Raw genomic sequence first — 72,089 nt, 5'->3', positions numbered from 1 at the left:
TTAATCAGCCATTTACTTCACAACACCGAGCTGAGGTACCCCTTATTGAAAAATTTGGCTTAGCATTTTACATGGCATCAAAAAAGTTGCGGTCGTACTTCTTGGCATATTCAATTGTAGTCTACACAGACCAACCTCTAAAGAAGCCATTTACAACCTTAGAGGCCAATGGTCGTATGCTCAAGTGGGCCTTGATAATGAGTGGCTTTGACATTACGTTTGAGCCAAGAAAAGCAATCAAGGGACAATCCTTTACTGATTTCTTAGCTGAGATGACTCGGCCTAATCTTCAGCCGGCCAGAGATCAGACCTGGAAGGTATTTTTTGATGGCAGTGCAACAGCAACCGGATGTGGTGCTGGAGTCATTTTTCAATCGCCCGAGGGGAATAAGTTTGAATATGCTTTGAGATTTCAGTACCAAGCTTCTAATAACGAGGTTGAGTATGAAGCTCTCCTGGCTGGCCTTATAATGTGTAAGGTGGCAGAGGCGAAAAAAGTGGATGTAAGCTCGGAGTCCCTGCTTGTAGTCGGCCAGGTAAATGGAGATTTTGAGGCAAGGGAGCCGGCTATGATGAAATATTTGAAGATTGTCAAAGAGGAGGCCAAGGGCCTAGATCATTTTACTCTACAGCAAGCTCCTCGTTCGTCCAACCATCAGGCGGACTCCCTCTCTAAGTTAGCATCCTCAGCATCATGTGATACTCCCAGATTAGTACTTTGGGAGGTAAAAGAAAGAAGGAGTATTGATGCCGAGCCAATACAAATCATTGATAAAAGCTCCACTTGGATGGACGAGATCATTTCGTATTTAAGGGATGGATTACTTTCGGCCGATCCTAAAGAGAGATGGCTGATGAAGAAGAGAGCGGCCTGGTTTGAAATGAAGCAGGGGGAGTTGCTTAAAAAGGCATTTGTGAAGCTGTACATGAACTTTGTTACCCCCGAGAAGGGGCATGATGTCCTTAACGACCTCCACCAGGGGCAGTGTGGCTCTCATATTGGAGGGCGAGCCTTGGCTGAAAAGGTTGCCCATCTGGGATACTACTGGCCGATCTTAAAGTCGGACGCCATGAAAATGGTGAAAAAATGTGACAAGTGCCAGATATTTGCAACCTTGATCCATCGCCCTGCTTCAGTTTGTCGACCATAAAAAGTCCGCTCCCCTTTGCCAAATGGGGGATGGATATCTTAGGACCGTACACGCCAGCATCTGGTCAAAGGCGTTATGTGTTTGTATCAGTAGACTACTTCACAAAATGGGTGGAGGCCAAGGCTGTTCGGGGCATCAAGTGGACGGATGTTTAAGCCTTCATATGGAAGAGTATCATTACACATTTTGGCGTTCCTCAGTCTATGGTGTTCGACAATGGACCCCAGTTGGAACGCCTTAACTCAAGGAATGGTTGGAAGACCAGGGCATAGCTCATTGCTTTGCTTCGGTTGGCCGGCCACAAGACAATGGCCAGGTAGAAGCACACAATAAGTTGATCTCCAATGGTATCAAGCGTAAGCTTGAAAAGGTAGGCGGCCTATGGGCTGATGAGTTGGTCAATGTATTGTGGTCCATACGAACAACGGTCAAGAGCTCCATAGGGAAAACTCCATTCTTTTTGGTATACAGCGTTGAGGTTGTTCTCCCAATTGAGATGTATGAGCCCACTCTTAGAGTGATGTTATATGATGAAGCGGCCAATTGGGAGGCCATGAGGACTGCCCTAGACTTCCTTCCAGAAGCTAGGAGCAATGCGACGCTTAGGCACAAAATTTATCGCCTAAGGATGACAAGGGCATACAATCGCCGAGTGTTAAAGCGTCCGCTAAAAATGGGAGATCTGGTCCTAAGGAAAATGGAGGTTGTGGGTCGGGCAAATGAAGATGGAAAGCTGACCCCAAACTGGGAAGGGTCGTATCGAATCAGTGAAGAAGTCCGAGATGGTACTTACCGTCTCAAGGCCATGAACGGCCGTCTGATTCCGCGTACATGGAACTCTGACAACCTGAAGAAATATTATGTTTAAGTCTTTTCTTAGTACTTAGCCAAAAGCTGTATATACAGCTAGGTCTGTTGACCGAGCAATGTAATTAAAGTCGTACGACCACAACAATGTAATTTTGACAAATTAATGAAAAGTCAAACATTGTTATATTATTTTCCATTCTACTTATGCTTATTTTCACTTTCATAGTCTAAGAAGAAACGCCGCGTGAAACTTGTTACTAGGTTGCTTGCAACACAGCAACCCGGTCGTAAAAAAAATGATGAATGACTTGACCTTAAATCACTGTTATACGTCCGTTCCTCATTTAGACGGACGGCAAAGGTAAAGTATCCTATGTAACCCCTCTAATTGGGCAAAGGGCATACCTAGGCATTCTAGCCTCGCCAAACTTAGAAATTTTAGGTTAAGATAATACTTGAAATTTTTTGAGCATTTTCGAGCGATAGTTTCAACGGACAACTCGCGCAAAGCCAATCAAACGGCCGAATAATATGTTGATTCGGCGTATCACCTAGTACAAGGGCAATCATTACTATGATTTGATTAACTTGCTAGTAGTAATACCCCTCAAGGTATATACTCTACCAAGTCAATCAAACCATTCAAAATATGGAGTAGGCGAACGCCGAAAAAGGGGCATACCCCCCCCCCCATTGTACGAAAACGTAAAAACGTGCAAAAAAGCATGCGTACGAAAATGTAAAAACATGCTAAAAGTATGTAAAACTTTCTAAGTATGAAATAAATGAAAACTAGAGATTGAATTAATAAAAGACCTCTCGAATGGCGGAAAAATGTCTTACAAAAACCGCTCTAATAGGCGGCAAATAAGGAAAATAAAAATTGGTAAAAAAAAAAGGTAGAACAAAGAGCTGATATCATGGGGCGGCTGGGGCTCTAAGAAGCTGGACCTTGGCCTTGGACGGGCTCTTAAGAGGCGGGAAGGGACGCGTCCTCAGCAGGCGTCTCCTTGCTCTCCTCCTCGCCATCATTGCCGGCCGCCACTTCTGCATTTTCCTCATCCTCTGAGGTAGTTGGTGTGACGTCCAGCTTAGGAGAAGGCTGCCCGGCCTTCTTAGCCTCTTCCTTGAGGCAGACAAAGTTGAGGCGCTTAGTGAAGTACTCTTGATAAAAGATCGCCTCGCCCTCGTCCACCATGAGCTCGAACGCCTTAAAGAAGTGGCTCTTCAGCCTATCCTCAGCATTCGATTCAATGCGGATGACCTCGTCTGCACTAGGGCCCGAGGTTTTTTCATCTGTAGAGTTAAGTCCTCAACGGACTTCTTTAAAGTTTCCACCTCGGCCTTAAGAACGTCCGCCTTGTCCATGGCCTCCTTCAAGTGTTTTTGGGCTAAGGCCACCTCACTCTTAAGCTTTTCGAAGGCCTCAAACCCTTCTTTCCAGCGCTGGCCGTCCAGGAGGGCTTGATCCCTCTCCTATCTCATGGCGTCCCTAGCCACGGACTCTTGCACCAGGGCTTGGCCCAGCTTCACCAAATCTTCAGCTTGCCGCGCTACGTTGTTGGACAGCGCGTTGATTTGGGTTTCAAAGTATCGGCGCTGGACGGCCGTTTCCCCAGTTATGGCATCTTGGGTTTTCTGAATCTGATCCCAGGCATGCTTCAGCTTTGCGTTCTCCTTGTCCTTCCATTCAAGGAAGGCATTCAATCGCAGGAAGAGCTGCGTACAGGAAAAACATGTTATCAAAATGAGAGTGAAAAATTAACTAAGTGTGAAAGTTGAAAGAAAAATTACCTCAGCACTTCAATTGATCATTTGGCCAAGGAAGCCATCATGAATCCCCCGCATCTTGTCTCGCTGCTCAGCAGGGACAGCCCTGGCCATGGCCTCCCTCATGGCCTTCCTGTCCGCGCCAATAAGGGATTGGCCGGGCAGCTTCATGTGTAGCTCCTCAGCAATATCTGCATGCGGGCGCAAAAGTTTAGTTTAAGCTCAATTGGGCATATAAAAAAACAAAACAAAATATGCAAAGTTACTCAAACTGACCGTCAGAGAAGCTCGAAGCGTTAAGGGGATTGAAGGTGAATGACGGAGGCGGCGCAGGCTCGTCACTCTCCTCACCCGTGCGGCCAAGCTGGTCGCCGACCGACTGAAAGGCTTCAAGCCAAACAGATTCTTAGACTCTTTGTACGGGCGGAGTCACTTCTGTCCCGATCGGTTTTGCCGGGGTCGACTTACCCCTACTGTCCGATCTCTTGGACCTATCATGGACCGGGGTGACGGTCGGATCCATGGACTTTGAGGACCCGCTATCACCCAGCCGGGGTTGTTCTCCTTTAGACCGCTTGGAGACAGTCCGCGACGTAGTCTTTGCCGCAGTAGTGGAAGTGGTCTTAGAGGCGATCGTCTTCCTTTGCTTGGACGCCTTCCCATCCTTGTCCATATTGGAAGCAGGGGACGACTGCTTTCTCTTGGACCTTGGGGTCGGAGTCGACAGCTGAAGAGAGGCGAAAGTTAGCGAAAAAAAAAGCAAGATAATACATTAGTGTCTGTATCTAGCTATGAAGGAGATCCCTTCCATCATGCCAACACGGACGCAATGATACGTCCGTGAGAACCTAGAAAGGAGGACCTTCCTAGCATCCTAACACGGACGAAAAGAAGAACTGGAGGTAGTTAGGATGTTCTTACCCCTGTAGGCACCCATTTTTGTCTCCCCAAAACCAAACCCAGTGATGAGTACCTTTCACGTCGAATCATAATCGAATGAAGTGAAAGTGTGGAAAGTTTAGTGTTGCGGATAGTTTTAATTTCTTTTCTCTTCTCTCTGTTTTTAAAAAACTATTTTAATAAAACAGTCAATCCAGTTTTGTTGGTCCATGATATGGGTCCAATAATAGTGTAGTTGGATAGGGCTTGAAAAGAGCTTTCCAATGATATATTATAAGCCCAATTCTGATGAATATTGAGGAAGTTATGGCCAAATTACTAAACTGGACCCGGTTTGAGCCTTATATGCGGCCTAATGATCTAGAGGAGGGCCTAATATGGATTTATCATTCCTAATACAATTATGAATGGTTTTAGTCTTCTAGATTCTTCTAAAAGGTTCTTTCCATTCCTAATTCAATTAGCATTGATAAATTGACTTTTGTTGACTTTTTAGAGTTTTAATCAGAATAAAAGAATGTTTTTGAGGAAAATACGATTTTATCCTCCTGTACGGCAATTTCTATCTGATTCTAAGAAAACGCGCCAATAATTAAGTTAGCGCCAAACGCAGCCATTAGCGCCTGACGCTAAGCTAGGCGCCTGGCGCTAGCGTTAGCGCCTGGCGCTAGCGTTAGCGCCTGGCGCTAGCGTTAGCGCCTGGCGCTAGCGTTAGCGCCTGGCGCTAGCGTTAGTGTCTGGCGCTGACCTCGTTTTACGCGTCAGAACTCTGTTTCAATTTTTTATCTTTTTGGCTGACTTTCTTTATAAATAGCCTCCTAAAAACTCCGTTTTCATTCACCAATTCTCATCAAGAATCTCTTGATTACTCTCTCTCTCTCTCTCTCTCTCTCTTTTCTAAACTAGCCCTTCTAAAAACACAATTCTGCACTCACAAGACTTAGAAACACCTAGCCAAATTTGAAGTTGCCTTCGCCCTTGACGTGAAAGGTTTTAATTTCTGAGGGTTTGATCCCAAATCTTTATTTCAATTATTTAATTTAATTGTTGGTTTTATTATTTTCCTTGAAGTTACTAACGTGTATTTTGTTATTAGAAAGAGATACGAGGCATCCAAGTAAGTTCTTTAATTGTTTGCATTGTTATTATGATATAGAAATCATGTCTAGGTTGTTATTATAATTCCTAGTGTCATGTTAGGGTGTTTTGATCATCCTAGTATCATATTTAGGGTAACAACTATAATTTCTAATATCAAATATGACAATTGTGTTTCCTACGATGCTTCCTATTTTCTTCCCTAATAGCATGTTAGTATCATGTTAGGGTTAAAGCTTTGATCTTTATTGTTTAGTGAATGCTAGGGTTTGTTATTAATCTTGTTAGTATCATGCCTAGGATCTTGCTATTATTATGCTTTAACATGAATATTATGATTATGTTTATTATGATAATTTATTATGTTGCTTGATTTTTATTGTTAGTGCTTGATCACACCTTTTATGCATGTTTAAAGGGAATTGGTGCTTGTAATCACGCTTAATAAGATAATTAATAATCTTGAATAGGGTTAATATGATTATAATTCAAGTGATCGCCAATAATAGGTTTATTTGTGCATTAAAATTCAACCAACATAGATAAACAGGTTTAGGGTAAATCTATTGATTGTATGTTAGTCAGAAAGCGCACATGAATACGATCAGAATAAAGTAGAGGCCTATTATTAAGGCAGGTTTAATCTCTTTAAGGTTGGATTTGTACCTTCATCCCCGAACTACCAGTCATGGTTCAAGACCTTTTAGAATTAACGATCTCTTGGATTATTAAGGGGTGTAACCTTCACCCTGTGAACGGTTTACAAGTTTTAAAACTTGTTGGCGACTCTTTTGCTCTATTTTCTTTCACTTTGGACGCCACCGTACTTTAGTGTATGATCACAGTGGGGTTCGAGCTAGGGATAATGCTTGAAATATTCCTTACAGTTTTTGGCGACTCCACTGGGGAGGGTTTCTATTTTAATTCCCGAAATTTATTTCGGCAATGATTTAGAATGAGTGGATGAGACTCGAAAAGTTCTAAGTATTTCATGTGCGTAATTTTGATTAACATTATTGTCAAATGCATAAAAAAGATCTCATTGGAAAGACCATCCGTAATGAGTTAAAACATAGGATTTTTACACGTAGGAAATTTGAGAAATATCCTTCACAACTAGGATCGAAATAATGCTGCGCGAAACTAGAAAATTTTATCGAGAACAGAAAGCTGCTGAGGCATGTAGGAACTAGCGTCAGCGAAAAATGATTAGCGCCAACGTTTTGACGATAGCGCCAGGCGACAGCTTCTGTTGCCAGGCACTAAAGCCAAAATCTTGCGCGTGCCTCTGTTTGCTGGCGCCAAGTTCTTCAAATACCGAGCCATAAATATGCGTTCTAATTTCGACCAGTTTTTAGCATTGCTTGCTCGATCCTACTTCCTGATTGAGTTTTTCTCGCTTTTCCAAAACCCATATGTGTTCTACATATGGACATAACCCTCAAAGAATTCATGCTCCATCTACCTGATTGGATGCTCTGAGCAACAAAGGGAACATCCGAGAATGTTGAATTCACCAAACCATGGAAGCGAGTGTTTCTAAACTCGCGGTGTCCCATCCACTCGCGCCAACCCTTCACGATTAGGCTTTCGCGTGGTGCACCCAGAAAATTAACCATGGACCCTCTTTGACTAACCCATATCCCGAACTTTAGAGAACTAGAGCCATGGTTAGGTTGTAAACTCATTGCATCATATTGTGCCTACTTGACTAATTGTGCATTATTTGTTGTGCATACTCTATGGGATTTTTCCTAACCGTTTTTTTGACTTGTGTTAAGACTAAACAAACTAATTAATAACTAAAGGACTTTGCGTAATTAATTGATTATTAATTAATTTGAGCAAATAAATATACCTTAAGTCGAGTCATAGTTCCTTTAAGTCAACCCGGATTTTGATTCCCGTATACTGCACAAATGTCAACTTGTTTTGGTCATAGCTGGAGTTATTGGAAGAACTACGAGTCGTTAAGCCTATGAATCTGTAGCCCCGAGTTTTATCTTTAATTTGGTGCTGGGTTTATCCCAATCAGACTGACAGATAGAAAGTTATGACTAAAATACTACAGCCTGTCCAGTTTAATGCATATACATAAAGTCTTAACTTAGTCTTTTCTTGAGTCTAGTCACATGGTCATGACACGAGTCTTAACATGTTACCTACACTCACTAGTTTAACACACACTTTGTATATGTCCCCATGACCATGTCTTAGGTTCATGCATGAGTCGGTTTTTTTTTCGTCATTTGAGTTGGGGGTACATTATACTCCTAATTCTTCATATCCCTCCATCTACATCATCTTTCTTCACTTCCTCCATCCATTGCATGTTGAATAGAGTTTGAGTAAAATAATTAACAATGAATGTCCCCAAATTCCTTTACCACAGTACTTGGTCAAGGAGAGAAGGGCGATTAATCAAGGACAACACCTTTGTTCAAATCTTACTTTTTGATAAACCGATCCGTCAAAAGAGGAAAGCTAAGAAGATAATGGCAACTCAAGAAGAAGTCAATGAACTTAAGAATCAATTGACTACCGTGATTGAGGCATTGAAGGTTTTAACCCTCAAAATCAATGACCCTATAAAGCAACAACAGATGGACCTCATGCAAGAAAGTTTGAGCAAGTTGTCTAGTGACTACAAGTTTCAAGGCATTAGCTCACAAGGGGTCTCGGTGGACAAAGATCTTCTTCCGCAGAAGTTCAATGCCAACAACATCCCGAAATTTAAGGCAACTGACAACCCTTATTTTCATCTAAGAGCTTTTGAAACAATAATGAGTATTAAGGGTATTGATAAGAAAGTGTTTCCCTCTATATTTTCTCTATCTCTTGAAACATTTTGCCAACAATGGTTCTTCTCCCTTGACAAAGAGAAAGCCTCTACCTGGGAATCAATAGTGAACACTTTCATTGATAAGTACAAGTGCAATATTCAAGTTGAAACCGATTATAGACAACTTGAGATGCTAAGACAAAAAGAGAATGAAGGCTTTACTTCTTTCTTTAATAAGTGGAGGGAAACTTCCTCTAAGATGATTGAGGTGCCCACTGAAAAAGAATCTGTGAGGATGTTTATCAAGAATATCCAAGGGAAGTATTCAAAGCACTTAAAATACCAACACAATTTGAATACTTTCAAGGCTGTGTATATATAGGCATTGACATTGAAGATGACCTTCTGAAAGATAATAGTGCGAGAGGAAAGAAGAACGACCATCCTTCTTCTTCCTCTCCCATTAATGAAGTACATGCTACGAACGCCTCTAAATCACGAATCGAAAGGTCAAAAAGAGTGTTCACTCCACTTGGTATGAGTTATGAAACAGCTTTCGAGAAGCTACACCATAAAGGACTGGTCATGCCCATAGGGCCTATCAAAGACCCAGTTCCAGAAGCCAGGCCACCTAAATGGGATCCCAATAACACTGCAAATATCACCAAGGAAAGGGTCACGATACTGAGGAGTGTTGGAAGCTCAAAGAAGCTATTCAAGATCTGATCGATAACAATGAAACTTCCGAGATTCTAGCCATCGAAGAAGATCAAACATCCTTCGATCCATCACTTATTATCACACCTGTAGGTGAGCCCATGATCGAGACAGCTTATATAACCTCTCTTGATGAAGTGGCCATGATTGAGGAGGATGAAAGTCTTTTCTTAGATAATACCAGGGAAGACTCGTCAAGTCTAAAAGAGGATGTTCGAAAACTGCATGATGTTGTTTTCATGCTCTTGAATGTGGTAGAAGGACTAGCAAATCGGGTGATGGTTATCGAAAAAAATTCTCACCAAGGATTTAATGAAGAATTCAATGCTCCTAAGCCATGGGCGAAACGGACCATCGAAGAATACACACCAATAGGAATGACTTACAATGAAGTTTTTGACTGTCTTCACGACCAAGGTATCATTCACCCCATTGGTCCCAGTGAAAAACGGTATCCTAATTGGGACCCAAATTCTTATTGCCAATACCATAGAGGTCGTGGTCACACCACCGAAGCATGTCTTTCCCTCAAGGATTGTGTTCAAGACCTCATTGTTTTAAATCTCCTTCATGTTCCCCCGCGCGACAAGAAGGCAAAGATTAGTAACAATAACAACAGTGGTTGTAAAGGAAAGAAGAACGACTATCCTTCTTCTTCCGAAAACACCTACTCTAGTAACAGTGTTTGTACTTTCGACCTTAATGAAATCTTAGCCATGGATAATCGAGGATTTAGAAAGCAACTAAGAAAGGATTTCACCTCTATTGGAATTAGCTACGATGATGATTTTTATCGACTACATGCAAAGGGACTCATTACTCCTATTGGACCCATTCAAGATCCCCCACTTGAGAAGAGATTGCCTAGTTGGAACCCAAATGTACGCTGCAAGTACCATCAAGGTAGGGGTCATACTACTGAGAGCTGTTGGAAGCTAAAGGAAGCAATCCAATATTTGATCGACAATAACGGGCTTCCAATACCTCCAGTCGGCAAGAACACCAAGTGATGATAAACACAAGGCAAAAGGCGAGCTGCAACGACAAGATTTCATGATTTTTTTTTTCTATTTATTTTTCATTTTTTCTCTCCCCAATAAGTCTAGCATCGGCACCTTTCTTTTCCCTTAGATTAATTTTGTAGATTATTTCTTTTTCCCTTTTAATAAAATGAGCATTTATTTTCTTGCATATGATCATTGCATTACACACAAAAAACGAATTGTCAAACCAAGCACAAGGTATACCAATGATTTGAGGCACCCCTTTTAGCCACATCATATCACCTTTCACCCTTCAAATATGCAGTCCTTTCTTCATAAACCACTTTGAGCCTCGTCTAATGATAGACCTTTCATTTTTTTCAACCTACATCTACCTAACTTTGGGATGGGATGGTGTGCGACTTATGCAATTTTCAATTTCATAAAAAGCTTGAGTGACTTCAAAAGATTAAAAATAAGCAAAAATAAATAAATAAAAGTGTACAAAGGGCAAGTGTTCCAATGTCTTTGACAAGAACATGTCTTTGATATGAACACGTCTCAGATTGCGTCTCTTATCGAGTGCTCGGTATCGTGCCTGAGAAACATGAATTCCAAGTGAGTGATAGACCGCATGATCGGGATTGCCCACACTTATTAAAATAAAATAAATAAAGCAAAAAAAAAGAGCTAAAAAAGAGTCAAAAGCCTCAAGCATAAAAATACAAAGATTCAAAAGTAAGGTTCCACACCTTGGGGGCTTATCTAGGGCCTTGAGCCTTTATCCCTTTCTTCTTCAACCTTTAGCCTAACCACGTTACAACCATTAAAAAGACCTTTTTGAGGTATATATACACTTGTGCGAGGTTCGGCTAGAGCTACGTTCGGCCTGATTCCTAACGGATACGTAGGCAACCTCACATCGAGGTGCGGCCGTAATAAAAAATTGCATTCATATTTACATTCACACATCATGATCATATCAAGAGATCTCCAATGCTCATCCCTATCTACTTAGAGCTAGACTTGGGGGCTTGATCCCTACATCATTAGCTTACCTAGCCTAAGAGTCACCATCATTTGACTCTTCTAAAAATAATGTCTTTCTACACACTTAGCCTTTGCGGCCTGACTTTAGAATCACTTTCACACACATCACAAATACATGACCAAATATAGTTCCCCTTAGGAAACCTTTGTCATCTAATCTTAATACAATGTTGAAGCATGCCTTATCATATCAACATCACTCATCAATCATAATTGTCATTACATCACGAAGTATGAAGTGCTTAGCCTCCGTGCCTAAGTTACCCAAATACTTTCGTCATTGAGTCAACCATCAAGATATCCTAGGATGGATTAATCTTTTCACCTTGAGAGATAGTATCAAATGACATTTGACTAAGCTCATTCAACATGCACCATTAAAAACTTCAATTCTTTTTTCGCGTCTTTCTTTTTCGGGAGAAAGTCGGTACCCTCCTCCACAAAAAATGACGGAATTTTTTTTTGCTTTTTTGCATTTTTGAGTCGCACAATCATAATACAATGCACACATGGGTCATGATTCACACGTGTCATTTCACTTCGAGTCGAGTCAACCTCGAGTCAATCACAGCGAGTCAAGTTCATACCTTGAGTCACGACAAGACAATGAGTCAAGCAACGCTAAGCCTTAGGTCAACCCTAAGATAATTAAATAAATTAGCAAAGTCCTATAGTCAAAAATAAATACAGGTACAGCAGAATAGGGAAGACCCTACTCCACCACCAGACGAAAACATCTAGCGTCTGGCAACAGTTTTTAGCGCCTGGCGCTAGATCCCAGCGTCTGGCGACGGAGCCAATTCTTGGCGCCAGAGACATTTCAGCAGTGACAGAACACTCAACCACTTAGAGCAGTTATTTCAACCTCTTTCAGCAATTTTGGGTTCCTTGGTACTCCAGTTAGCCCCTATAAGCAATTTAACATGATTAAGTAGTCGGCTTGATTACAATCGTAATAAGTGATCGACCTGACGAAAGATCGTCTCACTTAGCTTAATGCGCCTAAAACATTGTCTCATTGCAAGACACCGACGTACTGGTTCGTAAACAGCAAAGACACCGACATACTGGATCATAAACAGCAGAGGCACCGACATAATGGTTCACATACATCAAAAGCGCCGACGTACTGGCATAGTGGAAGCAAAGTTCAAGCGAGCTTTAAAGATCGACAAGCGTTGGTCTTCAGAAGTTTTCTTTGGAATATTATCACAACAAACATTCATATTATCAAAGCTCTTTTTTTTTAGAGACGCGTGGACATATTATCAAAGCTCTTTTGTTCAGAGACGCGTGGACATATTATCAAAGCTCTTTTGTTCAGAGACGCGTGGACATATTATCAAAGCTCTTTTGTTCAGAGACGCATGGACATTTCTTTCAAGCTCTTTTGTTCAGAGATGCGTGTACATTTCTTTCAAGCTCTTTTGTTCAGAGACGCGTGGACATCTCTTTCAAGATCTTTTGTTCAGAGACGCGTGGACATATTAAAAAAAAGCTCTTTGTTCAGAGACGCGTGGACATGTATTTCAAGCTCTCCTGCTCAGAGACGCGTGGGCATCCTATTATCAAGCTCTTTGTTCAAAGACGCGTGAACCTATCCAAATAAGCTCTATGTTCAGAGACGCGTGAACATATCCAAAAAAATCTCTATTCTTCAGATACGGGTGAACATTAAAACAGCAAGATGACGTTCCCTAGCGTGTGGAAGGTTGTCACAACAACAGCCAACAGCAACAAATCGGTTACTTTCAGAGACGTGTGCTTGACGGTGCAAGATACGCGTTTCTTAACTCTTTTATCTGTTTAACTAACACTAGTTTGAAGGTATCGGCGTTGCAAGAATGATTTAGGATCGCAGAACGTTCTGAGTCATTCTCCGTCCCTATCGATACTTTGACTTTTGTTTTCGAAACGTGCGTTTCTCCAAACTCAGTCAAAGTGGGGGTTTCTGTAGACACCCATTTGTGACTCCCCAAAACCAAATCCAGTGATGAGTACCTTTCACGTCGAATCATAATCGAATGAAGTGAAAGTGTGGAAAGTTTAGTGTTACGGATAGTTTTAATTTCTTTTCTCTTCTCTCTGTTTTTGAAAACCTAGTTTAATAAAATAGTCAATCCAGTTTGGTTGGTCCATGATATTGGTCCAATAATAGTGTAGTTGGATAGGGCTTGAAAAGATCTTTTCAACGATATATTATAAGCCTAATTCTGATGAATATTAAGGAAGTTATGGCTAAATTACTAAACTGGACCCGGTTTGAGCCTTATATGCGGCCCAATGATCTAGAGGAGGGCCTAATATGGATTTATCATTCCTAATGCAATTAGGAATAGTTTTAGTCTTCTAGATTCTTCTAAAAGGTTCTTTCCATTCCTAATTCAATTAGCATTGATAAATTGACTTTTGTTGACTTTTTAGAGTTTTAATCAGAATAAAAGAATGTTTTTGAGGAAAATACGATTTTATCCTCCTGTACGGCAACTTCTATCTGATTTTAAGAAAACGCGCCAATAATTAAGTTAGCTCCAAACGCCAGCATTAGCGCCTGACTCTAAGCTTGGCGCCTGGCGCTAACGTTAGCGCCTGACACTAATGTCAGCGTCTGGCGCTGACCTCGTTTTACGCGTCACAACTCTATTTCGATTTTTTATCTTTTTGGCTGATTTTCTCTATAAATAGCTTCCTAAAAACTCCGTTTTCATTCACCAATTCTCATCAAGAATCTCTTAATTACACACACACACACACTCTCTCTCTCTCTCTCTCTCTCTCTCTCTCTCTCTCTCTCTCTCTCTCTCTCTCTCTCTCTTTTCTAAACTAGCCCTTTTAAAAACACAATTCCGCACTCACAAGACTTAGAAACACCTAGTCAAATTTGAAGTTGCCTTCGCCCTAGACGTGAAAGGTTTTAATTTCTGAGGGTTTGGTCCCAAATCTTTATTTCAATTATTTAATTTAATTATTTGTTTTATTATTTTCCTTGAAGTTACTAACGTGTGTATTTTGTTATTAGAAAGAGATACGAGGCATCCAAGTAAGTTCTTTAATTGTTTTCATTGTTATTATGATAAAGAAATCATGTCTAGGTTGTTATTATAATTCCTAGTGTCATGTTACGGTGTTTTAATCTTCCTAGTATCATGTTAAGGGTAACAACTATATTTTCTAATATCAAATATGACAATTGTGTTTCCTGCGATGCTTCCTATTTTCTTTCCTAATAGCATGTTAGTATCATGTTAGGGTTAAAGCTTTGATCTTTATTGTTTAGTGACAAGCTAGGGTTTGTTATTAATCTTGTTAGTATCATGCCTAGGATCTTCCTATTATTATGCTTTAACATGAATATTATGATTATGTTTATTATGATAATTTATTATGTTGCTTGATTTTTATTGTTATTGCTTGATCAAACCTTTATGCATGTTTAAAGGGAATTGGTACTTGTAATCACGCTTAAAATATTTAATAATCTTGTTTAGGGTTAATATGATTATAATTCAAGTGATCGCCAATAATAGGTTTATTTGTGCATTAAAATTCAACCAACATAGATAAACAAGTTTAGGGTAAACCTATTGATTGTATGTTAGTCTGAAAGCGCACATGAATACGATCAGAATAAAGTAGTGGCCTATTATTAGGGCAGGTTCAATCTCTTTTAGGTTGGATTTGTACCTTCATCCCCAAACTACCAGTCATGGTTCAAGACCTATTGGAGTTAACGATCTCTTGGATCGTTAAGGGGTGTAACCTTCACCCTGTGAACGGTTTACACGTTCCTAAAACTTGTTGGCGACTCTTTTGCTCTATCTTCTTTCCCTTTGGACGCCACCGTACTTTAGTGTATGATCACAGTGGGGTTCGAGCTAGGGATAATGCTTGAAATATTCCCTACACCCCCTTAGGTTGCTCATACATATTCTGACGAGCCTTGTAGCGGGCCAAGTCAATTTCAGACATGTTCACCTCCCCCTTCTGTTCTGAGTCCAGCATCATGTACGCCTCAGCTGTAAAAGAAAAAGAAGAAAGTGTTAGAAAATTTTCCAATTTCAAATAACCTTTGTACATGCAAAAAAACTATATATGTCCTAGCGTCCACCTTGGGGCAAGTTCTTGTACAGGCCGTAGGCCGAAATGAACGTAGGGTCCTGAAGCCAACTGGATAAAGGGACCTAGTTACTCGGAACGCGCTCAGTTTTGTTGTTCCTCTTCACCCTCTTGACTTTGAAGTATTCAAGCTGATGCTCTTGGCTGGGGTGGACGGGTGGCTTATCATGCTTGAGGTTCCCTCTTCCAAGATGAATTGGTTTAGCGTTAAACCGATTCATCCGCAAATTAAATTCAACATCTTTGGTCTTGAGGCGGTAGAATCGGTGCTTCCAATCACGCCATTTGGAGACGCGGTCAACCACCACCATGTAGTCCCTGTTGGAACTCAGAATGAGCCAGCAGTCCATGTTTGCGTCCAGCTTGGTTAGTGAGTGCGTCTCACAGAAGACTGAAAGTCCGGCTTGAAGCCTTTGCAGATGCACGTCACTAAATACCCAAATATGTTCAACTAGATGTTCGACATCAGCTGGAAGAGAGCGATGTCATATTCTTCCAAAATGGTGCGGACGAAGGGGTGGAGAGAGAAGCGTAGTCCAACGTCTAAGGCCGCCCTATAAACGCTGAAGGACCTTTGACGCAGCCTCTCTTCCTCCCAAGCAGTCACAGCATGTGACTTCCTTGGAGGCTGAATCTCAAATCCCTCCCCAAGGTGGAGGAATGCCTTGTATGTCTCAAACTTGTCATTTAGGTAGCCCAAGGTTGTGCTACCCACCGTACAGGCGTACGGATGTTTAAAGTTGTCAATGTTGGCGACATCCTCCTCGGTCGCCACCTCGCCCTCGGCCGTTTTCTCGATCTCTTCCTCTTCCTCTTGTTGAGGAGCATTCCCAAACTCATAAGACAGCACTCTATCCAGATCGGCTGCCTCTGCTGAGTTGCGGCCCCTAGAACTACGGCCGCCCCTGGATGAGGGAACGTCTTCAAGAAGTAAGGGGCTTTTGCCCTTGTCTTTGGCAGTGGTCGCCTGACTCCCTGTAAAAGGGGCACTGCGAGGAGGCAGGTCGGACGGTTCATTAATCAAGATCCCAGTCCATGGCCTGTTCGACCTACCATATCGGAGAAAGAGTTCAGAAGGGGTTGGGACGGACGGATTAGCGTCCGCCCGAGAAGAGGAAGGAGGTCCTTCACGAAGTAGCAACTCGGCCTCATCCATGACCGAGTTGGCATATTGGGGGAACATTAATCCCGAAGTTCGCCCGGACGTTCCCACCGCGGCAGAAGTGCCCTGAGTTCTTTGGCGCTCCTCAAAGGAAGAAGTAACCTCCACGGCCGAGCGATGGGTGCCCGTGGAGGCGGTTGTCCGGGTAGTGGATCCGGTCTCAATGTCGGTATTATTTGGGTCATAGGGGACCCTAGGGTTTACCAGACTGTCGTCCGGATTTCTGCCCGCGTGACGATCATGCGTTTGCATGGTTCTCGCCATGTTTGACTGTAGGGACAGAGAAGAAGAGGTGGAGGTGAGTTAGTACGCACTAGAAATAGACCCACTCCATGAGGGAGACAACTCGTCTCCGTCCACTCTAGACTCCTCAGTCCCAGGCGAATGACCGGCCTCATGTGGAGAAACGGACGAAGCCGAGTGTTGAGCCAGTTTTTAAAAAAAAATTAATAATACTAGAAGAAGAAAACGGGCGGCCTACCTCTGTACGTGTTGAAAGTTTGAAGTTCTTGAAGATCTTGGAAGATTGGCCGGAAAACTCAAAAAGTCTCCTGGAAACTCAAATTGCGCGGAGGATCTCTTGAAGGTTTAGGGGAAATCACTTTCTCTCTCTGTAGACACCCATTTTTGTCTCCCCAAAACCAAACCCAGTGATGAGTACCTTTCACGTCGAATCATAATCGAATGAAGTGAAAGTGTGGAAAGTTTAGTGTTGCGGATAGTTTTAATTTCTTTTCTCTCCTCTCTATTTTTGAAAACCTATTTAAAGAAAACAGAAAATCCAGTTTGGTTGGTCCATGATATGGGTCGAATAATAGTGTAGTTGGATGGGGCTTGAAAAGATCTTTCCAACGATATATTATAAGCCCAATTCCGATGAATATTGAGGAAGTTATGGTCAATTACTAAACTGGGCCCGATTTGAGCCTTATATGCGGCCCAATGATCTAGAGGAGGGCCTAATATTGATTTATCATTCCTAATGCAATTAGGAATGGTTTTAGTCTTCTAGATTCTTCTAAAAGGTTCTTTCCATTCCTAATTCAATTAGCATTGATAAATTGACTTTTGTTGACTTTTTAGAGTTTTAATTAGAATAAAAGAACGTTTTGAGGAAAATACGATTTTATCCTCCTGTACGGCAATTTCTATCTGATTTTAAGAAAACGCGTCAATTTCTTAGTCGGCGCCAAACGCCAGCTGTAGCGTCTGACGCTACGCTTGGCGCCTAGCGGTAGACTTAGCGTCTGGCGCTAACGTCAGCGTTTGGCGCTAGCCTGGTTTAATTTTTCACGTCAGAACTCTGTTTTGATGTTTTATCTTTTTGGCTGATTTTTTCTATAAATAGCTTCCTAAAAATCTCGTTTTCATTCACCAACTCTCATCAAGATTTTCTTAATTATTCTCTCTCTCTCTTCTAAACTAGCCTTCTCTCAAATATAAAAATTCCGCAATCAATAGATTTAGATACACCTAGCCATATTTGAAGTTGCCTTCGCCCTAGACGTGAAAGGTTTAATTTCTGAGGGTTTGGTCCCAAATCTTTCTTTCAATTATTTAATTTAATTGTTTGATTATTATTTTCCTTGAAGTTACTAACGTGTGTATTTTGTTATTAGAAAAAGATACGAGGCATCCAAGTAAGTACTTTAATGGTTTTATTGATATTATTATATAGATATCATGCTTAGATTGTTATTATGATATTCCTAGTATCATGTCTAGGGTAACTTTAATATTAAGTATGATTAAAAGTATGATGCCTTTTATTTTCTTCCTAATATTTATGGTTGTTAGTATCATGTTAGGGCTATATATATGATTTTTATTGCTTAGTGACATGCTAGGGTTTGTTATCAATCTTGTTGGTATCATGCCTAGGATCTTGCTATTAATATTATGCTTTATTGGTAACATGATTATTTTAATTGTGATTATCATTTTAATTATGATTATTATGATTTATTATTATGTTGCTTGATATTTATTTATTGCTTTATCACACCTTTTTATGCATGTTTAAAGGGAATTTGTACTTGTAATCATGCTTAATAAGATAATTAATAATCTTGTTTAGGGTTAATTTGATTATAATTCAAGTGATCGGCAATAATAGATTTATTTTGTGCATTAATATTCAACCAACATAGATAAACAGGTTTAGGGTAAACCTAATGATTGCATGTTAGTCAGAAAGCGCACATAAATACGATCTGAATAAAGTAGAGGCTTGTTATTAGGGCAGGTTCAATCTCTTTTAGGTTGGATTTGTACCTTCATCCCCGAACCCTATTTGGTTTAAGACCTTATGGAGTTGACGATCTCCTGGATCGTTAAGGGGTGTAACCTTCACCTCGTGAACGGTTTAAAAGTTTCTAAAACTTGTTGGCGACTCTTTCGCTCTATCTTCTTTCCCTTTGGATGCCACCGTACTTTAGTGTATGATCACAGTGGGGTTCAAGCTAGGGGGTTAACGCTTGAAATATTTCCTACAGTTTTTGGCGACTCCACTGGGGAGGATTTCTATTTTAATTCCTGAACTTATTTCGGCAATGATTTAGAATGAGTGGATGAGACTCGAAACGTTCTAAGTATTTCATATGCGTAATTTTGATTAACATTATTTTCATATGCATAAAAAAGATCTCATTGGAAAGACCATCCGTAATGAGATAAAACATAGGATTTTACACGTAGGAAATTTGAGGAATATCTTTCACAACTAGGACCGAAATAACACTGCGCGAAATTGGAAAATTTTATCGAGCACAGAAAGCTGCTGAGGCATGTAGGAATTAGCGTCAGCTAACAGAAAATTAGCGCCAGAATTTTGACTGTAGCGCCAGATGACAGTTCTGTCGCCAGGCGCTACAGGCAAAATCCGACGCCAATCTCTGTTTGCTGGCGCCAAATTCTTCCAATACCGAGCCAGAAATATACGTTCTAATTTCGACCAGTTTTTCGCATTGTTTGCTCGATCCTACTTCCTGATTGAGTTTTTCTCACTTTTCTGAAACCCATATGTGTTCTACATATGGACATAACCCTCTGAGAATTCATGCTCCATCTACCTGATTAAACGCTCTGAGCAACAAAGGGTACATCCGAGATAGTTGAATTCACCAAACCATGTAAGAGAGTTTATCTAAAACTCGCGATGTCCCATCCACTCACGCCAACCCTTCATGATTAGGCTTCCGCGCAGTGCATTCGGACAATTAACCATGGACCCTCTATTGACTAACCCATATCCCGAACTTTAGAGAACAAGAGTCATGGGTAGGTTGCAAACTCATTGCATCATATCGTGCCTACTTGACTAATTGTGCATTATTTGTTGTGCATATACTATGCTTTCTTAACCGTTTGTTGACTTGTGCTGAGATTAAATAAATTAATGACTAAAAGAACTTTGCCTAATTAATTAATTTGAGTAAATAAAGTCTAATATTTTAACTAGAATTGACCTAGTACGACTTTAGGCATACCCCTGCTGATTAATAACACCGAAAACAGTCTCAGATTGAAGCTCCAGTAATGGCGCCAAATTTTGAACTATAGCGCCACTCAGTGGAGTGTGGTGCCTGGCGACAGCGCTGTCGTCTGGCGCTACACTGCAAAGAGAGGCGCCAGTCCTGTCGTTTTGACGACAGTTCGGATTATTGATCGAGTCATCACCTTGTGTCTAATTAACCAGTTTACTAATTAATTCGGTTAAATTTTACCGCCAATAATACTTTGTCAAGTCATTAATTGATTCTAGGCACCAAGTCCCATGGTCCTACACAAGAGTCCAAGCATGTCACTTACACTCAACGCACACACCAATACACACTTTGACCATGTCTAAGAGAGTCTTGTATGCGCATTTTTTCCGTCATTTTTTTAGGGGGGTAAGTCGGATATTAATCCTCCAATTTAAAAAGCATACTTGGTTCCTAAAAAATATATACATTATTTTTGCCAAATTATGCACCTAGTTTTTTTATTTTTTCCTCTTTAAAACCGTAAAGTCAAGTTGATTTGAGTCAAGTAATTAAAATGCAAAATGGTTTAAATCACAGCGCGTGGTCAAGAAAGGAAGGACGGTTAATCAAAGACAACCTTTTCGTAGAAGTCCAACTTTTCGACAAACCCATTGCTCGTAAGAGGAAAGCTAGAACAGTAATGGCAACACAAGAAGAAGTCAATGAGCTTAGGAATCAACTGGTTATCGTGACTAAGGCACTAAAGCTCCTAACACTTAAGTTTGATGATCCCGTGAAGCAACAACAGATGGACCTCATGCGAGAAAGTCTAAGCAAGCTATCTAGCGACTACAAGTTTCAAGGGATTAGTTCACAAGGGGTCTCAGTGGACAAAGATCTTCTTCCGCAGAAGTTCAATGCCAACGACATCCCAAAATTCAAAGCAACCGATAACCCTTATTTTCATTTAAGAGCCTTCCAGACAATAATGAGTATTAAGGGTATCGACAAGAAGGTGTTCCCCTCCCTGTTCTCACTATCTCTCGAGACCGTTTGCCAACAATGGTTCTTTTCTCTTGAGAAAGAAAAGACCTCCACCTAGGAGTCCATAGCAAACGCTTTCGTTGATAGATATAAATGCAACATTCAAGTTGAGACTGACCATAGGGAACTTGAAATCCTCAAGCACAAGGAGAACGAAGGCTTCACCTCCTTCTTTAACAAATGGAGAGAAACCTCGGCTAAGATGATTGAGGTTCCAAGTGAAAAAGAGTCTGTAAGGTTATTCATTAAGAACCTTCAATAAAAATACTCAAAGCATCTCAAGTATCAAAATAATCTCCATACCTTCAAGGCCGTCTTCGACATTGGAATCAATATTGAAGACGACCTGGCTAAGTTAAAAGCTGCCAACAATAACTCTAACAGTGGCTGGAAAGGAAAGAAGAACGACAATCCTTCTTCTTCCAAACCCACCCACTCAAACAACGTTAGCACTTTTAACCTAGGTGAAGTCCTTGCTATGAATAATCAAGGACAAAAGAAACCATTTAGGAGGAACTTTACTCCTATTAGCATGAGTTATGACACCGCATTTGATAGATTAAATGCAAAAGGTCTTATAACTCCCATTGGACCATTTGGGGACCCACCAGTCGAAAAGAGGTCGGCTAACTGGAACCCCAATGCACACTGTAAGTATCACCAAGATAGGGGCCATCTCACCGAGAACTGATGGAAGCTTAAAGATTAATTGTCCAAGACTTAATCGACAATAACAAGGTGCCATTGCCCCCTGCCAATAAGAAGCCAAGTATTGATAATGCGCCTCTCACTCATTCCTTGGCTATATCTGATGAGGAAAACGAGGTCGACCCCTCGCCTCTCATCAAACCTATTAAAGAAATCCATGCCATCGAAGAAGAGGAGGAGATCTTTTTCGACGCCATGGATAACCTTCCAGAACCAGCAAGTAAAGAGGACATACAATCGCTCACACTGTCTATGATGGAAGGATCGCATTTGCTACGTGAAACTCTCAAGGCTATAAAGGAACTTCAGAAGAAATATGACGAGGTTCCACTCCCGAAAGATGAACCTAAGAAAGAATTCACACCCATGGGAACGACTTATGAGGCAAAGCGTTTTCCTTTACAAGTCACCGAAAAACCCAAGAAGAGTAATAGACTCTACACTCCAATTGGGATCCCATTTATACAAATGTTCGAAATGCTCTCCGAGAGAGGCGAGATCAAACCTCTCGAACCAAGACCATTCGAATCATTGAAAAGGACAGATAAATATTACTGTCAGTATCATCAATCAGGGGGTCATACTATCGAAAACTGTTTTAAATTTAAGGATTTAATTCGGAAATTGATTGATCAAAAGAAACTAGTCCAAGTTCCACAAGAAGAAGAAGCAAGTATTAATGGAGTTTGGGATAGCGATGAAGAAGACATCTACTTAAAAGACGTGGTAGGACTTCCACCTATAGTGTCATACGTCATGGATGACTTTTGGGCTGAAGAAGACTCATCGATAGACGTCCTCACAAGATCCGAGAGAATGCAACCTCCCGTCTCAACACAACCGATACCAACCACACAGCAAGTTCCCATACCTATCATTGAAGATAATGATATCGTTAAGCAGTTCAAGAAGACAAAAGTTGAAATGAACGTATGGAAACTTCTAGAGACATCCCAAGAACATAGGTTGGCTGTAATGAATGCCTTGGACAAAATAGGGATAGATTTTGATACCACTCCTAAGGGGTTGGCTAACTTCCTCACGAGTGATCTACCTAGTCCCATCAATTTGATCACCTTTTCTGACAAGGATTTATCCCCAGAAGGTGACAAACACTATAAGGCATTAAACCTCACAGTAGTTTGCAAGAGAATTAACATCCCTATGACTCTTGTAAACAACGGATCAGCCATTAACGTCTGTCCACTTAGAACTGCGAGAATGCTAGATATAAGGGATGAAGATTTAACTTCGTTGACACAAGGAATAAGAGCCTACGACAACACTCGTCGTCAAGCTCTTGGTAAAATTACCATGAATGTAACGGCAGGAGCAATAGAACATGCTACTACTTTCCAAGTAGTAGACATTAAAGCTTCATTCAATCTACTGTTGGGACGCCCTTGGCTTCATGACCTAAAGGTCTTCCCCTCATCTCTCCACCAACAAGTAAAAGCCATAGTTAGGGGAATTCCTATCACCATCGATCCTTCACCTATGAGAATCAAGTCTATAGAAAATCCAATAATTAATGTGGAGCACGATGAGGATGATAAAGATTTATGGGGCTTTAACGAAGAGGTCTCCTTAATCCAGGAGGATGAAAGGACCCCTCCTTGCCATGACACCCATTCTAACATGATTGTAAACGCTATTCTGAAGAAACAAGGACATTTTCCTGGGATGACCCTAGGAAATAAGAAAGGAATAGCAAAACCGCTGGAGTCACCTGGCCTCCCTAAATTAGATACTTTCGGACTTGGTTTCGAACCGACTCGGAAAGATCTTAAGCGAGCCCAGGAAAAATCAAAGGCACGTAGGGACGCTCGCATTCAAAAGAAAGCAATCCCAATGGATCAGTACCCTCTTACACTTAATGGTCAATTTATAAAAGAAGGAGAGGACTATCCATGCCATGAATTTCCCGAGCCATTTGTCGTAAACGGCATAAGGCAACCGGGATTTGAAATCTTCTTGGATTGTTATTTCACAGATGAAATCCCAACTCCTGTCCATAAGGAGAAAGCACCCCCGTGCTTTGACTTTAACGTCATGGGATTATTATTTGGGCGAGAAAAGAATGAGCCAACTTACAAAGAGGATAACTCCTCACTCATTCAAACAGTCCTACAAAGCGAAAGCTTCAGTCCCTCGAAACTAATCACTCTAGTGGAAGGATCACTACAAGGGTGGCGCAAGACCGTCAAAGTGACTATTCCAAGTGGAAGAAAGATATCCATCACGACAGGGCAAGGACCGATGTTTGAAGAGTCGTCTGAGTCAGAGTCTGAGTCGGAGTCTCTCCCTATGGATTCATCTAGGTCTTTAGTAGTAGCACCTTCCCCTTCTATCTCTTCTCCTAGAATAATTAGTGATCAAGTCCCTGAGGACGTATCACTCTTTGATGTAATGATCTCAGAGTACAATAATATATCTTCTTCTCCTTATTTCTTGTGTTCTTCTCTAACCCAAGATGACAAGCATTTCTTAACTAAAAATGAAAAATACAAATAACTTATTAAAGCAATGGAAACACTTGAAAAGAAAACACCGGTAATTGAAGAAACTGAGACGGTTGATATCTCAAATAATTCAACCAATAAAAGAGAAGTTAAAATCGGACTAACACTTAATGAACAAGAAAGAACCGATTTAATTAACTTACTTAAAGAATTTATTGATGTATTTGCTTGGTCATACAAAGATATGCCAGGCATTAATAGAGAAATAGCTCAACACACTATACCGCTAATCCCGGGAATGAAACCTGTAAAAAAAAGTTACGTCGAATGAAACCCGACGTAGCCCTTAAAATAAAAGAAGAGGTCCAAAAACAAATAACTGCAGGTTTTATCAAGGTATCTAAATACCCTGAATGGGTCGCCAATGTCGTCCCAGTTCCGAAAAAATATGGAAGGGTAAGAATGTGTGTCGACTATCGAGATCTAAATAAGGCAAGTCCAAAGGACGACTCCCCTTTACCACACATCGATATTCTGGTAGATAACACGACAAATCACGCACTTCTCTCGTTCATGGATGGATATGCAGGTTATAATCAGATTCTCATGGCAGAAGAAGATATGGAGAAAACAACCTTCATAACACCATGGGGCACTTACTGCTACACGGTAATGCCATTCAGGTTGAAAAACGCGGGTGCCACTTACCAACGTGCAGCGACTGCCTTACTCCATGACATGATGCATAAAGAAGTCGAAGTATATGTCGACGACATGATTGTAAAATCAAAAGACCGCCTAGGCCATCAAGTAGCCTTAAGGAAATTTTTCGAAAGGCTAAGAAAATACAACATGAGGTTGAACCCATCTAAGTGTGCTTTTGGAGTCACCTCAGGCAAGCTTTTGGGTTATGTCATAAGCTCTAGAGGAATAGAGATATACCCAACAAAGATCAAAGCAATCATGTCAATGCCACCGCCCAAAACCGAGAAACAGATTCGAGGATTTATTGGCCGGTTGCAATACATAAGTAGGTTCATATCAAAATTGACGACGATATGTGAACCAATCTTCAAAAAGCTTAAGAAGAATGTACCAGTAATATGGGATGACGAGTGTCAAAAAGCCTTTGAAAAGATCAAAGCCTATCTCGCAAATCCTCCCGTATTAGCACCAGCACTTCCCTGAATACCTCTTAGGTTGTACTTAACAGTTACCAAAAAGACAATAGGAGCTATGTTAGCACAAGAAGTAGAAGGCAAAGAAAACGCAATCTACTATCTAAGCAAGAAAATGCTCGAATATGAAGCACGTTATATACCACTTGAGAAGTTATGCCTCGCCTTGGTGTGGGCCACAACCAAGTTAAGAAATTACATGCTAGTGCATACCATCTTTGTAGTCTCCCGATTAGATCCACTCAAGTATCTATTCGAGAAATCTACACTCAATGGACGCATATCGAGATGGATAGTCAATTTAGCCTAGTTTGATGTAAGGTTTATGCTGCAAAAAGCTATCAAAGGTTCTATGGTGTCAGACTTCCTAGCGGACTTTCCAATAGAAGACTCGACGCCGATACAAGACAATGAATTTCCAGATGAAGACTTGATGGTCACTAAAGATGATACTTGGACTTTATACTTCGACGGAGCCTCAAACCAAAAGGGATGTGGCGTGGGAGTATTACTAGTGTCACCTAAAAAAGAGCATGTCCCAATCTCCATAAAGTTTGACTTCGATGTTACCAACAATGATGTTGAATACGAAGCATGCGTGGTAGGCCTTAAAACAGCTTTGGCATTGGGAGTAAAAAAGTTACGGATATTCAGAGACTCTTCATTAACCATCAATCAAATATCCAAAAGGTGGAAAGTAAGGAGTGAAAGTCTAGCCCCATACCAAACCTATATGGAAACTCTTACTAATCAGTTAGAGAAGGTAGAATACACATATCTACCTAGAGAAGAAAATCAATTTGTTGATGCCTTGGCAAGACTAGCCTCAATGGTTAGGATTCCCACGGAAATTGAGCAAATGCCTCTAACTATAGAAAAAAGGCATAAACCGACATACATCCAGGCTATAGAAGATGATGAAGTAATCCAAGACGAAGAAGAAGAAGAAGAAGAAGAAGAAGAAGAAGAAGAAGAAGAAGAAGAAGAAGAAGAAGAAGAAGAAGAAGAAGAAGAAGAAGAAGAAGAAGAAGAAGAAGAAGAAGAAGAAGAAGAAGAAGAAGAAGAAGAAGAAGAAGAAGAAGAAGAAGAAGAAGAAGAAGAAGAAGAAGAAGAAGAAGAAGAAGAAGAAGAAGAAGAAGAAGAAGAAGAAGAAGAAGAAGAAGAAGAAGAAGAAGAAGAAGAAGAAGAAGAAGAAGAAGAAGAAGAAGAAGAAGAAGAAGAAGAAGAAGAAGAAGAAGAAGAAGAAGAAGAAGAAGAAGAAGAAGAAGAAGAGAAGAAGAAGAAGAAGAAGAAGAAGAAGAAGAGGAAGAACCGTGGTACACGGATATACTCAACTACGTCACCAAAGGAGAATACCCTCCCCATGCTAACAAAAGAGCAAAACGAGCTTTAAGACTCTTAGCTTCTCAATATGAGCTCATAGACAACGAGCTACATATGTGTAGGAAAAAAGGATGCACAAAGAGCAATGAGGATAGTCCACGAAGGAATTTGTGGCACTCACATAAATGGAAAAATGTTAGTTCAAAAGATATTATTGGACTACAATGAATAGGGATTGCCATCAATACGTAAAAAGATGCCCTAATTGTCAAATATATGCCAATTTACAACACGTTCCTCCATCCTTGCTCTACACCTACACATCACCATGGTCGTTCTCTACATGGGGAATTGACATCATCGGCAAAATCACTCCCCTAGTAACAGGAGGCCACGAGTATATCCTAGTAGCAATTGATTACTTCACAAAGTGGGTCAAAGCGCAATCATACGCTAAACTCACTGCAAAACATGTAGCACTCTTTATCGAGAGAAATATTATTTATCGATACGGAGTCCCACATGAAATGATAACTGACAATGGAACTCACTTTCAAGCCGAATGTGAAGAATTGCTACAAAAATATGGCTTTCAACATCATCATTCTTCGCCTTATAGACCTCAAGCAAATGGAGCAGTCGAGGCAGCTAATAAAAATCTAAAGACTATCATCAAGAAAATGACGGAAAATTATAAGGATTGGCCTGACAAACTTCACTTCGCATTGTGGGGTTATCGCACGTCAATTCGCACATCAACAGGACACACGCCATTTTCCTTGGTATATGGAATGGATGCCGTAAAACCTGTCGAACTAGAGATTCCATCTCTACGCATCGCGTTAGAGAGCAAACTCGATGAAGTTGAATGGACTAGGGCAAGATATGAAGAGTTAATTCTACTTGATGAAAAACGACTAGAAGCTCTACATCACACTCAGTGTTACCAAACTCGTATGGCTAGGCATTTTAATAAGAAGTTCAAGAAAAGAAACATCAAAGTAGGAGACTTGGTGTTAAAAGCATTAAGGAAAAATGTTTTAGATCCAAGGGGAAAATTTAGACCCTAGACCCTACATTTTCAAAACAATCCTGTCAGGAGGTGCGGCAAAATTAACTGATATGGATGGCAATGAGTTATCGAACATGACAAATCTTGACCAACTTAAGAAATACTACCCATAATTACTTGAGTAGGATACTCAAGACAGCTACGTTTGGCCTGATTCCTTAAGAAAGGATACGTAGGCAACCCTTTACGGGTGCGGCCACTTTATTTTTTTAAAAATCTCGCATCTCAGAATTAATTAAAAATTCGACAGAAGATCGACGGAACATCGGCGCCATAGAAAAAATTTTGGCGCCAGCTGATGATCGTTAGCGCCAGACGACGGCAACCATCGCCTAACGCCACACTGTCGCAGCCGGCGCCAGTCGCAAAAGTGTGGCGCCAATTTACATTTAAAAGTCTGGGAATATTTCGGTGTTTTTGGAAAATTTTCGACTTCCGTACTCGAAAAAATTTCTAGAAGATTAATTGTCCGGTTTTCATTGCTTTAATAAAAATAAATTTAAAGTAAATAATTTAATTAAAAAGCTGGAATTTCATCAATAAAATAAATTACATTATTGATGGAATTTAAATAAAGCTTAAATAAATTAACTTTAAATAAAAAATAATAAACTAAGTCTAATAATTGGAAATTAAGCAATGCTCTTAATCTTCTTTCTCTTTCTTAGCCCTTTTCCAATTTTTGTCTTCTTCTTCCTCCTCATCCATAATTTTAGCTAGTAGGCATCCTTTAGAGGATCTACATTCAATCTTGGAGTAAATAGTTTCCCCCTCAGCTAGGACTTCATGCTTCTTTTCTACCCAAGCTTTCTTTTCTGTGGTATCAGCTTTCCTTTTTCCCTTATTTTTTGTAGTACTCTTCTTCCTAGGCATTGTGGGTGTTTTGAACTCAATCCTTTCACCTAAGCGTTCCTTAGCAAGAATCACCTTGTCACCTATACGACTCTTCACATCAGTTTTACCCTGATTTTTCTTCACGTCCTTTGAGAGTTTCTTTAGAAGCCACTTTTTCACATCATTGGGCAAGGAAGGAGGAACCTTTTGGGTAATTACTTCCCATAAAGGTCTAGCGCTCCAATAAGCATCAAACTTGTCTACTTCCTGGGAGACAGGGAACTCGTAGGGACGACGAAGATCTCCGGAAGGAATAGTCTGAAGTAGGCCATATTGTCTTTTTACCCTACATGGATAGTAAAAAGTCATACGGGACAAGCTTGGAAAACGGCAGAAAGGTTGCTTGTTGACACCAACCATCTTTTCTATTTTTTGCCAAGGGATGACCCACTTGATAGCAAAATTGTAAGATTCAAAGACCTTCTTCCATTCATGGTGCCCCATCTTATAGAAGCGTTTCTTCCTCCTCACGAAGAAATTTAGAGTGTACTTCTCAACGTTGTTTGGAGGGCCAATTAACTCCAGTCTTTCCATTAGCCACATCTGTAAAAAAAATTACAATGCAAATAAATTAATATTACGAAACAAAAATATATTTTTGATTTCTGTAATTAAAAATATTATTTTTCTACCTGTAATAAAATTGGAGAGCCCCGAAAAGGTGCTTTTGGATTCTTCTTTAAATCATCAAGACTAAGCATAGTCTTTCCAACTATTAAAGGCATTGGATTTCTCCCTGATTCAATTTGTTCTAATACGGTGGTTATAATTGATTGACCCTCATTATTTTTACCAATAGTAAGAAAAAATTGATTAAGCATACAAAATAAGAAAGCCCTTCTTCTATAAACATGGAAAGATTCAGAATAAGGTCTATCAAAATAATGGCGAGCTAATTCTTTCAAGTTAACTATATTACCATCTACTATTTTTGATAGATCCTTGTCTTTTAAATTAAAGAAGCGTTCAAAATCCTTATAATAATATGCATCTATTCTAGGGATTACTACAAGATCTACTGCAGGGAAACCTAAAATACCAACAAATTCCTCCGGCAAAGGGCTAATTTCATCATACCCTATTCTAAAGCAATGAGTATCTACATCCCAATATTCTAGAGCGGTATGAATAAAATCTGAGTCAAGATCTACCCCTTTGATACCATAAATACCCCCCAAGTGAAACACATCTAATTCTTTTCTTTCTTTGGCATTAAGAGACCGACACCATTCATGGGTGTAATTGGTAAAAGTTTTGGTGACTAGAGACATGATATTATTTTTCTAAAAGCTAAGAAATATTTTATCTGCTGAAATTATGAAGAGAATCGGCTGGGCAGGGGGCTATTTATGCACCAAATCGGAGCAGTTTCAATCTGAGAAGGATTCGGGATCAGCGCTATTTAGCGCCAGACGCCAACTCTTGGCGCCTGACGCCAGAGCCTGGCGCCAAACGCTAATTGTAGCACCTGGCGCTACACCAAAACGCGTGGAGCCAGCTGGCGTCAATACGCCTCATCGTACGCGCTTTCTGCAAAACCGCTTTTTCGACTTAATTCGAGTCTGCTAACGACTTTACGGTTTCCGTATCTTTTTCTAAATATTCTTTTATTCCTCTCTTTTAATTAATATAACTATTATATTAATTATATTATTTTTTGGATTTTTATTTCTAAGTTTTTATAAATCCAATATTTTATTTGACTTTTTCCTTTTTTCATTTTTTCTTTTTGGGGGAGAAAGTCGGATACTCTCCATCAATAATAAAATGACGGAATTTTTGCACAAAAATTATTTGTCACATTTCCTTGCACACACAAACATGCACGTAAAAATAATAATAATAATAATAATAATAATAATAATAATAATAAATAATAATAATAATAATAATAATAATAATAATAATAATAATAATAATAATAATAATAATAATAATAATAATAAATGAAAAAACATGATAAATATAAAATAAACTCATAATAGTATGTATATACAAATATGTCTAAAAAATGAGTCTAACTAAAAGGCAAAGTTCTATACAAATTCAAAATAAATAATAAAAAAGCACAGGAACAAACTACGGCGCCGGGGAATGTAAACCCATCATCGCATAAATCTCTGTTGTACGAGGAGTAACCTCTCCACCAGCTCCGGCTCCAGCTCCAGCATCAGCTCCAGTCTCCGCGGGAGGAGGAAAGCTCAACGTAGGACCCGTCCACCCGAGATCAACCTGAGGCTGAGGCTGTGGAGGCTGCTGCGATGACGATCCAACCTCGTACATCCCACCACCTCTAAGAGCCGAGGTAGCCTCTCCCTGGCCTACCGGCGCAGCATGTGCACCCTCAGAGGAAGAACCTCAGCCCTTTATCGCCTTAGTACGGGCAGCCTCAGAACGACCGCCCCGACCTCCCGAAGTAGTGCGGCGACGTCTTAAGCTAGACCTCGCCGGATCCCTCCGCACCTCAGGTTTCGTGCGGGTACGAGAAAGAATGGGCTGACCCTGCAAAAAAAAGTTTAAATTAAAATCAGAAACAAACAAAATAGAAGCGGTAATACAAAAACATATGAAGGGAAGACTACCTCCTGAACAGCATCGTCTCGACGGCAGGTAGCCACATTCCTCATCCGGACAAGCTGGCTCCAGAAGGCATCTATACATCGTGCCATCGCCGAAACCACCTCGCGTGAGAACTGTCAAAGAAATAAGTCAGTAAACATGCATAACATATATGGACAAAAGTTGCAAATAAAGAAGCTTACCCGAGTCTGGTGGCGAGGAATCGACCGCTCCACAAAGCGCTCGTCCTCATGAGCTGGAGGAATCATCTCCTCAATCGGCCCATATGTCCCCTGATAATGGATAGACATACGGGGTGGCACGAACTCAGCAGCATCGTCCTGACAAGGCAAAACAAAATCAGTAAAACATTACTTGGGGGCTACTTAACGAAAGGTAAAAGCTGAAAAATCGTACCGCCACATCCTCAGAAGGTACAGGAACTGGAGCTAGCAACGGCAGTAGCTCCTCCCATAGCATCGCCCAGGGATCGTGTAAGATCGCCAAGGGATACCGGCTATCTCTGACATGCTCACCAACCTCGTGGCGTTAAACATGTGACGTGGTGGAGGAGCAGGAACGACAAAGGTGTCTGAGGAATGCTGAATAGCAACCCTCTCTCCAAGATATGTAGTCGCTCCATAGGTCCCCAAGAAATAGTGATGCTCAGCAGAATACTGCGCGGCTAACCCAGGGACTACCAGGTCGACCCACGGTCAGTACAGCACCTCAGGCTTCTGCAAAGAGCGTCAATTAGGCAAGAATCTATCTAAAGCATCACAAAATGTCAAATAAGAAAAGAATCATACCGAGATGATCCAATCTCGGACATATGCAGTGGACATCCCCACACGGCGGCTGCCCCAAGAAGCACTAACTGGAAGCCTGCGCGGTGACGGTCTCGCCGGCGCAGCTGAGGGGAAGTACTCGTAGAACCAGATCTACAAGAAACTAAAGTTATCAGCAATTGCTAACTAAAATATAGAGCTAAACTTTATAGGGAATAAGGTTTACCTCTACGACCCTCCAAAAGCCTGACAAAGCAACATTTGACCCAAAGGATCGATGTCGACACGAGTCCCGCAGCGCTCGAATGAAATCAGCGTAGGCCAAGCTGGCCCAGTCATAAGTCCCGATCCGGTGTAGATCGCGGACGGCAGGAAGGTAGTAAAGCAGCACCCTACTACCCTTGTCAGGGGAGAACGTCCCTGACAGCAAGATGAGTGCAAAGATGCGCACCTGCTGCTCTCGGGTAGTCGCACCATCGTCAAAAGCTGCTGCTAGAGTCGAGCGGCGAATCCCCCTAGCACTGAACTGAGTCGACTCAACCTCAGCTCGAGCCCGAATACAATCGGACCAAACAGCTCCTCGACCCCAGGGGAAAAGAAGTCCATCCCGCTCTCGAACGGCAGTGGCACGGAGCTAAACTCCAGTCCTGTGATGAGACTGAAATCGGTAGGAGTGACCATCATCTCACTCCAGGGAAAGTGGAAAATGTTGGTGGTGTCCCAAAAGAACTCCACCAGAGCACGAACTACATGATGACCCCTGCTGGAGGCAACCATGGCCTCGGAGGTCTCGAATAGCACAGTAAGACCGCAAGACTCCCATAGAAGTCTCGTCTGATCGTCTCTGGCGATGTACATCTTGTACAGATCGCCCAAGTCGTCACAGCCGGAACCATGACAGCGCGTCCTCACAACAGTGATGCCCCGTCTCACCCTCTCAAAAATGTGATGGACGGGGGAAAGTACAAGGTCCGCTCATCCCACTCAGGGAGTCGACCAAGCGAAGTGGACGGTTCGGCATCGTCCTCTGCGGGCTCATGCTCCTGTCGAACATCTCGGGACCGTGAACCGGAACCTCGTTGTCTAGCCATGCTACATTGTGCAGAATTTTCATAAATTAAGGTTCTATAGTATCTAAGGTTCGCCTAGCCGCATGATACTATGTTCGCAAAAAACAACAAAGTACGTAGTACTAAAACAGAGCACAAATTCAAATTGTGCATAACGGCATTTTTTCAAGCAATCAAACAATTTCTTGCAATACTATAGTAATTATTGTGACAAATTGGACAATAATTGCTAGCAAAAACATCAAGAACAAGCCACATTGTATTCCCGACCTTAAGAGGTTCAACAATGGCAATTTGTTCATTTCTTCACCAAATTGAGTCAAACAAGTCTCAAATTACTCCCAAGGCAATATATAAACATAATCAATCAATTTCATGGCATAAAATTTGACAAACAAAGAGAATTAAGCATTCTAAATTTTGAATTTTCATGAAATTCGGGAATAAACACATGCAAAATTCATTAAAATCGGTGTGAGTTTGAAGAAAACTTACATAGATCGGGAAAATGGATGGAATGAACTTTGATTTGCAACAAATTTGAGCAAATTTGGTTGAGAAACGAGCAAGAACGAAGCAAATGAAGTTTTGAGAATTCTCGAGTAAAAAACACGACGAGCAGCAGCGAAAATGAAGAAGAGAAGGGTATTTAAGGAAAACCCGACTCTGGCGCCAAGCGCCAAACTTTATTTCAGCGTCTGTCAGAACGTTCAGCCACTCAGTACGGTTGTTCTAACCTTTTTGCAACAGGTTTTGGCTTCCTTGGTACGCCAGTTAGCCCCTCTAAGCAATTTGACACGATTTTTAGTAATCGGCTTGATTACACAAAGTGATTGACCTGATGAAAGATCCTGTCACTTAGCTTAAAGCGCCTAAGCACTGGCTCATCGCAAAATGCACCGACGTACTGGTTCATTCGCAAAAGGCACCGACATACTGGTTCATAATTTAGCAAAAAGGCACCGACATATAGGTTCAAAAGCAGCAAAAGCGCCGACGTACAGGCATAGCGGAAGCAAAGTTCAAGCGAACTTTAAAAGATCGACAAGCGGAGATCTTCGGTAATTTCCATTGGAAAATTATCGCAACAAATGAGGATAGCTTCAAGCGAGGATATCTTCGGCAGCATTCCCTAGATTGTGGAGGGTTGTCAAAATCAAACCCAGTGATGAGTAGCTTTCACGTCGAATCATAATCGAATGAAGTGAAAGTGTGGAAAGTTTAGTGTTGCGGATAGTTTTAATTTCTTTTCTCTCCTCTCTATTTTTGAAAACCTATTTAAAGAAAACAGTCAATCCAGTTTGGTTGGTCCATGATATGGGTCCAATAATGGTGTAGTTGGATGGGGCTTGAAAAGAGCTTTCCAACGATATATTATAAGCCCAATTCCGATGAATATTGAGGAAGTTATGGCCAATTACTAAACTGGGCCCAGTTTGAGCCTTATATGCGGCCCAATGATCTAGAGGAGGGCCTAGTATGGATTTATCATTCCTAATGCTATTAGGAATGGTTTTAGTCTTCTAGATTCTTCTAGAAGGTTCTTTTCATTCCTAATTCAATAGCATTGATAAATTGACTTTTGTTGACTTTTTAGAGTTTTAATCAGAATAAAAGAACGTTTAGAGGAAAATACGATTTTATCCTCCTGTACGGCAATTTCTATCTGATTTTAAGAAAACGCGTCAATTTCTTAGGCAGCGCCAAACGCTAGCTGTAGCGCCTGACGCTACGCTTGGCGCCTGGCGCTAGACTTAGCGTCTGGCGCTAACGTCAGCGTTTGGCGCTAACCTGGTTTAATTTTTCGCGTCAGAACTCTGTTTTGATGTTTTATCTTTTTGGCTGATTTTTTCTATTAATAGCTTCCTAAAAACCCCGTTTTCATTCACCAACTCTCATCAAGATTTTCTTAATTATTCTCTCTCTCTCTTCTAAACTAGCCTTCTCTCAAATATAAAAATTCCGCATTCATTAGATTTAGATACACCTAGCCATATTCGAAGTTGCTTTCGCCCTAGACGTGAAAGGTTTAATTTCTGAGGGGTTTGGTCCCAAATCTCTCTTTCAATTATTTAATTTAATTGTTTGATTATTATTTTCCTTGAAGTTACTAACGTGTGTATTTTGTTATTAGAAAAAGATACAAGGCATCCAAGTAAGTATTTTAATGGTTTTATTGATATTATTATATAGATATCATGCTTAGGTTGTTATTATGATATTCCTAGTATCATGTCTAGGGTAACTTTAATATTCAGTATGATTAAAAGTATGATGCCTTTTATTTTCTTCCTAATATTTATGATTGTTAGTATCATGTTAGGGCTAAATATATGATTTTTATTGCTTAGTGACATGCTAGGGTTTGTTATTAATCTTGTTAGTATCATGCCTAGGATCTTGCTATTAATATTATGCTTTATTGTTAACATGATTATTTTAATTGTGATTATCATTTTAATTATGATTATTATGATTTATTATTATGTTGCTTGATATTTATGTATTGCTTGATCACACCTTTTTATGCATGTTTAAAGGGAATTTGTACTTGTAATCACGCTTAATAAGATAATTTATAATCTTGTTTAGGGTTAATTTGATTATAATTCAAGTGATCGCCAATAATAGATTTATTTTGTGCATTAATATTCAACCAACATAGATAAACAGGTTTAGGGTAAACCTAATGATTGCATGTTAGTCAGAAAGCGCACATGAATACGATCTGAATAAAGTAGAGGCTTATTATTAGGGCAGGTTCAATCTCTTTTAGGTTGGATTTGTACCTTCATCCCCGAACCCTATTTGGTTCAAGACCTTATGGAGTTGACGATCTCTTGGATCGTTAAGGGGTGTAACCTTCACCTCGTGAACGGTTTACAAGTTCCTAAAACTTGTTGGCAACTCTTTTGCTCTATCTTCTTTCCTTTGGACGCCACCGTACTTTAGTGTATAATCACAGTGGGGTTCAAGCTAGGGGATTAACGCTTGAAATATTCCCTACACTCTCTAGAAATGCTCTGACTTCTCTCTAGAATTCTCAAGAATGTAAAGTGCCAAAATGAGGTCAAACCCCTTATATTTATAGGCAAAATTTATGGGGGTAAGGTGGTAAATTCATCTTTCCCGCCTAAAAAGTTAAACGGTTATAATTTGAAAATTTAACCTAGAATTTGAAGGGGCGAAGGACAACGCCGTTAGAATAGGCGGAAAAGAAGACGACCTAATAACGGCACGTCCAAAAATAAACGGATAAGAAGACGGAACTAAAGCTCCCTCCGCAATGGATAGACGACCGATTTCCCCAAAAACGAGACGACCTACTGTTGTCCGCTCCCTCCGCAAAGATGGGTGTTCGCTTGAAATTTTTAGGCGGACAAAAGTCGTCTGTCAAAATCCTAATGTACTCGTACACACCAATGCTAGTTAAGGTCAGAGGAGGCGGCCAGTAAGAGTACGAGCCACCCCCTTTGAGGGGAAAATGTTGAGGGTAAAAATACCCCGTACCCGTGGACCAGTCCCGTGGAGATATGTGGCCCAGTCAGAGGGTGACACGTGTCACTATGGGAAGATGCCACATCCAGCTTAAAAGCACTCAAAAGCTCGGGCCAATCCTATAGCGACACGTGGCCCATCGAGAGGGTGACACGTGTCACTACAGGAAGATGCCACGTGTTTAGGGCTTATATAACCCTTGAAATCAGCACGCAAAAGAGGCCTAATTACACCAGGGCCCAAATCCCGAGAGATATCATTGAAAGCCGCAAAGCGGCGCCCCTAAAATAACACGTGGCATTCTCCGATTGCTCAGCCAATCACGTCACGTAATTTTAGGGTAAAAACCCTAAAATCAACACAAGCTCCACCCCTATAAATACCCTAATCATTTATAATGGGAGGGGTGGATTAAGACATTACAAGAAAAAGAGCATTAATAGCTCCAACTTCTCTCTACTTTCTCTCTCTAGCCTTTTCCGTTTTCGATTACTGACTTGATCGTCGGAGGCGAATATTCCGGCAAATGGAATATTCGTTGTTTTGCTGATTTCTCAGTCTCGTTGCCAAAAGAGCGTGACCAGTATCCGAGGAAATCCAAAAAAACACCCGAAACAGCTGACATTAGCGCCAGGCGCCAAGCTTAGCGTCAGGCGCTAATGCTGGCGTTAGGCGCTAATCAAGTTTTTGACGTGTTTTCTAAAATCATATAGAATTTAACCGTACAGGAGGATAAAATCGTATTTTCCTCAAAAACACTCTTTTATTCTGATTAAAACTCTAAAAAGTCAACAACAGTCAATTTATCAATGGTAATTGAATTAGGAATGAAAAGAACCTTCTAGAAGAATCTAGAAGACTAAAACCATTCCTAATTGCATTAGGAATGATAAATCCATATTAGGCCCTCCCCTAGATCATTGGGCCGCATATAAGGTTCAAACCAGGCTCAGTTTAGTAATTTGGCCATAACTTCCTCAATATTCATCGGAATTGGGCTTATAATTAATCGTTGGAAAGCTCTTTTCAAGCCCTATACAACTATACTACTATTGGACCCATATTATGGACCAACCAAACTGGATTGGCTGTTTTCTTAAAATAGGTTTTCAAAAACAGAGAGAAAAGAAAAGAAATTAAAACTATCCGCAACACTAGACTTTCCACACTTTCACTTCATTCGATTATGATTCGACGTGAAAGGTACTCATCATCGGGTTTGGTTTTGGGGAGACACAAATGGGTGTCTATAGAGAGGATGTCTTCCCATGTTTCATGGTATTACACTCAGTAAAACTCAGTGCCTTCAAAAGCTAAAAGAGTTAAGTTGTATGGATAGTGTACCTTATGCTTCTGCAAAAGGTTCATTATATGTGCCATGAAATGTACAAAGCAATATGTTACATATGAATTGTGCATGTGTAGCAGGTTTTAAGCAAATTCAGAATAAGCATACGGAGATTTACCAAGAGCAAATCCTTGGGTACTTGAGAATGACTAAAGGAATATTTCTAGCTATTATGTTAAAAGGTAATCTAAGAAAGTTGTCAAAAGGTTACACAAATGCAAGTTTTAAAACAGGCAAGATGATTCTAGATGGTGATCTAAATTCATATTTGTGTCTGGATGGTGAAGGACAGTGAACTTGAAGAGTTCAAAGCAGAGCACTATTTCATACTCAATGTCAGAATATGTGTATTAAACTATAGTAAGATAGTTACAGAGGAAGTTCGGATTAAAATGTCATGTGACTAACAGGTTACCTTTGCCCAAGAACAAAGGAGCCAGAGTCACATCACAAATCCAAACAAAAGGATATGTGATATCACCTCAATTATGAGATCATTGACCAGCGGAAGGTCATGTTCTGCAAAGTTTTATTATGAGTGAGAAATCACTAAACCCCTTCCATGTACTAAGGTATGAGAGTCATATTAAAGTCTTAGGATTGAAGCAAGTTATGTAATTTAAGTTGTATATGTTTTGAGAAAACATATTACATGAGAAATGCATCAATTTGCAGAATTATGTTTAGAACAGAAATTATTATTTCTTTTATTTAATTATGGTTTTGGAAATTAAATAAAATGTCCAAAATAATTATGAATTGATGGGCTCATCAGGTTGATGACCTGGTGAATTGAAACCCCACAGGTGAACAAAATTCATATATTATTTAAGTTCCTATTTCGAGATCATTAAAGTGGACATAAATGATTTTAATAAATGAACTAGCATGTAAGATTGATTAGATAGCGTAGTTTCATGGGCTATAGGGGCGTAGTGATGCTCGGTCAATCACTTGGATATGCATGAATGATGCATGATCGAACTAATGACCTACTTTGAAGTTCAAGTATAGAGCTTCCGTATATACTAGTGGATTCCTTTGACATGAGTGGAACATAGATTTCATTCAATGGATGTTGTGACTGTTGTACACTCAAACGTCTAGCCGTAACTGGAGATTATAAAGGGTGTTTCCTGGATATTTCAGAAGTTGAGTGGGAGTCATGTTACCACAAGATTGGATGGAGTCTACCTATTAAATTAGGAAATGTGTCATGGCCGCTTGAAGAGGGAGAATTCAGAAAATATGTGGCCGCGTTCAAATGCATTACACAATATTCATTTGGTTTTGTAATTCTAACTCATATTTCAAGAAACGATTTATAGATTAATATGATCTCGACATGTGATGCAATCATATTATCAAATCGACACATATATTGACTTAAGGAATATGAATATTGCACCCTTGTCTCAGACAAGTGAGAGATTGAGGGAGTTATGTCTTCGTCGTGTGCAATTACTAGATATATAAATGGATCAAATTATGAAGATAATTAAGTTCGTAATTTTGGGTCGTTATTTTGCCATAGCTAGAGGTACTAACGATCTTTGGACTAGTAAAATAGTCCAAAGCCCAATTGGACGGATCCTATAAGGTCACACAAAGGGGCTAGATCGAGCATTAGAGGACGAGGCCCATCATGGGCCTCATCACTCTAGGTGGCCGGCCATATGGAGTGGATAAGAGAGTTTTGGGCTTCGTGCCCTAGTCTAATTATAATAAGATTATAAATAGACTAGGTGCCTAGGTTTGCATGTAAGCAATTAACTTATCAGAGTGATCAAACCCTAATTAGCAAACACGAAACCCAACCACTCTCAAAGTCCTCTCTCTCACGGCTCTCTTCCTCCTCACGCCGGTAGTGGTTCGTGGTGGTGGTTCGTGCAGTGGACGGTTGTCCATAAAGGTGGTGATCGCGGTTTTCCTCAATCACTCGACCAATCTAGTATTGGTGGACGACTCGTTTGAATCTCGTGGACTAAGTAGAGGAGCAACGCTTGGGGCTCTATTCTCTTCCTAATTTGCATGTCGAATAGCTTCTTGAAATTCACCCGTCAAAGGTATGAGTATGTGTCTTGTGTGTTATGCATGCGATTCTGGATTAGGTGCTTAATTGAATATGATTCATATTATTTCCGCTGCGTAGTACCTATAAACTCCTACATACCCCTCCTGCCCGCAGTAGGAGGACAATTAAAAGGCATAACCATTTGTAAAGTAAGGGGGAAGAAGTAGGAGAAGCAAAAGGAGTGTGCACAGAGCGCTCACCTGAACGAGATGACTTAGAAGGAGAATCTGCCTCAGTGGCCACACGGAGATCACTCATGTTCTAACTGTCAGAAGCGTCAGACATTCTAAGATCTACAAAGACAAAAAAAACCCTCCTAAAGAAGATGAAGAAGTGGGGTGCCAAAAATTAAAGATTAGTTTAGTCCCAAAAGAGAAAGTGCAGAAAAAGCAACGCAAGGATGGGAAGAAAGAATTGAGAATACAAATACAACAACAGAAGGAGATGAATTGGACGAAGATGGTCAAAATTGATCAAAAGACACAATTTTGCGAAGAAAAATACAAAAAGAAACAAAATTGGGCATATACATACAAGAAAAGGTACAAAGTAAGTACCTTTATAACAAGAAGTTGCAGAAACAACAAAGCACAACAACAATGGCGGTCCGAGAAACCAAACGGAGAACAAGGTTTCAAACTGCAACCAAGAAGTAAGAAAATTCTGTGAAAAGGAAGAATAAGGGAAAATAAGCAAACATAGCAAGAAAATAAGGCAAGAACGAGAACAAAAGAGACGAGAAATTACAACAACAATGGAGGAACAACGCGTGTCTAAGGAGAAGACGAAGGGCGAAAAATTTGAAAAATAAAGGGGAAGAGGAAGATGAAAAAATAATGAAGGTAAAAAGAAGGAAAAGAAGACATTGAGTTAAATAGGGGAGTAAATACGCGGTTGAGCGAGTAATAAAGTCGAACCGCCATGTCACCTCAGTAAAAATAAACTGACCACCAGATGGCTGACATGTGTCTCACTCATGTAAAACATCGTTCCCGCTAAAAAAAAATTCCTCCCTGCAAGCTCGTCATTTCTCAGACTTCGGCAGGAGTAATCGAAATTCCTTCCCGCAAGCTCATCATTTCTCAGACTTCAGCGGGAGTAATAGAAATTCCTCCCCACAAGCTCATCATTTCTCAGACTTCAACGGGAGTAATAGAAATTCCTCCCCGCAAGCTCATCATTTCTCAGACTTCAACGGGAGTAATCAAAATTCCTTCTTGCAAGCTCGTCATTTCTCAGACTTCAGCGGGAGTAATCGAAATTTCTCCCCGCAAGCTCGTCATTTCTCAGATTTCAGCAGGAGTAATTGAAATTTCTCCCTGCAAGCTTGTCATTTCTCGAATTCCAAACATCACAATTTAAGTTTAATAAAAAATTGTTCCTCTAGCATCAGCGGAAATAAATGAAACGCTCAAGCGCAACACATCTCCACCGACCCGCAGCATGACCACTCAAGTCTTAGAATCACATCATTTATCTAGAGACTTGCGGGGCTAGTGGCATATGAGGAAGTTTAGCCACACGACCCGTTGAGGAACGGCTGATAAGACCATACGATCAGAATAGCTGGCATGGGTAACCTCATACCAGCTCTTAAGGGGCTAGTTGTAAGTGATAGCTTATGTTGAGTTATTTTCATCCAGCTGAAACCATTTAAAAAGGGATTCACCGCGCAAGCAAGAGCCGGCATGAGTGACCTCATACTTCCTCTTGAGGGGCTAGTTGTATAGGATAGCTCCTGCTGAGCTATCACCAGGATCCCAGACTGGCTCCTGGGGTGCGCACTCACCACTGGAAGGATAGCCGAAAGGGCTCCTCAGCCCGATTGAGTAAGCCCGCAGGGTGACCAAGTACGACTCTCCACAAAGGGGATCGTACGCCTATAAATAGAGGGCAAATTACAACGGAAAAGAGGTTAGACACACGAGTTATTACACTCTCTCTATCTTTCTAAGTACACTTTCTCTCTCTACACACATTCTACCTTAAGCATCGGAAGGGGGTTCTTTGAGCCACCCCCGAGGGCAGTTTACGTGTGCTGCCTTGCGTAAGTCGTTGACGGGACCCAGCTCGTGTCAGCAGAACCCTTGGATCCACACCTGGAATAAATGCATTTTAGAAAAACGGAGGGAGTATGAGATTATTAATTTCTTTTATATTAAAATAATTTAAATGACATGTAAGCAAAATTAGTAAATTAGATTTTTCAGTAAAATTTAATTAAATATAAAATATTATCTTTTGATACCAAGAATTTTAACTAAATATATAAAAAAATTTAGCACATAAATATACATATATAACAAAAAAATAATAATATTAAAAATATAAAAAAAGTACGGTTTAAATTCGATTTTAATGTTGTTCTCATATATCAAGTCTATTTTTTACCACTCTACAGGCCTGTTCTCTTACGTTGAAATTCAGTTCAGTTCAGCTCAGTTCAGTTCAATTCAATTCAGCTCAGCTCAGCTTAGTTTAGTTCAGTTCAGTTCAGCCCACCTCCTAATTTCCTTCTCTTATAAAATATTCATTTCAATTCAGCTCAGTTTAGTTCAGTTCAGTTAGCTCAATTCAATTCAATTCAATCAATGAGAACACTACATCACTACCGAGTTTGGACCAAACCAAAACCAACATAGTTTGCGAGTGTACTACTCTACTGGTCTCCTAGACTAGACCCACGCATTTCAGGCCCTTACGGTAACCGAACGTTTCCTCCGTCACTCTCTTTTCAATGCAATTGCATTTAACATGCCGATTGCCGAAACTCCCAAAATAGTTAATTTTTTTTAATACTACCACCATGTAATTAGCTGATGTCAAACTCACCTAAAAATTCAACACCCACTATTCAAATAGATTAAATTTGGGGGTCTTCAGTTTTGTCTTCAATAGTAGAGCTACTGAAAAACAAGGCGTAAAAACGAGTGAAACAAAAATTATGTTGAAGAGCTTAGCAATTGCAGGAACATCATTGTTATCAATGCAAAATATAATAATTGAAGCCGAAGATTATGAATTTGGGACTTTGGAATGGTTTTTGTATGCCGGTATTTCATGCTTTCTTGTAATATTTGCTGGGATTATGTCTGGTCTTACTCTTGGTTTGATGTCTCTTGGCCTTGTTGAGCTTGAAATTCTTCAGAGAAGTGGTTCTTTGACTGAGAAGAAACAAGCAGGTTTATTTTCTGGGCTTATAATATTTTCTGTTTGGTATTTTTGGCTTAATTTATATATATTGGAGGTCAAATCAGCAAATGAATTGTGGGTTTATCTGGGTTTGTGTCAATTAATTTATTCTTTTGATTGTTATTGAACATTATGAAATTGTGGGTTTATTTGGGTTTGTTTTAATTAACTAAATTTATATAGTTTTATTCTCACATTATGAATTTATATTAGTTTTGAAATTTAAGGATTGATTATAATGGGTCAATTTATAATTTTTGAGGCTTGTTTTGATTACTAATTATTGACTGACATAAGTGAAAATTTCACATTTTTTCTGGTTACTATCAAGAAAGCTCAATATGGTCAAATGCAAATTTTGGTGTTGATTTTGAATGTATATTAAAAGTCTTAATGGTAATGTTAGTATCTTATGTTGGTTGTCTAGAGTTGACACTGATCATGTTTACATGCAAGTAATCATTATATGACATTGTTTTACGCTTAACTGTTTACTTGCTTACTTTGGATGATTTGAAGTGATTGGTCCGAATTAAGTAGATATATATTATATAGTTGCTTATGAAAATCTGTAATTTCTGCCAATAGTAGTGGTCATTATTAGTTTTTTCTGTGAGATTGTAGTCAGTTCTTTCCATTTTGGATATATTTTTGGATGGATTATTACTTATTAGTGATTTAGTACATATTTTAAAGTGGTGTTATGGACTTATGTTAATGGCTTGGCGTTGGCATATGAATATGTTGATTAATTGAAGCTAATGATCCAATGTAACATCAAAAATTTATAATGATACTCGATTATAAAGCCAAGACTATGGTTTGATTGTATTATTTTTATCTGATTTCAGTTATTGTTACCAACATTGTAGCTGTTAGCATCTTTACTTGCATTTCATAGATGTGATGGACTTTTGAAGTTTTGATGGGATATACAAAGTAGCTTCTTTATTTTTGTAAAATATTGAATGTTCTGCCTCTGATCTTGGTAATTATATTTTGATATCCATTTTATCTTTCCCTACATTCCAGCTGTTATTCTACCAGTTGTCCAGAAGCAGCATCAACTTCTTGTGACCTTGCTTTTATGTAATGCTTGTGCGATGGAAGTAAGTGAATACTAGCAACTTTCCCTGGAGTCATATTGCGGACTTTACATTGTTCTGCTCTTGTATATGTTTCGTTGCAGGCACTGCCTATTTACTTGGATAAGATTTTCCATCCTTTTGTAGCTGTTGTGCTGTCTGTTACCTTTGTTCTAGCTTTTGGAGAGGTCTGTCATTTTCACATTTTCCCCTTTTATCAACTGACTTATTGTTTTTACATATTTTTCTGTTGCATTACTAATCATTCTCCATGTTTTGATGTGTCAGGTTATTCCGCAAGCCATTTGCACAAAATATGGACTTGCTGTTGGTGCAAATTTCATTTGGCTTGTGCGTGTACTTATGATAATTTGCTATCCCATAGCTTATCCTATTTCAAAGGTAAAATTAAGTATTTTTAGGAAAATTGATTCTAATAAAACCACTTTACCCGGTTTTCTTAACACAATTTCACGTTTAACTGAGAATAATCCCAATTTTTAGGGTTGATATATAGGTTCCCTAATGTTAAAACAAGCAACTTTAGTATACATTCTTCTCAAACGATTTCTATTGTGGTAAAAAAGCCTATCAAAAGATGGAACATCTTTCTTGGAACACTGTTGTATTGAATATTTGTACGATTTCTGAGAAGTGAATCATATTTAAATCGATACTACAGACATTTTCAGTAATGTCATTAACATTAGTTGCGTATGGTGATGTGACAGGTCCTGGATGCATTACTTGGACATCATACTGCACTATTTCGGCGAGCTCAATTAAAAGCCCTTGTCTCTATACATAGTATGGAGGTATAAATGATATATTATTTTTAACAAGGAATAAAGGATTCTTATGAATGGTTTGCCTGCAAAACACTATGTCTAACATCCTGCTTTCTCCCTTTATCTTATTTAGGAGGGTAAGGGTGGAGAACTTACACATGATGAGACAACAATAATCAGTGGAGCACTGGATTTAACAGAGAAGGTATTGTTAGTACCCAAAGGAATGTCATGGCTTCTATGATTTCATATTTGCATAACTTCTTAATAATTCTCATAACTTCTTTGACTGCATATAATTTTCTACAGACAGCTGAAGAGGCGATGACACCCATAGAATCAACATTTTCCTTGGATGTAAATGCCAAACTTGATTGGTTAGTTCATTACTAAAGTTAACTAATAGCTTAGGGTTTGTTTGGCATCATTTTTGGTTTTCAGTTTTCTGTTTTTTTGAAAACCAAAAACCAAAAACAGAAAACAAGAGTTTTCAAAATTATCATGTTTTTAATAAGTTTAAATAATTTTTGATTCATTATGGGACATATATTACATACTTTTAAAAAACAAAAAACCAAAAAACAGAAAACTGCAGCAATGCCAAACGAACCCTTAATCATCAACATTTTGTTTGGAAAATTTCTTCTGGTTTGTATCTGAAGATCAAGGGATACACATCTTTTTGTTGTCTGTTTTTCAGGGGATAATTAATGTTTAATTTTCTTGGAAAAGTCCTAAAGAAGAATTGATGCTTATAATCAATTTTGATTAGAGTCTTAAAATGATCAAATGAAAGATAATTATTCAAAAATATTTTCTTATTTGCTACAACACAGGGAAGCTATGGGGAAAATACTTGCACGTGGACACAGTCGTGTTCCTGTTTATACTGGGAACCCAAGAAATGTTATTGGATTGTTGCTGGTGGGTGAGAAAACTCCAATTACAACTCCTGCAAGAAAAAATTTGCATATAAGAAGTTATTCATATTTGTAAACCTTGTTCTCTTTCCTTACATTCATGGTCGTCTAGGTAAAGAGCCTACTTACAGTACGACCTGAAACAGAAACCCCAGTCAGTGCAGTTTCTATTCGCAGAATTCCTCGGTGAGCACACGGCATGTTTCATTACTTTTTCTGAGTTTTTGGGTTTCATGCTAGTGATTGTCAGACTTTAAATATTTCAGGGTTCCGGGAGACATGCCACTGTATGATATCCTAAATGAATTTCAAAAGGGAAGCAGCCATATGGCTGCTGTTGTGAAGGTCAAAAGAAAATGCAAAGAGCAAGTCAGCAACAAAGAATGCTTTGAAACAAAAAGTGCAGGCACAGTGATTCCTGAATTATCAGCCCCTTTGCTTCCTAAAGCTGACCGAAAAGCAGATTGTGTTGTTCTTGATATCGGTCAGTATCCAAAGGCAGGAAAGAAGAATAATCAAACTGCTAGCCAAAATGATGATACATCTTATGGCTCTCTTGATTATTCGGAAGGTGCTGAAGATGGTGATGTAATTGGCATTATTACCCTGGAAGATGTCTTTGAGGAACTTTTACAGGTAGGGAGGCTTGACTTATCATGTTGAAGTATGGTTTTATGAACCTTTAACCTTATTATTACATTCCGTTTTTGAAGTCGGTCCACTACAATTTTATTTATTTTTTTCTTTTTTTTATTGGTTTCAACTTCCATTTCTAGTAAGTTTGAGGATTAAGAATTGGATGCCCATAATTGTTTCCATCATTTAGTGAACAACATAAAAGATATTTTTAGCTTTCATTCTAAGCCAGATTTATCAAATTGCACTATTGCTTGTGCAGGAAGAGATTGTTGATGAGACAGATGTGTATATTGATGTACATAAAAGGTAAAAAAACAATACAGCTATGTTGAACAATGTTTGTTATTTCATTATTACTGTGAAATTATGTTACCTACAGAATACGAGTGGTAGCGGCGGCAGCAGCTTCATCTGCTGTAAGAACTCCATCAGGTCGTAAGCTAATCGGTCAAAAGGTGGTGAGTGACAGTTTCTTAGTTCGCATTATGATTATATGATTTTTGTGGCTTAATTAAAGGTGATCCTCTCTATGAATGCTAAAGGGGGAGTCTTGAGAAGAATTGAGGTTACTAGAATCCTAGTAATGTTAGGGTCCATCCTCCACACGAAAATTATGTGCTCATTGCATGTGTCATTAAGGTCATTAGTCAGACTACACCAGATTTTTACAGTTTTTTTTTTTTTTTTTAAACTACATACACTTTATATAACATCTTTAAGTATTTCAGAATCTAAGTGTTCTGGTTTGTGGTCATTTTGGAAGCTATTTCCAACTTTTTCCAGCTAATAAGGGGATGATGTTTTTCCAGCATTCACGTGTAGCATTCCCAGTTTAACTTGCTTTTTATCTGGTTTAAGTTGCTGAGCTCTTGTCTACACTGTGTGCTTATGATTAACTTCACCTTACTTTTTTTTTTTTTTTTTTTAATTCCTGAAATAGCATGTTTGCTGCTTTGAGTTGCAGGCCTTCATTTTTAAAATAAGTGGCTTGATGATCTTAATGTACTTACTAAATACCCCTTTTCTGCTAATCTATGCTTAGGGAGAGCAAAACAAGCACGTCCAAGCTGCAAAGAAGTCCGAGCAAAACACCCGCAGCAAATGATGCCTAGATAAGTTTCCGCTGAGAGACAAGAGCTAATCTTGCGACCTGTGAATTTTTATTTGTGTATTCCTTGATCCAATCTGTAGCTAATACTTAGTAACACAGTCCCACGAGAATTAGCCTGAACAGAGTAAAGTTGATCTTTTTCTATACCATAGGAGCTAGATTATACTGTGTTTTGACTTTTGAGTTGTTATAGGTAGAACAGTATCTGTTACGTGATATGTCAGTGGACTTGCAGTCAGACCAATCTGGAGAAGACTGCACTGATAGGTTTTTTTTTTTTTTTTTTTTTTTTGGAGGAAACGTACACGGATCTAATAGACCACCTATTACACCACACTATACACCATTTACGTCGTGATGTTATTGTTAAGACAACCACTTAGATAGCGAATCTATGTTTTTTTACTAAAAAAATGGCCAATTAGGTGGATTTGCTGCAGATAATTTGAATTATAGGCCATATGTGCATAATAAAATGCATCAGTGATGCTGACTTTTACATTATTTTACACTACTTAGTTACTTACCAGCTTTTTGTACTGTTTGTACATGATATATTCTAAGAATATTCGTACTGAACTTATGGTGGTCGTGGATTATTAACTTTACATTATCATAATATTATATATCAATCAAAATGCATGTTTTTTTTTTTTGAGACAATAACTATTCAAATAGGGAGAACTTTTAACAAGAAGAGTACAGAGTAGAATTTTCAAGTTTTATGATGTTTGGGCTTAACTTAATGCAATAATTATTATTTATAATTATTTTTTTGAAATAAACTTAATACAATGTCAACAATGATATAATTGACAATGTTTTCCAAAATCTAATATCATATCATATAACTAATATATAAAGTTAAACTTTTAGCCAGGCGACGAGATAGCGACACTTGGCGTTCCAACTTTTCGCCAAGTGTTGCGCCACGTAGGATAAAGTTATATAAAATTCAATTTGTAGGATAAAAAAGTTAATTTAGAATTCTATTTTCAATCAAATTTGGATAGAATTTTAGGATAAAATTGTTAATTTAGAGTTTTATTTTCGATAAAATACCAATATTTCATATGTACAAATTAAATTACTACCTCTGTTAACAGTTATTTGCAACAAAGGGGGGTAGCATAGACTCCTAGGCAAAAGTTATTAAACATGATTATTGAAATATAAGGGCAATACTTAATTAAGTATTAATCCAATAAAAAAAAATACTACACCATCAAACCCAAAACCCAGAATCACCGCTGCCACCACCGAAAACCACCACCAACGAACCCACCAAAAACCACCAACACTCACGAATCAACTGCAAAACCATGACCAAAATCCACCGAAAACAACCACCAAAACCCACCGACAACAACCACCAAAATCACGAAATCCCCAATCAAACCACCACCAACGAACCGGCTAGAACACCAACACCCACTAACCGCCCAGAACCATGAACCGCCAACAAAACCACCACGTTTCACCACCGAAACCCACCCACGAACGCAACAAAACCACCGACTAATCACCTTGACCCTTCGACGAACCACCAAACCTCGATTGATTAACCACAAAACCACCCCCATGAACCACCAAAATCACCGATGAACCACCGAAACCCTTCTACTACCACCAAAACCACCCCCACGAACCACCAACAGCACCGACGAACCTCCAAATCCCACACACCACCAATTCCCTCGAACCACCCGATAAACAAATCTACCCACGAACCACCCCCACAAACCTGCAAATCCAACCACAAGCCACCAAATCCGACCAAGAATCAAGAAACCACTCACGAATAGCCAGATCTGAAACCCACTAGTGACATGGATTAGAATTTATAGAGAGATGAAGAAGATGAATTGTGAGATGGAGGAGGAGAGAGAAAGCTGAAATGAGAGATGGAGGAGGAGTGAGAAAGATAATTAATTTAAATTAAGGTTATAATGTTGTGTAATTATGTGTAATATTATGTGCTAATAATTTTTAAATGAGGGTATTTTAGTCATTTTGACAGAAAAAAGTTGCTAAAATAGGAAAGAAATAAGTTTGTTGCAAATAATAGTGAGCACCCTTTTTTGGTAAATGTTGCAAATAACTGTTAACGGAGGTAGTATAATTTTATCAAAAAAAAAATTATAACACTCATAAATTATCATAAAAATTTATTTTTGTATCATAGTATTTTTTTGGAGCGAAGGAATTAGCTCAAAATGCACCACATCCATTATTTATAATATATTCTAATCAATTAAAACAATATACTTTACAATCTAATATAATTTTATTATTGTGTGTAGACCTGTCAATCGGGTCGGGTCACGAGTCATTTCGGACAAGGTTATTATTTCAGGTTATGGGTAAAGAAATGTTTTTCACCAATGTTATTATTATTAGTCATTACATGCCTACTATATATTTAAATCATCACTAAAACACATCAATTCCTAACTAATTTTGTATCAATGATATGGTTTAAAATTTGACATATAGATTAAAAATTTATTTTAAAATTCAATAAACAACCCGGGCGTCGCACGGGCACAAAACTAGTAACTAATATATAAAGCTAAACTATTAGCCAGACCACGAGACAACGACACTTGACATTCTAACTTTTTGCCAAGTGTCGCACCACGTTGGCGACAAATAATGATTATTTTGACACGTAGGATTTTAGTAATTATCCTAAAATATTTGGATAGATTTTGTAAGATATAAAAGTTAGCTTAGAATTTTATTTTCAATCAAATTTGAATAGAAGTTAGGATAAAAATGTTTGTTTAGAGTTTTATTTTTGATAAAATACCAAATTTCATATATACAAATTAAATTATAATATTATTCAAAAAAATATTAGATTAGTAAGTTCAATAATTATCATATAAATTTATTTTTAGTTCAAAACGAACAACATTTCTTATAACATATCCTGATGGATTGTAGAGCTGTCAATTGGGTCGAGTCACGGGTCAATTTGAGTTGGTCACTTCAGGTCACGGGTAAAGAAATATTCAACCCTAACCCAAAGTTTCGGGTTCAAATCAACCCAACGGGTTTAAATTTTTTTTTTTTATTTAATTTAGTTTAAGCTAATTTTTAAAAATTTATAATATTTCAAACTTATTTTGATATTTTTTTTTATATAATTTTTTAATATAACATTTTTACCAATATTATTTGTCATTACATGCCTCTTACATAATTTAAATCGTCACAAAAGCAAATCAATTCCTAACTAATTTTGCATCTATGATATGTTTTAAAATTTGGCATATACTTCGTATGTAGTAAATATAAAGTTTAAATTAGAATTCAATAAACTACCCGGGCATCGCACGGGCATAAAACTAGGGGAGTTTTTTTCCCGAATTTTTAGAGAGCCATGTATGATCTAATTTTCTTAGTGCGCCATGTAGAATTTTAAATTTTAGCATTAGCCAATTAAATAATAGATTATTAAAATCTTTTATAATTAAATAATTCAAATGTCACGTAAGCAAAATTAGCAAATTAAATTTAAATTAATTAAATATAAAATATTATCTTTTGACATTGGGAATTTTATCTAAATATATAACCAATTTTCGCACATAAATTTAGAAAATATATATTATAAAAAAATTCAAAAAAACGTGCATTGCACGGGCTTCATCTAGTATTTGTATAATGTAATCAATATCTTTTCATTGTTTTAGTTCAATTCTTCTTTTCTTTTTAAAATAAAAATAAAAAAAAATCCTTATCGTATATGTGATTCTCTATAATCAACTACTTTTATGCCCCATTCGATGCCCAAATTGTTTAATGAAAGATAAATTTTTAATCTAAATGTCAAATTTTAAAATATATAATTGATAAAAAAATTAATTAAGAATTAATTTGCTTTTGTGACAATTTAAATGATGTATTTGCTGGGTATGTAATGACTAATAATAATATTGGTGAAAATATTCGAGTAAAAAAATTATTAAAAAAAAAGAAGCAAAGTTAGTTTGAAATATTAGATATTTCTAAAATTGAATCAAAAATAAATTGAATAAAATAATTATTCTAAGTTGTTGGGTTGACTCGAACCAGAAAATTTAGTCTAGAGTTGAACATTTCTTAACCTATGACCTGAAGTGACCCAATCCGAAATGAGTTATCACCCGACCCGATTGACACGTCTATATACAGTAATAAAATCATGTTAGATTGTGAAATAATTTTTTTTTCAGTCGTTTAGAATATATTATAAATGGATGTGGTACGTTTTGACCTACTTCCATCGTTCCAAAAAAGTATGATATAAAAAATTAAATTATAATAATAACTAGTTTTGTGTCCCGTGCGATGATCGGATGGTTTATTGAATTTAAAATAAAACTTATTATCTAAATTATATAATTTTTTTTTTTTTTTTTTTTTTGGAAACCACATAAGTTTATTTGAATTTTCTACTCATGGATTAATAATTACTTGACAATCATACTTGTCCGTTAATGGGTATTTTATGGATTAATATATAATCACTTGATAATCTAAAAAAATCAGAAGTAGTAATGTACAACTAATAAAAACAGTTTTGATCTAGGGAAGGCTGGTTGCATGTTAAGACTTAAGAGAATTATTATATATAATAACTTGTTTGGTGTTCCGTGCGATGCACGGGTTGAATATTGAATTTTCATATAAACTTTTTATCTATATACCAAGTTTTACAATATCATTGATACAAAATTAGTTAGAAATTGATGTTATTTTGTAATGATTTAAATTATATAGTAGACATGTAATGACTAATAATAATATTGGTGAAAATGTTTGATTTAAAAATATAGCATAGTAAGCTTGAAATAATAGAAATTTCTAAAAATTAGCAAAAAAATAAAGTAAACAAAAAACAAAATTGTTATAAGCCCGTTGGGTTGATCCGAACCCAAAACTTTGGACTTGTGTGAACATTTCTTGACCTGTCACCTAAAGTGATTCGACCCGTGACCCGACTCGATTGACAATTCTACATAAAGTAATAAAATCATTTAGATTGTAAAGAATTTTATTTCAATCGATTAAGTTATATTATAAATGAATGTTGTACGTTTTGAATTACTTCATTTGCTCCAAAAAAATGATATATAAAATTGAATTTATATGATAAATTATTTAATTGTTGTCAACGTGGCATGACATTTGGTAAAAAGTTAAAATGTCAAGTGTCACTAACTTAGCTAAACTTATAATTTATTTTGTACCTATGAAATATAGGTATTTTATCGGAAATAAAATTCTAGACCAATAATTTTATCCTATAAATCTATCTAATATTTATTGAAAATAAAACTCTAACCTAACTTTTTTATCCGATAAAATCTATCTTAGTTGTTATCCTATTAAAAATTATAACTTTGTTATTCATAAAAAATATATCCAAATAAATCCTAAGTGTCATAATAATATTTAATTATGTCTACGTGACGTAACACTTGACAAAAATTTCAAACGCAAAGTGTCTCTACCTCGTGGCCTGGCTAAAAGTTTAGCTTTATATATTAGTTACTAGTTTGGTGCCCCATGCGATGCCCGAGTTGTATATTGAAATTTAAGATAAACGTTTTCTCTATGTACCAAGTTTTAAAATATATCATTAATACGGAGTGGTAATTTCTTAATTAGGCAAAAATATATTAAACAAAAATAAATGTTCTAAGCTTGTTAGGTTGACTTGAACTCAAAACTTTCGGCTAGCATTAAACATTTCTTGACCTGTGACCTGAAGTGACTCGATCTTAACTGATCCATGACCGAACTGATTGTCAGGTCTACATACAGTAATAAAATTACATTAAGTTGTGAATTAGTATTTCATTTCAATCAATTATAGTATATTATAAATGAATGTTGTACGTTTTAAACTACTTTTTTCACTCAAAAAAAATTATGATATAAAAATAAATTTATATGATAATATATTTGATTGTTGTCTACGTGGCTCGACATTGGATGAAAAGTTAAAATATCAAGTGTGTCAATGACTCGTAGTCTGATTAAACTTATAATTTATTTTGTATCTTTAAAATATTGATATTTTATTAAAAATAAAACTCTAAACCAACAATTTTATCATATAAAATCTGTCAAAATTTAATTGAAAATCTATCCTTGAAATTATCATTATAAAAAAAAAATACAACTTTTTTACTCATAAAAATTTTATCCAACTAAATCCAACGTATCATAGAAATACTTAATTATTGCCTACATGGCGCCACACTTGGTGAAAAGTTAAAACGTCAAGTGTTGATATCTCATGACTTGGCTAAAAGTTTAGCTTTATATATTAGTTACTAATTTTGTGACCGAGCGATGCCCAGAAGGTCGATAAAATTTAACGATTAAAAACAGATATTTCATTTTGATGATGTAGGATATTTAGACATACGATATAATATGATTTATAATTGTATATTAGTGTATTTTTTATAGTTTTGTTAGTAAATAGATCTCTACGTTATTATTAACTTGAAATTATATTTATTGAACTTAAATTATTTTCACTAATTAAATATATTTTCACCAAAGTAAAATTATTTTTTACTAATTAAAACTTATTTTTACTAATTTTCTATTGTTGTCTTAAATAAGCTAAATAACAATGCATTTTGTATTCAGCTAGCCACACCATCTGGCCGGACAAAGTAATACCTATAGAACTAACCATGTAACCTCTATAATACTTATTTGAGTATCGTCTAACATTGACTAAGTAACCTCTATCTATAACTGTAGGGAATATTATTTCAAGCATCCCACACTTGAGCCCCACTATGATCATACACTTAAGTATAGTTGCGTCCAAAGGGAAGGAAGTAATAGCAAAAGAGTCGCCAACAAGTTTTAGGATCTTAGCTTGTAAACCGTTCACAGGGTGAAAGTTAGACCCCTTCACGATCCATGAGATCGCTAATTCAATAGTGGCCTTGAACCATAACTGGATATTCGGGGTTGAAGGTAAAAATCCAACCAAAAAAGAGATTGAACCTGCCCTAAATAGGCCTCTACTTTATTCTTCTCATATTCATGTGCGCTTTCTGAATAACATGCAATCAATATATTAATCCTAAACTTGTTTAATCTATATTATTTGAATATTGATGCACAAAAAACCTATTATTGGAGATCACTTGAAATCACATTAGCCTAAACAAGATTATTTATTATCTTATTAAGCGTGATTACAAATACAAATTCCTTTTAAATCTGTAAGAGAGGGCATAATCAAGCAATAACATTAATAATATATCAAGCAACATAATAAAAAATAACAACAAATCATCATCATCAAAATAATATTCAATCTCATCAAACACTAGTAGAAAATAGCTAAAAGCCACCGGTTCAAAATCCCCCATATGCCGCCGGTTTTAAACCGCTGGGCATTTGGGGGTGGCAATAATCCCTTGAGAAGCCACCGGTTCAAAACCGGTGGCAAAAATAAGAATTGCCACCGGTTAACAGGTGACAAAAGACTTTTGCCGCTTTTTTTTTGGGTATAAATTATAAATGCCACCGGTTAACCGGTGGCAATGTGCATGAAATTTATTTTTTTTTCTTTTGTCCTTTTCACTTTAAATATAGTTAGCAATCAACTAAAAAAAATTCACAATCAAAATATAAATCGAAATTTCAATCATTATAATCGAAAAGTTACAACATATAATAAAAAAAAAATACAATATAAATCAATTTAATCTAACAATTTGTCTTAAAAACAAAATAATCTAACAATTACAACGTATAAATAAAAAAAATTACAATACTTATAAAAAAATCCCAGAAATTGCAATTCGTCGATTTATATTTTCCTGCTTCTTGAAATATACCTACAACAATTAAAACGAAAAAAATTAATAAAACTCACGAACCCAGAATTCCCCGAAAAAAAAAACCCAGAAAACCAGAAAAATCGAAAACACAGAAATATAAAAAAAAAAACCCAGAAATTTAAATAAAAATACCCAAAAAAATAAAAAAAAAAACCAAAAACGCATGCATGTACCCAAAAAACCCGATTAATTAAACACAAAATTAACCCAGAAAAATCGTAAAACCCAGAAAATTTAAAAAAAAAAAACAGTAAAATCAAAAACCCAGATTTTAAATAAAAAACCCAGAAGAATTAAAAAAAACAGGAAAAATTAAAAAAAAAAAACCCAGAAATTAAAATAAAAAACCCAGAAAAATCCATTTTGAATTTGGCCAAAAATAACAAAAACCCACCCACCTTAAACCACCATAACCACAACCACCACCAAAAACCACCACATCCCACGAATTCCACCAAAAATAAAATAAAAACAAAATAAATCTTAGAAATAAGAGAAATTACTTCGAATTTCAACAAAAACCCTCGAAATCAGTGTTGCTCTTGTTCATGCATGTCCTCGAAATGAAAGAGGAGACGAGAACGAGATCAAAAAAAAAAGGGAGAAGGAGTCGAATAAAAGAGAATTTGAGACAACGAGTGAAAGATCTATAATCAATTGTGAGATTCTATAACTAATTTCTGGTTTTTTGAGACAAGGAGTCGAAAAAGAAGAGAGAGAAGGAGATGAGAAAGAGAATGAGGAGAGGGAGAGAGGAGAGAGAAAGAGAAGGAGGGGAGGGAGAAAATGGGCGGCTGAGAAGTGAGGAGTGCGTGAGGTAGGGTTAGGGGTTATAAGGGGGCAGTTTTTTAAAAAAAATAACAAACCCACCGGTTCAAAACCGGTGGGAATAACATTTTCCCCACCGGTTCGGTTTGAACCGATGGCAATAATATATCCCCACAGTCCCGCCCATTTCCCCCCCTTTTTTTCCCCACCGGTTTTTAAAAACCGATGGCTATTGAGGGGTGGCTTTTTGCTTTTTTCTATTAGTGAAAGCATAGTAATATCAAGATCCTGGGCATGATACTAACAAGATTAATAACAAATCATATCATGTCACTAAACAATAATGATCAAAGCTTTATCCCTAACATGATACTAACATGATTTAAGAAAATTGGAACCAACCTAAACATGATACTAAAAAGCAATAAATAACATCCTAACATGATACTAGGAATCATAAAATATAAGAAACATGATTTCTATATCAAAGGAATAATTAAGAAGTAATACTTACTTTGATGCCTCGTATCTGTTTCTATCAAAACAATACACACGTTAGTAACTTCAAGAAAAATATTAATTCAAACGATTAAATTAAATAATTGAAATAGGGATTTGGGACCAAACCCTCAGAAAGTATCAACCTTTCACGTCTAGAGCGAAGGCAACTTCGAACTTGGCTAGGTGTGTCTAAGACTCGTGAATGCGGTATTGTGTTTGTAAAAAGGCTAGGCTAGAAAAAGGGAGAAAGAATAAGCTATTGCTTAAGACAAAGATGATAATGGAATTAGATGATTGTTGGTGATTGTTGATGATTGAAAAAGGGGTGATATGACCTCTATTTATAAGGGAAAAAGTGGTTGAAAGAATGGAAAAGAATCTGAATTCGAATCGAAATAAAACTCAACGGTCAGCGATTTTTGCGGATTTTGTTTTTATCATAACTTTTGATCCAAAAGTCCAAATAAGGCGTATAATATGTCGTTGGAAAGTCTTGAAGTCTAATTTCCAACCATATTAAAATCTTTGGTAGAAAAAAGATATGGCCGAAGTAGTGGGACGGTTTCAGTTCTGGATAGAGTTTCGTATTTCTTTCATATCTTATTTGTTATAGATCGGAATTAATATTATAATATATTATAAGATTTGGATAAAAATTATGAGGCACAAAATGTCTTTGAACGTATTTCATTTTGAAATGAATTAGGACTTAAAAAGGAAAGTTTTATCCAATTTCAAACTCTTTGATCTTATCTTTTTAAAAAGGATAGTCAAGATCTTTCAAAAATTATAGAATTTTCCAATAAATCCTAATTAGTTTAGGAATATAATTAAGATTAGTGGACCCTCCACATGATCATTGGGCCGTAGGTAAAATCCGGTTTGGGCTCAGTTTAGTATTTTGGCCATAACTTTCTCATTACTCATCAAAATTTGGCTTATAATGTATAGTTGGAAAGGTCTTTTCAAACCCTATCAAAATACACCATTATTGGGCCCCTATCATGGACCAAACTAAACTTGAATTGACTTTTTTCATGAACAGGGTACGAAATGAAAGATTTTTTTAAAACAGAAAGAAGCAATTTTATTAAAAAATAGAGAGATTCAAGAGACTCCTTCACATTTCACCTCGTTAGATAATCAATGACATGAAAGGTATTCATCACTGGGTTTGGTTTTGGGGAGACACAATCAGGTGTCTACAGAAGCCCCCACTTTAACTGAGTTTGGAGAAACGTAAGTTTCAAAAACAAAAGTCAAAGTAGCGATAGGGACAGAGAATGATTCAGAACGTTCTTTGATCCTAAATCATCCTTGTAACGCCGATACCTGCAAACTAGCGTTAATTAAATAGATAAAAGAGTTAAGAAACGCGTATCTTGCACCATCGAGTACACGTCTCTGGGTAACCGTTTTGTTTGATGACCTCCACAAGCTAGGGGACATCGCCTGAAGACTACTCTGCTTGTAGCTGCCTTCAATTTCCGCTGTGACAGTCTTCAACATCTTAAGGAACACCACCGTAGATTGCTCCGCTTGTCGCAACCTTCTGTCGTTTTATGACCATCTTCCATATCCAAGAGAATATGATCAAAGGTAACTCCGCTTGTAGTCATCCCCCTTTTTCTGACAATATTCCGCATCCTAGGGAACATCGTCGAAGATAACTCTGCTTGTAGCCATCTTCAGTTGTTTGTGACAACTCTCCACATCTTAGGGAACGTCGTCGAAGACCATTCTGCTTGTACGATCCTCAGTTTATTGTGACAATCTTCCATATCTTAGGGAACATCGTCTATCATTGTTGCTTCATCACGAGCTATTTTCTTGAATCTTGGTGACAACCTTCACAATCATGGCTAATGTCGTCAAAGACCGCCTCATCATGAACCGTTCTTCTCAAATTTGGGTGACAACTCCCATAACCTTAGCGAAAGCTATCGAAGATCACCCATCTTATGTTATCTTCTTAAATCTAGGTGACAACCCCCACAATCTTAGCGAAAGTCGTAGAAGATCGCCCATCTCGTGCCACCTTCTCAAATCAAGTGATAGCTTCCACAATCCTTAGCAAAAGTTATCAAAGATCACCCATCTCGTGCCATCTTCTCAAATCAAATGACAACCTCCACAATCTTAGCGAAAGCCATCGAAGATCGACCATCTCGTGTCATCTTCTCATCAAATCAAATGATAACCTCCTCAATCATAGAAAAAGCTATCGAAGACCGCTCATCTCGCGCCATCTTCTCAAATTAAATGATAACCTCCTCAATCATAGCGAAAGCTATCAAAGACCGCTTTATCTTAAAACGTCTTTCTCAAATCCAAGCGAGAGAGCCTTTAATCATAGAGTCCCCCTGTTGAAGACTTCTTCATCTTGAGTCTTCAAATTTTCTTGTCCTTATTCTTAAGAGTAATTGACCTTTCTAGATTTGGGAAGAACCTTACTTAGGTTTCTTTGATCTTCAAGTCTAATTCTGTAAAATTCTTCCACCCTAGGAATTCTTTGTGATTATGATCAATCACTACTCAAATGTTCTTAATCAATTTTCAAATCAGCTTCTTTTGATCGTCATCAGGCCGATCATCAATCAATCAAGTTGTAATTAGGCTGACTATTAATCAAAGGTGTTCATAATATGATCGTCATCAGGCCAATCATCAATCAAATCTGTAATCGAGTCGATTACCGATCAAAGGATCGAATGTTCATCAGAGACTCAAATGGGTTAGTCACAAACCAACCAATCAAAATTGTGAAACTATCGAAGGCTGACGCGGGAAAATTAGAGCCATCATGCAACGAAAGGTATGTCGCGCCGCGTCAAGGTATTTCGTGCTGCGTTAGGAAGCTTCGTGCAACGCTAAGGCGCATCGTGCTGCATTGGAGAGCATCGTGCTACTCCAGGGTGCATCATGTTGCGTTGTTTATTTTGCAATGCGCTTGAATCCAATTCATAACTTCTTCTACTCGTTTAGCTTTGGACTTAGTGTACCTGCATCTATATTTTGGATTATAAGACTTTTCTCATGTTTATCATTATATTAGGGTTTACCCAAGGCTTGGCGCTATTCAACTCATTGTGTGAACTCGACTCAATGTGTTTTGACACATACGACTCAACATGACTCAAGGTGCAAGACTCCACTCGATGTGATATGACACATGACTTAATGTACATGACTCGTGTGTGCATTGTATTGTGATGTGCTTGACTCAAAATGCAGAAAAGAAAAAAATTTCCATCATTTTTGTGGAGGATACCGACTTCCTCCCGAAAAAGAAAGAAGTGAAAAGGAAGAAGTGAAGTGTTTGAAAGTGCATGTTGAATGAGCTTAATGCATTGATGTTGTATTTCATGGTGCAAGGATTCTATCATCCAAGTCTATCTCGGTTGTTGACTCGATTACGAAAGTATTTAGGTAACTTAGGCACGGAGGCTAAGTACTTCATACTTCGTGATGCAGTGATGAGAGATGAGTGATTTTGTTATGACAAGGCATGCATGCTTCAACGTTGTTTCAAGATTTCATGACAAAGGGTTCCTAAGGGAAGGTTTATTCGTCTATGTATGTGTGCAATGTGTGCAAGTGACACTACAATTTGGCTGCAAGGGAGAAGTGTAGAAAGAATATTTTTAGAAGAGTCAAATAGTGGTGACTCTTAGGCTGGGTAGGCTAATGATGTAAGGATCAAGCCCCTGATTCTAGATCTAATTGGATAGGGATAAAAATTGGAGATCCCTTGATATGATCATGCATAAATGCAAATATGAATGTGAATGTATGCATTTTTATTACGACCGCACCCCAATGTGAGGTTGCCTATGTATCCGTTAGGAATCAGGCCAAACGTAGCTCTAGCCGAACCTCACACAAGTATGTGTATACCTCAAAGAGGTCTTTTGATGGGTTGTAACGTGGTTAGGATAAAGGTTGAAAAAGAAGGGGAAAAAGGCTCAAGACCCTAGATGTGCAACCTTGCATCTGAATCTTTACACTTGTATGGTTGAGGTTTCTCACTTTTGAACTCTCTTTCTTTTGTCTATTTTTTGCTCTCTTTCTTTTTTTCTTTTGCATTTTTTGATAACTGTGGGTGGGCAATCCCGATCACGCGGTCTGTCACTCACTTGGCATTCATGTTTCTCATGCACGGTACCGAGCGCTCGATAAGAGACGCAATGTGAGACGTGTTCATATCAAAGACATGTTCATATCAATGACATTAAAACACTTTCCCTTTTACACTTTTATTATTTTTTGCTTTTTTGAATTTTTGAGATCTCGGTAAAATCACTCAAGCTTTTGTATTTATAATTTGCATAAGTTGCACACTATCCTGACGCGGGTGCATGAAACTTAGTGGAAGAAGTGGAAGACTTGCCACGTGTCGTGACACGAAGTCAGGCCAAGCTCCTTGGAGGTCACCTTTCGGGCTAACAATCATCACACTTGAAGACAAGAAGAATTGAAGAGGTTCGGTAGGACTTAACCTAGGAAGTCCGACCGAACCATTTTGTCAGTTTCAAACCCGATTTTGTCAGTTTTGCAGCAATGGTCGAACTCCAAAGGTTCGAACGAACCAGGAGCAGGACAGTTCGACCGAACCATCCCTAGGTTCGGCCGAACCTACCCACAAATTCGACCGAACTTACCCTTAGTCCGGCTAAACCTTTTCCCGTTTTTCAGTCAGCTTGTGCGAACTATTTAAGTTGTTTTAAGACGTTTTTGCTTTTCAATTAATGTGGAACATTGCTTGATTTTGTAATCAAATAGACTTTCTCTCTCTACCATAATCTTTGTGATTATCTTGATTTCTTTGTGATTTCTACCTTGTAATATTTGTGGTTACACCTTAATCCTAGCTTTACTTGGTGTTGGCTTTGATTAAGACCCCTAATTTTGTTATCTTGGTGATTTTGAGATAGGTTTGCCTTATTTTGTTGGTTTGAACTTGTTGTTACTTGATTTCTCCTCCCTTTTTCTTGGGTTTGTTAGTTATTTCATATCATTTGGTATCAAGAGCCTAGGTTATTAGCCTAGAAAGATCCTACCTTTTGAATTTCTCTTTCCCCCTCTCAAAAGATCTCATCTTTTCCCACAAAAATTTGAAATTTCTCTCAAAAAATACAAGCTTTCTATCTTGAAACATGGGTGATAGATACTATTATGAAGATGATGAAAGTTACAATGAACATTCTAGATTGGATGCTCTAGAAAGGAAGTTTGATAGACTTCTTGAGATTTTTGAGGATAGAAGAAGTCCTAGAAGAAGGAGAAGCCCTAGTGAAGAATATGAATCTCACTCTCCTCACCGGAGAAGGGAACACCGCCAACGACACCATGAGGACAACCGTGACCGAGATATCAAGTTGGAATTTCTGGACTATGAAGGTAATCTTGATCCTAATGAATTTCTTGATTGGGTTAGAAGTATGGAGAATGTGTTTGAATATAAGGGTTATAATGATGAAAAACATTTCAAATTCGGCATCCTTAAACTCAAATAACATGCTTCTTTGTGGTATGAGAACTTAAAGAATCGTAGGAGGAAAGATGGAAAATCAAAAATCACTTCTTGGGAGAAATTAAAGAAACATATGAACAAAACCTTTGTACCTAAAGATTATTTGCAATATGCTTATCTTAAATTGAATTCTCTTAAGCAAGGAACTATGTCGGTAGAGAAGTATACTAGGGAGTTTGAGAAACTTTTTATCATGAGTGGAATTGAAGAAGCATCGGAGCATAAGATTGCTAGGTATATTGGTTGTCTCGAAAGAAAGCTTGGACAAAAGGTTGATGTGCATGCCCATGGAAGTTTTGATCAAGTGGTGCAAAAGGCTTTGAAGTTTGAGAAGTATGACAAGGTGAGTAGTGCTAGTTGGGTATACTAAGCCTACCTTCAAGAGTTCTTTTGCTCCAAAGGGTGAGACAAGAAAGCCCATTTCCAAGGATGACAAAGTCAAGGCTCCCATGCACTCTTCTAACAAAGATGATCACAACAAGATGAGCAATTGGAAGAGTTGCTACAAGTGTAGAAGTTATGGACATTTTGCTAATGAGTGTCCAAATAGTAGAGCTATGATGATTCGTGAAATGGATGATGATGAGTACAAAGATGGGAAGAGGGATTTTGGAGACCCTATATATGATGAAGAGGATGAGATTCTAGTTGAAGTCGACGAGGGTCAAACCCTTGTTGTGAGAAGGGCACTTCACTCCATTTCTACCCCTTTGGCGGAAGAGCAAAGGGAAAACATCTTCCAAACTCGTTGCACCATCAAGGATCGAGTTTGCAACCTTATCATTGATAGTGGCTCTTGCACTAATGTGGCTTCAATAACATTGGTGAGCAAGCTCAATCTTGAAACTACCGATCATCCTACTCCCTACAAGCTTCAATGGCTTAACAATCACAATGAGGTGAAGGTAACGAATCAAACTCTTCTTTCTTTCTCAATTGGCAAGCTATATAAGGATGTGGTGCTTTGTGATGTATTTCCTATGGATGCTTGTCAAGTATTTCTTGGTAGACCTTGGCAATTCGATAGAGATGTAATGCATGATGGAAGAAAGAACACTTAGTCATTCATGATGGATAAGAAGAAGATTGTACTCAACCCCTTGTCTCCCACCATCAAACACAAAAAACCTTTGGGTACGGGAAACACAATCAAAGAGAACCTTCTCATTGGGGAAAATGAAATGGGAAAGGAGATAAATCAAGGACACCTTGTCTTTATTTGTCTTCTTAGGGAAACACAAGAGAGTGAACGAGAGAACCCAATCCACCCCCTTATAAAGGAAGTATTGGTTGAGTACCATGATGTTTTTCTCGATGATCTCCCACCCGGTTTGCCACCTATTAGGGGAATTGAGAATCAAATCGATCTTATTCCCGGATCACAACTCCTTAATAGACTGGCTTATAGGTGTACCCCCGATGAAGCAAGAGAGATTCAAAGATAAGTTGGTGAGTTGATTGAAAGAGGATTTGTGAGGGAATCCCTTAGCCTTTAGCTTGTTTGGTTCCGACTCTTTTGGTTCTGAAAAAAGGATGGTACATGGAGGATGTGTGTGGATATTAGGGCCATCAATAACATCACCATCAAGTATTTCTTCCCTATTCCCCGACTTGATGATATGCTTGATGAGTTACATGGCTCCAAGGTGTTTTCGAAGATTGACTTGAGGATGGGGTACCATCGAATTCGCATGCGTGAAGGAGATGAGTGGAAGACCGCTTTCAAGACAAAGCAAGGCTTGTATGAGTGGCTAGTTATTCCATTTGGGCTCTCTAATGCTCCTAGCACTTTCATGAGGCTCATGAAAGAGGTACTTCTCCCCTTCATTGGTAAAATTTTTGTTGTTTATTTTGATGACATACTTGTTTGTAGCAAATGTGAACTTGATCATGTTAAACATTTGAGGCAAGTATTTGAAATATTGAGAAGTAGGCGGCTTTTTTCCAAGTTGGAAAGTGTACTTTTATGGTGGATAGTATTGTTTTTCTTGGTTATGTGATTTCGAATGTAGGGATCTCAATGGACCCTAGTAAAGTGGAGGCCATTCAATCTTGGCCTACTCCTACTACTCTCACTCAACACTACTACAAAGTTGACCTAAGGTAACACCACATGGTATCACTTTCAAGGCTAGAAACTTAACTAGGTCATAAGTAATACTATTGTAACACTTAACTGTAACACTTTGATATCACTCTCATAAGTAATACTTTTTATGGTGGATAGTATTGTTTTTCTTGGTTATGTGATTTCGAATGTAGGGATCTCAATGGACCCTAGTAAAGTGGAGGCCATTCAATCTTGGCCTACTACTACTCTCACTCAACACTACTACAAAGTTGACCTAAGGTAACACCACATGGTATCACTTTCAAGGCTAGAAACTTAACTAGGTCATAAGTAATACTATTGTAACACTTAACTGTAACACTTTGATATCACTCTCATAAGTAATACTTTTTATGGTGGATAGTATTGTTTTTCTTGGTTATGTGATTTCGAATGTAGGGATCTCAATGGACCCTAGTAAAGTGGAGGCCATTCAATCTTGGCTTACTCCTACTACTCTCACTCAACACTACTACAAAGTTGACCTAAGGTAACACCACATGGTATCACTTTCAAGGCTAGAAACTTAACTAGGTCATAAATAATACTATTGTAACACTTAACTGTAACACTTTGATATTAAGTAACACTATATTGTAACACTTTGATATTAAGTAACACTTTATTATAACACTTTGATATTATGTACATAGTAGTAAAAAAAGTAGAAATATAGCTAAGAAAGTTACCGGTTCTTAATTAAAAACCACTATACCTTAATAGCTTGTCTAAACACTGAAAAATGAAAAATCCGGCCTCAAAAGGTAATAGTTTACAAAAACCAATACTCTTAACTTATTATAGAGGTACCGATTTAATATGAACCGCTACCCTTAACTCGCACTCACTCTATGGCTGCGTCCCTTTACTTTTACCCCAAGGTGTCCCTATATTTTTTCCCCATTAGTATTTTGTGTCTTGGTCCCTATCATTAAAATAACTTACTTTATATAAACATATTTAACTACCCAATTAATTTCAAACCACATTTTTTTTTGTAATTATCTCACGAGAATTCACACTTGAATTATTGGATTATTTCCTAACCCAAAGTACATACTGTTCCTTAACTCTCAAAGTGACTCAAACCACCAACACCATCTCTCTCCTTCTCATTTCTCACAAACACTTCCCTTCCCACCACCAATTTTCTCTCTCCTCCCTCCCACCACAATTTCTCATCTCCTTCAATTGTCACAGCAGCAAAGGTGAAGAATTATTTTTACCACCTCACATAAGTCGACGTCGCGCATCCACCATTCGAAAGCTGCACCATCATCTCTGTTGCCCTCTTGATAAACCGCGCCATCAGCACACACCTCCAATTGTATGTTTTCTGCTTTTTTTCCCCCGATTTAGGATTATTCATTTGTTTTGATTTATGAATTGTTTTTATTTTGGGGATTTTGGTTTTATTTACTTATTATTTTGATTTTTCGATACAAATAAACAACAGTTCTATGAATTGGGGATTTCGTTTTTTTTTTTTTTACTTTACTAATTGCAATTAGCTGTTCTTTATTTCTTGCTGCTATAAATTTGTTAGGATTAGGGTTCGAATTTTGGGTTAGGGTTCGAATAGGAGGATAAAAATGATGATTAAGATTTCCACAGAGTCAAGATGGTGAATTATGATGGGTTTGAGCGAATTATCATAATTATAGTACAATCATAATCATAGTAATAATCATTATAATTATACTCAGTTTAGCAATGGTGGCAATGGAATGATGATTGAGTCATGGAATAAATATGGTTTAGTGGTTTCTTATCATCAGCCATTCATCCTCCTATTGTTGGCCTTGATAATAATTAGAGATGGTTCTGATTTTGGATCTTCTCTTTTTTATTTTATTTTTTTTATTTATCAAAAAGGTAACAAACTTTTTTAATTTGATTAATTTTTAGTTTCTGACGATTTTAAGTTTGTGTGAAAGTTTTGATGTGTTAGATTATTGAGTTAAATTGTGAAATTTTATTGTTTGAACTATTCTGATTCTTGGGTAGTTGGTTTTTTGTGCTAAATTGTTGTGTTGAATTGAAACTAGTTTTGAAATCTTAAATTTGATTAACTTAGTAGGATTTGTTAACTTTAAAAGGTCTACTTTTTTTTTCTCAATTTGTTCGTGTCATCCTTGCGCAGGGACCATGCTAATCTATCTTATCAGATGTCTTCGAAGAGACGGGTCTACTTTTGAAAGTTCTAGTTTTCCAGGTTTGATAGCTTGATTGTCAATTTTCCATGTATTTGTTATCTCAATCTTTCGGAAATTATTGTTAATAAGATAGTGTAAGTAAGTCAAAAATAGTATAGTAATGAAATCTAACAAAATCACAACTAAATTTTTTATTTAGGTGGTATCATCTGTTTTGGTTTGATATTCCCTTACGTAGTAAGTTTATACTTGTTGCACATGGAGGCTTTTATATTCCTTTATTGATATGATTGAAGTGAGGAGGGTAGGTATTATGGGACTTTGCTTTACCTTACTTTAGTATCTTTGGTCTTGAGTATTTGTTTTGAAATGTCGGATGTATTAGAAATTATTTGGGTTGCTGTTATGATTTTGGCAAGACTTGATCTGGAGGTATATATTAGGCAGTATGATTCGCCCCACCGTCACACAAACCACCTTGGTACTTTAATATAAGGAAGCAAGGAAAATAAATCACCAGTAGAGCAAATAATGATTTACTTTCTTTCTTAGTTTAAACATGATCAAGATCATTTTGAGTTAGCTGAATGGTAATCTTAATTACAGTAGTTGTTTTTCTGTGCCCAATTCTCTGTAGTAAATTGAATTTCATTTATCCTTTCCATTATCTGTTTGTTGGCAGCTCAAAATTATCCTTTCATTGTGGTGGAGCCTTATTACTCTTTTGTACTTTGCCTTCCCTATCCCTTTTCTCATGAGCGATCCGCAAACACTGATCGCATTGAAATCTTAAGTTGGTGAAGTTGTTGTAACTTTTTTCAAAAGCAACACACAAATAGTTGAATACTAGTTCTAGCTCAAATTACACTATCAATGTATGATCCAATAGTTCAAATTACACTATTAGGTATGTGATTGCTTATATAGTTACTTGACTTGCTTAAGTAACTCTGATTCTGTTTGTTGGAGTATGGATGTTGTGTGTCAGCTTTTATAGTGAAGTGTCACTCTCTTGCAAACTGTGATTGATTTCAGGTATCAATTATTCATGGAATCTGAGATCTTTAATACGGAGTATGTCAATTTTAGCTTTTTTTTATTCATTTGCCTTGCACTCCTTAGAAATTAGAATAGGCAACTTGACATAGCTGAGCTGCAATCTACTAGTCAAATTTGAATGTGTTTTTTTTTATTCTGGTGCTCTGAAAATGGCCTTTATAACAGGGTTGTGTTTCTATTCTTAACAACAGAGGTTATTTTATTTTTGTTGCAAGATTAATGGTGGATGCTCGACAACTTCGATATGCACAAGCAAACCCTAGTAAGAAGTGGTATATATGGAGTTATCTAGTAATTGATTTACTTCCTTTTTAGGCCGTTGTGAAATAGTTATAAAATGGTTCTAGGGTTTTCTACTCACTCAATTCTACTATGATGACTGATGAGATGCAGGGAAACAAATTTACACATCATATATTCCTCTAACTAGGGTCTACTCAGTCACTTGAGGTTTTTATCAGGCTTCCTACGGGTTATGTTACCGCCCTCCTATTGGCGATAGTGCTGTCCATGCTACTTCACATTCTGCTCTATTGGGTTGCTGCTACACATACATTTTGCCTTGCTAGAGAATCTGTTGTTGTTGCTAGTTTGGCTCTGCTGGATCTACTACTCGTTGATGTGATTCCTTTTTATTTTTTAATTTTTTTATTGCCAGTGTAAAGTTACAAGTTATTTTAGGTATACTATAGTTTCTTTGTATGGAACTATGATATTATATCAATTCAAATTATTATCTATCATATTTGTTAATTTCACATATGTGATTGTTGTATATGTTAATATAATTTTTATATTTAAAATAATAAAAATTGCATATTTTTCATAATAATAATAGATCTTACCTATTAATTAATACAATGTTACATTAGTTTGCAAAAAGTGATACATAATGTCAAATAAAGTGCTACTATATGTTAAAAGCTGATTGAAAAGTGTTACCTAATAATGAAAAAGGTGCTACATTAGTTTGAAAAAGTGATACATAATGTTGGATAAAGTGTTACTATATGATTAAAAAATGTTACTAAAGATAAGTAAGTGTTACCTAAGAAATAAATAGTAACACTTTAAAAATGATACTAATAATATAAAAAGTGTTACATATGAGATTTATAGTAGCACTTTTGAAAGTGTTACCATATGTTACCCAAAGTGTTACATAAGACCTTAGGGAACATGGGCGGAAGTATCAGCCAATAAAATGTTACCTATTGTCTTTAATAACACTTTTACCACTTTATGTAACACTTTTTGGGTGTTACTGAAGGTTAATTTTGCACTAGTGCAAGTTAGGAGTTTCCATGGTCTAGCTTCCTTCTATCAATGGTTTATGAAGAATTTTAGCACTATTTTGGCCCTGGTGACCGAATGCATAAAGAAGGGTACTTTTGAGTGGACACCATCGGCTCAAAGGGATTTTGAGACCCTCAAGAAGAAGTTGTGTGAGGCTCCAATCTTAGCTCTTCTGAGTTTTGATCAACCCTTTGAAGTTGAATGTGATGCTAATGGGGTTGGAGTTGGAGCGGTTCTTGTGCAAGGAGGGAGACCGGTTGCCTATTTTAGTGAGAAGCTTGGTGGAGCAAGAATGAGATATAGTGCCTATGATAAGGAGTTCTATGCTATTGTGAGGGGTTTTGATCATTGGTCGCATTACTTGAGGCCTAGACCATTTGTGCTACACTCCGATCATGAATCTCTCAAGTATATGAATGGTTCTCATAAACTCAATACAGGGCATGTCAAATGGGTTGAATTCCTCCAATCATTCACTTTCTCTTCTTAGTACAAGGAAGGGAAGATCAATGTTGTCGCCAATTCTCTTTCTAGGAGGCATTTTATGATCACTATTTTTTATGCGAAGTTTTTAGGGTTTGAGTTGCTTAAAGAGTTGTATAGCGATGATGAGGATTTTGGTGGGTTGATGAAGAAGTGTGAGGAAGGGGTCGATGGCTCTTTCATGGTGCAAGAGGGTTTCCTTTTCAAGGGAAACAAGCTTTGTGTTCCGAAATGCTCTCATTGACGGTTGCTTGTTAAAGAAGCTCATCAAGGAGGACTAGCCGGACACTTTGGGGTTGCAACAACATATGACATTCTTCGAGAACATTTTTATTGGCCTAAGATGTTTGGTGATGTGCAAGATGTGATAAATCGTTGTGGGGCTTGTCACAAGGCTAAGAGTAAATTCCGTGATGGACTCTACTCTCCTCTTCCGGTCCCTAGTCACCCTTGGGATGATCTTAGTATGGATTTTGTGGTTGCTCTCCCTCGCACTCAAAGGCAAAATGATTCCGTGTTTTTTGTGGTTAATTGTTTTAGCAAGATGGCTCACTTCATTCCTTCAAGACCGATGACGCTTCTCATGTGGCTAGCTTCTTCTGTAGAGAAGTGGTGAAGCTTCATGGCATTCCAAAGTATTGTGTCAAACCGAGATCCTAAGTTCTTGAGTTACTTTTGGAAGACTTTGTGGAAGTTAGTGGGAACCAAGCTCTTGTTTAGTACCTCTAGTCACCCTCAAACCGACGGCCAAACTGAGGTAACTAATCGTACCATGTCCACCGTTCTCCGAGCTATCATTAGAAAACACACGAAAGATTGGGATCTTAAGCTACCTCAAGTTGAATTTGCTTACAACCTCTCTCATTGCATAGCTACCGGGAAAACACCATTTGAAGTAGTGTATGGTTTCAATCCCCGCCTACCACTTAACTTGTTGCCTAGTATCCCTCAAGAGGAGTTGAGCTTTGAGGCAAAAGATAGAGTTAAAACGATGAAAAAACATCATGAATGTCAAGAAGAGAATTGAGAAGGCAAATGAGAGTTACAAGGCAAGGGAAAACAAATTCAAGAAGCCAAGGGAATTCAATGTAGGTGATCTTGTGTGGCTCCATCTTCGGAAGGAAAGATTCTTGGCTAAGAGAAAGAACAAGCTCATGCCAAGATCCGAAGGCCCCTTTAAAGTTGTGGAGAGAGTTGGACCTAATGCTTACAAACTCAAACTACCGGGAGACTTTGGAGTTCATGCTACCTTTAATGTCGGTGATCTTGCTCCTTTTCTTTTTGAAGATGAAATTGGTGATGATGATCCAGAACTGAGGGCAATTCCTTTTGAAGAGGAGGGGTTTGACGCGAGTACATGGAACTTAGTGGAAGAAGTGGAAGACTTGCCACGTGTCGTGACACGAAGTCGGGCCAAGCTCCTTGGAGGTCACCTTTCGGGACTAATAATCATCACACTTGAAGACAAGAAGAATTGAAGAGGTTCGGTAGGACTTAACCTAGAAAGTCCGACCGAACCATTTTGTCAGTTTCAAACCCGATTTTGTCAGTTTTGCAGCAGTGTTCAAACTCCAAAGGTTCGACCGAACCAGGAGCAGGATAGTTCGACCGAACCATCCCTAGGTTCGGCCGAACCTACCCACAAGTTCGACCGAACTTACCCTTAGTCCGGCTGAACCTTTTCCCGTTTTTCAGTCAGCTTGTGCGAACTATTTAAGTTGTTTTAAGACGTTTTTGCTTTTCAATTAATGTGGAACATTGCTTGATTTTGTAATCAAATAGACTTTCTCTCTCTACCATAATCTTTGTGATTATCTTCCTTTCTTTGTGATTGCTACCTTGTAATATTTGTGGTTACACCTTAATCCTAGATTTACTTGGTGTTGGCTTTGATTAAGACCCCTATTTTCATTATCTTGGTGATTTTGAGATAGGTTTGCCTTATTTTGTTGGTTTAAACTTGTTGTTACTTGATTTCTCCTCCCTTTTCTTGGTTTTTATTGGTTATTTCATATCAATCCCATCCTAAGGTTAGGTAGATGTGTGTTGAAAAAAGAAAGGTTTATCGTTAGACAAGGCTCAAAGTGGTTTATTAAGAAAGGATTTATATTTTTAAAGGGTGAAAGTGATATGATATGGCAGTATACCTTGTGCTTAGTCTGGCATGAATTTTTTTTCTTTTAAATGCAATGTGATGATCATATGCAAAGAAATAAATTCTCATTTTATTAAAATGGAAAAGGATAAAAATTATGGTATAAATCTAATAAAATTAAAAGGTTCCTGTGCTAGACTTTATTAGGTAAAGGAAGAATAAAAAAGAAAAAAGAGGCCATGACATCTTGTCGTTGAAGCATGCCTTGTGTCTTGTGATTTATCATCACGCGGTCTTCTTACCAGCTGGAGGTATGAGAAGCTTGTTATTATCAATAAAATATTGGATGACCTCTTTTAGCTTCCAACAGCTCGCAATAGTATGAACCCTACCTTGATGGTACTTGAAGTGTGCGTTTGGGTTCCAATTAGGCAACCTCTTTTTAGGTGTGGGATCTT

General features: G+C 37.9%; 2 protein-coding genes and 2 long non-coding RNA genes across 5 annotated transcripts in view; 3 read left to right on the top strand and 1 right to left on the bottom strand.

Annotated features, from left to right (window-relative positions):
* The window catches only part of LOC110725012, a 2,329-nt gene extending 310 nt beyond the window's left edge, over positions 1–2,019 (top strand). The window contains exons 1-2 of the mRNA XM_021904492.1: positions 1–1,136; positions 1,417–2,019. The exon at positions 1–1,136 is cut by the window's left edge and continues 310 nt beyond it. Coding sequence (XP_021760184.1) covers positions 1–1,136; positions 1,417–2,019 — 1,739 coding nt within the window. The remainder of the gene's footprint in view (positions 1,137–1,416) is intronic.
* A 40,704-nt stretch (positions 2,020–42,723) lies between these two features.
* Positions 42,724–48,173, top strand: LOC110724978 (DUF21 domain-containing protein At4g14240-like). Its single transcript, XM_021904459.1, has 13 exons — positions 42,724–43,206; positions 44,249–44,325; positions 44,406–44,489; positions 44,590–44,703; positions 45,033–45,116; positions 45,223–45,294; positions 45,399–45,466; positions 45,926–46,013; positions 46,122–46,195; positions 46,276–46,645; positions 46,908–46,954; positions 47,028–47,106; positions 47,691–48,173. The coding sequence occupies exons 1-13, from the start codon at positions 42,969–42,971 to the stop codon at positions 47,751–47,753; spliced, it is 1,458 nt and encodes a 485-aa protein (XP_021760151.1). The 5' UTR covers positions 42,724–42,968; the 3' UTR covers positions 47,754–48,173.
* A 7,243-nt stretch (positions 48,174–55,416) lies between these two features.
* On the bottom strand, positions 55,417–56,535 carry LOC110724947. The gene is made up of 2 exons (XR_002512090.1): positions 56,134–56,535; positions 55,417–55,627 (listed from the first exon to the last, which is right to left on the bottom strand). It is a non-coding gene; the product is annotated as an uncharacterized LOC110724947 (long non-coding RNA).
* Positions 56,536–65,542: 9,007 nt separating this feature from the next.
* On the top strand, positions 65,543–68,519 carry LOC110724977. Of its 2 annotated transcripts, XR_002512112.1 has the most exons (3): positions 65,543–65,869; positions 66,686–66,757; positions 67,973–68,519. It is a non-coding gene; the product is annotated as an uncharacterized LOC110724977 (long non-coding RNA). The 2 variants fall into 2 exon arrangements; XR_002512111.1 differs by having other exon boundaries at positions 66,686–68,519.
* The last annotated feature ends 3,570 nt before the right edge of the window (positions 68,520–72,089 follow it).

Source organism: Chenopodium quinoa, unplaced genomic scaffold, assembly GCF_001683475.1.
Source record: "Chenopodium quinoa cultivar QQ74 unplaced genomic scaffold, ASM168347v1, whole genome shotgun sequence".
Taxonomy (NCBI): Eukaryota; Viridiplantae; Streptophyta; class Magnoliopsida; order Caryophyllales; family Amaranthaceae; genus Chenopodium; species Chenopodium quinoa.
This window is presented reverse-complemented; position numbering and strand designations above follow the sequence as displayed.

Coding starts and splice junctions, on each gene's coding strand:
- LOC110724978 (XM_021904459.1), top strand. CDS start 42,969: ATGTTGAAGAGCTTAGCAATTGCAGGAACATCATTGTTATCAATGCAA. Junction 44,490..44,589: donor TTGTTCTAGCTTTTGGAGAG/GTCTGTCATTTT, acceptor TTGATGTGTCAG/GTTATTCCGCAAGCCATTTG. Junction 45,117..45,222: donor TCTCTATACATAGTATGGAG/GTATAAATGATA, acceptor TATCTTATTTAG/GAGGGTAAGGGTGGAGAACT.